The 72,089-nt window shown below is 42.9% G+C and overlaps 1 protein-coding gene across 1 annotated transcript; it reads right to left on the minus strand.

Moving 5' to 3' along the window:
- Window positions 1-22,051: 22,051 nt before the first annotated feature.
- Window positions 22,052-55,520, minus strand: INO80C (INO80 complex subunit C). The gene is made up of 4 exons (XM_089689073.1): window positions 55,366-55,520; window positions 43,375-43,486; window positions 38,407-38,474; window positions 22,052-22,312 (listed from the first exon to the last, which is right to left on the minus strand). Exons 1-4 carry the CDS (start codon window positions 55,456-55,458, stop codon window positions 22,181-22,183), a joined length of 405 nt encoding a protein of 134 aa, XP_089545199.1. The 5' UTR covers window positions 55,459-55,520; the 3' UTR covers window positions 22,052-22,180.
- Window positions 55,521-72,089: the final 16,569 nt, after the last annotated feature.

Here is a 72,089-nt window from a genome sequence, read left to right on the forward strand (position 1 = left end):
GGGTAGGCTTCCCTGAAGAGGTGGGTTTTCAGGGAGTGCCTGAAGGTGAGGAGGGAAGGTGACAGTCTGATGGATTGGGGTAGTGAGTTCCAGAGGATGGGGGAGGACCTGGAGAAGTCTTGCAGTCGTGCGTGGGAGGAGGAGACCAGGGAGCAAGATAGAAGGAGGTCCTGTGAAGAGCGAAGGGTACGGGTAGGGTGGTACCTGGGAATCAGGTCGGTGAGGTAGTTAGGGGCAGTGTTGTGAATGGCCTTATAGGTCAGGGTGAGCATTTTTGAATTTAATGCGTTGGGCAATGGGGAGCCAGTGGAGGGAGAGGCAGAGGGGGGTGGCAGAGGTGGAGCGGCTGGTGAGGTGGATGAGTCTGGCCGCTGAGTTTAGGATGGTCTGAAGCGGGGAGAGTTTGCACTGGGGTAGGCCGGTGAGGAGGGAGTTGCAGTAGTCAAGGCGTGAGATAATCAGGGAGTGTACGAGTAGTTTAGTGGTGTCTGGGGTAAGGAAGGAGCGTATCTTGGCGATGTTCCAGAGGTGGAGCCTGCATGTGTTTGTAAGTGATTTGATATGAGGTTGAAAGGAAAGGTTTGAGTCCAGAATGACGCCAAGGACCTTGGCTTGCTGGGCGGGATTGATGGTGGTGTTGTTGGTAGTGATGGAAAGGATGGGGGGGGGAGCGCGGGCTGGGGGGAAGACGAGAAGCTCGGTTTTGGAGAGGTTGAGCTTGAGGAAATGGAGCGACATCCAGTCAGAGGTGTCGTTTAGGAGGTGAGTGATGCGGGCGGAGAATGTGGGGGTGAGGTGAGGGGTGGATAGGTAGATTTGAGTATCATCAGCGTAGAGGTGGTAATTGAAGCCGTGGGAGTGTATGAGTTTGCCAAGGGAGGAGGTGTAGATGGAGAAGAGAAGGGGTCCAAGGACAGAGCCCTGGGGGACCCCAACAGAGAGGGGGAGGGAAGAGGAGGTGGCATCGTTGTAGGAAACGCTGAAGGAGCGTTGGGATAGATAGGACGAGAACTAAGAGAGCGGTGTCTCTGATGCCAAGGGAGAGTAGTTTATTAAGGAGGAGGGGGTGGTCGACTGTGTCAAAGGCCGCGGAGAGGTCTAGGAGGAGGAGGACAGAGTAGTCGCCTTTGGCTTTGGCGGTTAGTAGATCGTTGGTGATTTTGAGGAGGGCAGTTTCGGTGGAGTGTAGGGGACGGAAGCCGGACTGTAGTGGGTCAAGGAGGTTGCTGTCAGTTAGGTGGGCGCTTAGGCGATCGAAGACCAAGCACTCAAGGAGCTTGGAAGTGAGTGGCAGCAGGGAAATTGGTCTGAGGTTGTTGAGGTCAGTGGGGTCCAGGGAGGGCTTTTTGAGTATGGGGGTGATGTGCGCATGTTTTAGGGGGGAGGGGAAGACGCCAGTAGAGAGGGAGAGATTGAAGATGTGGGTAAGGGAGCGGATGAGGAAAGAGGGGGGTGACCGGAGGAGTTGAGAGGGGATAGGGTCCAGGGGGCAGGTAGTGAGGCGGGCTTCTGAGAAGACTCTGGTGACTTCCTCAGTGGTAGTAGGGCTGAAGGAGTGCAGTGATGGGGGGGTTATGGTAGGCAGGGCCTTGGGTGTGGTGGGGGGCAGTGCCGTTGCGAGGTCAGAGGAGGGGAGAGATGAGGGGGTGATGGAAGGCTAGATGGGGAGGTAGATTGCAAGTTGACTATGTCCTTGCGAATTGCGTCAGTCTTGTTGTGGAGATGAGTGGCAATCTCGTGGGCGGTAAGTGAGGTACTGAGTGGAGGAGGGGGGGGAGAGAGCAGGGAGTTGAAGGTGGAGAAGAGTCGGCGAGGGCAGGTGGAGAGGGTGTTGATCAGGTTAACGAAGTAGGCCTGCTTGGCGGCGTGGAGGGAGGAGGTGTAGGTGAGGAAGGCAGATTTGTAGAGGGAGAATGCATGAGGGGACCTGGTTTTGCGCCATAGTCTCTCCAGCGCACGACTGCGACATTTGAGGCATTTAGTATGGTCGTTCTGCCATGGTTGGAGCGGTCTGGGTTTGATGTTGCGTGTGGTTAGGGGTGCCAGAGAGTCTAGGGTAGCTGATAGTGAGTCGTTGTATGCGGTGGTGGCTAGGTCAGGACATGACAGTGGAAGGATGCTGTCGTGTAAACGGTCGGCAGCCGAGTGGAGGGGGGCCGGGTGCAGGTTGCGGAGGTTGCGGCTGGTGATGGTTTGGCGCACTGGGGGGGGGGGAGTTAGGGGAAGGGGAGATGGAGAACGTGAGGAGGTGGTGGTCGGAGAGAGGGAAGGGGGTGTTAGTGAAGTGGTTAAGGGTACAGAGGTGGGAGAAGACGAGGTCCAGGGTGTTCCCATTGATGTGGGTGGAGGATTGAGTGTATTGTGTGAGCGCGAACGAGGAGGTTAGGTGGAGGAGTTGGGAGGTAGCTGGGGTGTTGTCGTTGATGGGGATGTTGAAGTCCCCGAGGATGATGGTCGGTAGCTCAGAGGAGAGGAAGAAGGGAAGCCAGGCAGCGAAGTCATCCAGGAAGCGGGCTATGGATCCGGGGGGCCTGTAGATCACTGCGATCCTTAGGGGGGTGGGTGAGAAGAGCCGGATGCAGTGAGCCTCGAAGGAGGAGAAGGTTAGGGAGGGGGGGTTAGGGAGGACCTGGAAGGTGCTCAGCGGTGATAGGAGCAGGCCGACACCACCACCTTTGTGACCGCTCAGTCTTGGTGAATGGGACCAGACGAGACCTCCATGGGAGAGTGCCGCAGGGGAGGTAGTGTCAGTGGCCTGTACCCAGGTTTCGGTGATGGCTAGGAGGTTGAGGGAGCGGGAGATAAAGAGGTCATGGATGGCAGTTAGTTTGTTGCAAACCGAACGGGCGTTCAGAAGTGCAACCAAGAGAGGGGGAATGGATGCGGGGAGGAGGTGCACAGGTATGAGGTTGAGGGGGTTGCGGCGGCTGGCAGGGGCAGGGGGGTCCCTGGAGGGGGGGTTCCTGGAGGGGGGGAGAGGTGGTGAGGGGCCAGGGTTCGGGGAGATGTCCCCAGCGGATAGGAGAAGGGTGAGGAGGGTGGCATGGGAATGGGAGGTGTAGGAGCGTGTGGGTCTGGTAGTGGTGGCACGTGGGTCGACCGGGGAGTGTAGTAGCAGGAGGAGGTGGTGAGTGCCGTAGTGGGGAGAGGGCAGAAGTGAAGGGGCAATGTAGAGCTGTTTTGGGGGGGTGGGCGGGTAGAGGGAGGCGATTTTTGGGATGGAGGAGAGGAAAACGAGGAGGAGAAGTGCAGGTGGCATGCTGGGGTGAGTGCAGTGCTGTTCGGGTCAGGGGAGGTGAAGGGATACGGGTCAGGGATACGGGGCAACTCTTTGGTTGCTTTTGCAGTATGCTTTGGGTCATTGTCCATCTGCACTGTGAAGCGGCGTCCAATGAGTTCTGAAGCATTTGGCTGAATATGAGCAGATAATATTGCCCGAAACACTTCAGAATTCATCCTGCTGCTTTGTTAGCAGTCACATCATCAATAAATACAAGAGAACCAGTTCCATTGGCAGCCATACATGCCCACGCCTTGACACTACCACCACCATGCTTCACTGATGAGGTGGTATGCTTAGGATCATGAGCAGTTCCTTTCCTTCTCCATACTCTTCTCTTCCCATCACTCTGGTACAAGTTGATCTTGGTCTCATCTGTCCATAGGATGTTGTTCCAGAACTGTGAAGGCTTTTTTAGATGTCGTTTGGCAAACTCTAATCTGGCCTTCCTGTTTTTGAGGCTCACCAATGGTTTACATCTTGTGGTGAACCCTCTGTATTCACTCTGGTGAAGTCTTCTCTTGATTGTTGACTTTGACAAACATACACCTACCTCCTGGAGAGTGTTCTTCATCTGGCCAACTGTTGTGAAGGGTGTTTTCTTCACCAGGGAAAGAATTCTTCGGTCATCCACAGTTATTTTCCGTGGTCTTCCGGGTCTTTTGGTGTTGCTGAGCTCACCAGTGCGTTCCTTCTTTTTAAGAATGTTCCAAACAGTTGTTTTGACCACGCCTAATGTTTTTGCTATCTCTCTGATGGGTTTGTTTTGTTTTTTCAGCCTAATGATGGCTTGCTTCACTGATAGTGACAGATCTTTGGATCTCATCTTGAGAGTTGACAGCAACAGATTCCAAATGCAAATAGCACACTTGAAATGAACTCTGGACCTTTTATCTGCTAATTGGGATAATGAGGGAATAACACACACCTGGCCATGGAACAGCTGAGAAGCCAATTGTCCCATTACTTTTGGTCCCTTACCAAGTGGGAGGTACATATGCAAACTGTTGTAATTCCTACACCATTCACCTGATTTGGATGTAAATACCCTGTTTGTTGCCAGGATCGTCTCAACCAAATGGTTTGCTGTCTCCCTGGTGCCAGGGTTCGGCATGTGGTGGACCAGGTTGATAAATAACTGGGAGGGGCTGGGCATGACCCAGCTGTCTTGGTTCATGTTGGAACCAATGACTGAATACATGGAAGGTGGAGGCTCCTTAAGAATCAATTTAAAGAACTAGGCTGCAAGTTGAAGGGAAGGACCTCCAAGGTGATATTCCCTGAAATATTACCTGTGCCCCGTGCAACTCAGGAAAGACAGGGGGAGATTAGAGAACTCAATGCATGGCTGAAGACCTGGTGTAAGAGGGAAGGATTTGGGATTCTAGAGCACTGGGCTAACTTCTCATTGGGGTGCAACCTATATGCTAGAGATGTTCTGCACCTAAATGGAAAGGGGTCTGCTGTGCTGGGGGAGAGGTTTATGGGAAGGCTGGAGGAGTATTTAAACTAGGATCGAGGGGGGAGGGAGAATTAGATTATAACAGGGTAGAAAGATAAGACAGGGGTCAGTACTTATTGGTGCGTGGAATGGGGAAAGATGGGGGGAAGGCTATGGCAGATGATAAGAAGGTTCCCATGTTACAAACAACCAGTGGAATTGGTACCATTTGTATGAAAATAAAAAATATGAAAAATACGTGTGAACAAGGTATCAATCTATTAAAGTGTTTGTTCACCAAAGCCAGAAGTCTGCCCAGCAAAATAGGTGAGTTGGAAGCTTTGTTGCATGAAGAAAACTATGATTTAATTGGCATTGCTGAATATTGGCTTCATTCTTTGCATGTGCCTCTGGTGAGCCTGTCGGGAGACCTACTTTTGTATTATCCTGCTGATTTCTGTGTGAACCTTCACTGCCAAGGGTACTGGCCTCTGAGCCTGATCCCTGACCATGAGACTAAAAAGGAAGCTGGATAACCTCAGTCATGGAGAAGTAGCACTTAAAAAGGGAGATGATAGCAATATACAAATCTTTAAATGGGGACTTTAGCATTTGGAGGAAACTTTTTAATCTTAAGTCTTTAAAAAAGACACACAGTGAAGTTGGATGAGAAACAGTTCAATCTTAAATTGCTTAGGGGGTTCTTTAATATTAGAGCGGTAAGGATGTGGAACTCCCTTCCACAGTTGGTGTCAGCAGTAACATTAGGTAAGCTCAAAACACTTTTAGATGTCTCTTAGTCTCCCTCAATACCTGATCAATATAGCAAAGCAGTTCATCCAGGCAGCCAAGTACATTTGCAATGCCTCCATGGATAAAGTGTAGGTGTTTGCTGTTTTGCCACATTAGCTCTGTGGCTGTAGAATTTCAAAGTTCTCAGCTCGTGTTGCTCTGTGGACCAAACATTGGGGGCTACTTGGATGCAAATATCAATGATGCTAAATACGGCAGAAGCACATAACTTCCCCAAATGGAGGAACTGAGGCCTGAGGCCAACTTCCCCAAATAGAGGAACTGAGTGCCCCCTCTAAGTCCCTTTCACCAGTCCTCCTGTCATAGTTTAACATTTGCATATTCTTCCTTCAAGACAAGATCTGTACAGCTAAAGCCTCCGGGATTGTGTATAAAACAGACAGGCAGACAGACTCCTGCCTGTCAAGCAGAAGCAGTCAGGCTGCTGAGCTGCTGCCCAATTGATTCCACAGCCCCTGGTACCCCCCCCCCCCAAGTGTGCTCCATCGGCGGACCCAGGTGGAGCCATGGCAGGTACCAGCAGACATTGTCCACTCTCCTCTCCTTCTTTTTATGAGCCTGGGAGGCGATGTGTATGACATCACTTCCAGGTCTCCGTTGTCACTTTCTCAGCTAGCACAGTCCAGAAGCAATGTATTGTAATGTGGTCTGCATTGCAATACATTGAGTGCAGACCAGAGGAGAAATTCAGGGACTTTTAGACCCTGCATGCCTCAATAAAGAGAACTTGTCACCTAAAAATCATCAAATAGGGGACTTTGTGTCCCTATGTGAAGAAAAAAAAGTTAAGTAAAAAATAAAAAAAACATTTTATTGCAAAAAAATAAAGTTACACCCAAACACATAACATGCCCCCAAAAATTTTTTTGAGGCCCCCTCCCACATATATATATATGCACGCACGAACGTAAATGCACACATCAGGGCACGTACACATGAAACCGTCGATTGCGATACATGTTACATATTGCCACACACGCCGGAGTGAGAGTAATAATTCTAACACAAGATCTCCTCCATAACGCTAAACTGATGACCTATAGGGGGCTTTTGAACTGTCAGTTGAAGATAGTTATTTAGAGGTTGTAAAGTAAGTTACCATATCACCCAGTAGATGGCCTCCATTCAGTAGCCAAAAAAGACATGCAAAAAAGGGGGGGTTGTGAAAAGAAATTCACAGAGAAAGTGGCTACATTATGAACAGAATGTGATACTCAGAAAAATTTCCAAAAATTATGCTTTATTACATATACAAATTTGACATATGGGCAATCGCCCTGGTTTACCATCACCTCAGTATGAGACAATACACACAGACCTAAAACCATATAAAATGACACCAAGACCGGTCCAAATATATGTGCAACAAAGACAGTGACTACTTGAGTCTAAAGTCTTTGTGGCACTAGCGCACAAGTGAACACTTCCTACAGGAGGTGTATGCAAAAATTATACCATAGGTATACCATGTAGCATGTTGTAGATATGTAGACATGTGCTACTACCAAAATGGTTATATCCTAAGCAAGGAGTATCTAAACATATACTATAGATATAAAATATCACATGTATGCAATGCAGCAAGCACAGTATGCGTCAAAAAGAGAGGCATGCCTCTCGGCCTATATGAGACAAAAAATGAATGTCATATATAAAATGCAGTACACTCCTATGCCGGCACATGTGGTTGGGGCCCATTCATCTGTAGTATAAGCGACTGTTTCCTTAGGGCTCTTAAATGAGAATAAGCCCCATTTGTTACCAGGATGGAAGGATAGATGCAAATAGCAGAGCACTGCTTGAAATGGTTTCTTCACCACTATATGTGGACTACACACCACTTTCTGTAAGGAGAACAAGACGAATCCCAATAGATCTTCTGCCTGTTGAGATACATGTGATATATCCTGTTTCCTATAAAAAGCACCATGATGTCCCCATCCTGTAGTGAAACAGACAATATGTGGAAAGTCACTGGAAGAGCTTTACTCTATATAAGATGTGTAGGTCATATCGATCACATAAGACCATTTAACTAGTATCCTGTAACAGTCCACTCACCACCTGCGCAATGGATAATAGGAGAGGAAGAGATGTCCTTCATAGGTACTGCCTTACAAGGCCAAAGAGGCCAGGGAACCACCGCTGACATCAGCCGACATACCGCGGGTTCCGACCTCTTCTCGGCGCCTGTGCTGCTTAAGCTTGCCTCGTGGCATGTGAAGATGGCTTCCTCCTTGTAGGTCAGCGTGCGTTCCACCTAGTGCGCATGACCGGAAGTGACGTATCTGACGTATGACGTCAACGCGTTTCGCCGATGGGCGTATCTCACTCAGCTTCGTCAGGACCAATGGGATTCCTGCATTCCAGTTTTCTATTTATTTTCTATTTTCTTTGTTGCACATATATTTGGACCGGTCTTGGTGTCATTTTATATGGTTTTAGGTCTGTGTGTATTGTCTCATACTGAGGTGATGGTAAACCAGGGCGATTGCCCAAATGTCAAATTTGTATATGTAATAAAGCATAATTTTTGGAAATTTTTCTGAGTATCACATTCTGTTCATAATGTAGCCACTTTCTCTGTGAATTTCTTTTCACAACCCCCCCTTTTTTGCATGGCTTTTGAACTGTCACCTATAGAAAATATAGGGTACTGAAGTTTGTCGCCATTTCATAAGCACACACAAATTAAAGATTTGACATGTTGGGTATCTGTTTACTTGGCAGAACCTCGTCTTTTATATTCTACCAAAAATGTTGGTATTTATTGTATTTGTTTGCCGTAAAATTCACTGTGTTTTTTACAAAAATTTTGTGATAATATGGTGTTACATAAAAAATTGGAACTACCACTACTTTACTCTCTAGGGTGTCTGCTTTCAGAAAATATGTAATGTTTTTGGGGGGATTTGTGTTATCTTCAGGTCTAAAATTATTATTTAACCACTTGCCCTCCAGAGGATTTACCCCCCATCCTGACCAGGCCAGTTTTTGCGATACAGTGTTGCATTACTTTGACTGACTATTGCGCAGTCATAAAACACTGCACCCAAATGAGATGTACAGTTGCAAGAAAAAGTATGTGAACCCCTTGGGATTACGTGGAGTTTTGCATGAATTGGGCATAAAATGTGCTCTGAACGTCATCTAAGTCACAACAATAGAAGAACACAGTCTGCTGAACATAATACTACACAAACATTAGATGTTGCCATGGTTTAATTGCACATAACATGTAAACATTCACAGTGCAGGGAGGAAAAAGTATGTGAGGCCCTAGCTTAATGACTTCTCCCAGAGCTAATTGGAGCCAGGAGTGAGCCAACCTTGACTCCAATCAGTGTGATGATATTGGATGTGTTGCTGACAGCTGTCCTGCCCTTAAAAAACACACACCTGTTTTGGGTTTACTGGTTTCAAGAAGCACTGTCTGATGTGAACCATGCCTCGCAGAAAAGCGCTCTCAGAAGACCTACGATCAAGAATTGTTGACTTGCATGAAGCTGGAAAGGGTTACAAAAGTATCTCCTTGAGCCTTGATGTTCATGTGTCCACGGTAAGACAGACTGTCTACAAATGGAGAAAGTTTAGCACTGTTGCTACTCTCCCTAGGCGTGGTCCTCCTGTAAAAATGACTGCAAGAGCACAGCGCAGAATGCTGCATGAGGTAAAGAAGAATCCCAGAGTGTCAGCTAAAGACCTACAGAAATCTCTGGCACATGCTAACATTTTTGTTGACACATCTACAATAAGGAAAACATTAAACAAGAATGGAGTACATGGGAGGACACCACGGAGGAAGCCATTGCTGTCCAAAAAGAAGATTGCAGCACGTTTGAAGTTTGCAAAAGAGCACCTGGATGTTCCACAGCACTACTGGCAGAATATACTGTGGACAGATGAAACCAAGATTGAGTTGTTTGGGAAGAACACACAACACTATGTGTGGAGAAAAAAAGGCACAGCACACCAACATCAAAACCTCATCCCCACTGTGAAACATGGCGGAGGGAGCATCATGGTTTGGGGCTGCTTTGCTGCCTCAGGACCTGGACGGATTGTTGTCATTGATGGGAAAATGAATTCCAGAGTTTATCAAGACATTTTGCAGGAAAACGTACGACCATCTGTCCACCAACTGAAGCTCCGCAGAGGATGGGTGATGCAACAGGACAATGACCCAAAACATACAAGTAATTCAACAAAACAATGGCTGCAACAGCACAGAATACGCCTTCTGGAGTGGCCCAGTCAGAGTCCTGACCTCAACCCCATTGAAATGCTGTGGCATGACCTTAAGAAAGCGATTCACACCAGACATCCCAAGAATATTGCTACACTGAAACAGTTTTGTGAAGAGGAGTGGTCCAAAATGACTCCAGATCGTTGTGCAGGTCTGACCTGCAACTACAGGAAACGTTTGGTTGAGGTTATTGCTGCCAAAGGAGGGTCAACCAGTTATTAAGTCCAAAGGTTCACATACTTTTTCCTGCCTGCACTGTGAATGTTTACATGTTATGTGCAATTAAACCATGGCAACATCTAATGTTTGTGTAGTATTATGTTCAGCAGACTGTGTTCTTCTATTGTTGTGACTTAGATGACGTTCAGAGCACATTTTATGCCCAATTCATGCAAAACTCCACGTAATCCCAAGGGGTTCACATACTTTTTCTTGCAACTGTATGTACTTTTTTCCCCACAAATGGAGCTTTCTTTCAGTGGTATTTGATTGCCTGTGCGGTTTTTTTTTGTGCTATAAACAAAAAAAGACCAACAATTTTGAAAAAAAAACCAACCTATTTTTGACTTTTTGCCATTAAAAATATACAGTAAAAAAATTTAAAAATCAAATTGTCATAAATTTAGGTTACAATGTATTCTGCTACATGTCTTTGCTAAAAAAAACCCCAATATGTGTAAATTAATTGGTTTACGTGAAAGTTATAGCGTCTACAAATGGCGGTATATATACTGACTTTTTTGTTTTTACTAGTAATGGCGGCGATCAGCGACTTATAGCTGGACTGCGGTGGGCATTCTGACACTGGGGGGGAACTGACTGTCACTGACATCCCCAGTGACACTAATACAGTAATCAGTGCTAATTAAAAGCCCTGAAACTGTACTAATGGCACTGGGCAGGAAGGGGTTAACATCTGGGGCAAAGGGTTAACTGTGTGCTGTTTGTGTGCTGTATTGCCCCCCCCCCCCGGCAGTGATATTCAGCGATCACTGGGTGCCAGCGGGGAATCACCAGCTGGGACTCGTTGATCAACAGCTGGGGCAGCCAAATGGCGGCGTGGGTAGGGTGTGGGTGCCCCCTACCCGGAAATGCAAAATCACATATAGATACGTTATTTTGTGCAGCCCTGCAGCAATATTTCTGCTATAGGGCGGTGGGAAAGCGGTTAAATATGTGTGCTAAAGAATTTCAATACCTGCTCTGGCAACGAAAGGGTTAAACAATACAAAATGTGCCTGTTTTTATGGTGAAAATACTGTATATAGTGTAGAAACAATGTGTATATATTACATTTTATTTACAAAGCTTTTTTTTCCTCACACTACAAGAGGACAACAAATACATTGAAAGATCCCCAAAAATTCACTGATTAGAACAGAAAACAGTCTGAAGTGTGTTAGAATGTTTTAAACATTTGTAATGAATAGTTTTATATCAGGGTAACCTGAAATTAAAGTAATAAAATATGTTGTGTCTAGTCGTTTTTTTTTTCAGTTTGCTATGTGCAGTATAAAAGTATTTAATGCAGGTATAAAATAATGTATACTACTACTCCTACAGTATAAGTGAGAAAACCATATAAGAATGTCTAAATCACTTCGTGAGAACACGGCAGGGCCCAGAAACAAGAGAGCACATTCTGGCTATCAGTGGGAAAAAACTGGCATGTCTGTTTTTTGGCGACAAACTGCATTTACAGTGGCTCGGGAGTGGCAGGACCCCAGAAACTACCTCAAAATGTCTCTATTTAGAAAAATAAGCCCCATTCAAAGATTTTGACATGGGGTGTAATTTGGACCCCAATTTTTCAGGATGCACTTGGCAGTAAAAGTAGGGAAAAATACAAAATTTTCTACAAAAGTGTCATTTCAGTGATGGGTTTTGCAAACAGTGATAAAATGGTAAAAACCGCATTCACCAAAATGTTTAGCTACCTCTCCTATGGATACCATATAAGTATGACTCATAACTTGGTGAACACACAGCAGGGCCCAGAAGGGAGAGCATGCTGGCTGTCAAAGGCTGGAAACTGACCTGTTAGTTTTCTGGCAATGCATTGCATTTAGTGTGGCTCAGAACTGGCAGGGCCCCATTTTGGTGATGTTTCAGGACTATGCATTATATCTTTTAGGTTTTGTGGTCTATTAGTAGTATTAAGATTATTACAAGTATTTATTGGGAATAAATAGTAAAAAAAATAGGAATATATTCTGTAATTTTGACCAGCTCAATGTTTATTGTAATGTTTGTTGTAATTTGCACACCCTCATAAATTTGCACTAAAATAAAATCAACAAAGTCTAAAAAAAAGAAGATGGGACCTTACAACATGTAGTGGAGGTAATCAGGAAGTTGCATTAAGTCACAAATTATAGCCAGTATAAGTTGTCATACGGAAGGACTGGTCACAGCTGTTCCACAGACTGTTAACCACTTGTCATCAGCCCTATAGCAGAAGTACTGCTACAGGGGGGCAAATCTGCGCAAAATCACGTATATATAAATGATTTGCGTGCTGCTATTGGCGGCTGGGGATGTCAATCTCCGGGAGATCGTCGGCAAAGCTGACAGGGGAGAGACCTGTGTGTAAACACAGGTCTCTCTCCTGTCAGTATGGAAATGCTACTTTGTATCTCTCTTTTTTTTTGTAGCTTAGCAAAGACAAGTAGCAGAATACAGTTTGGCCTAAAATTATGAAGAAATTGCATTTTTTTATTGGAGTCAAAAATATTGTTTTTTTTTCAAAATTGTTGGTCTATGTTTACAGCGCAAAAAATAAAACTGCAGAGATGATCAAATACACTGAAAGAAAGCTCTATTTGTGGGGAGAAAATGACAAATTTCAGCATTGCATGACTGCGCAATTGTCAGTTAAACTAATGCAGCGCCGTATCGCAAAAAATGGCCTTGTCAGGAAGGGGGTAAATCCTCTGGAGGGCAAGTGGTTAAATTAGTTGAAGGTCATTTTCAGCAGCTCCGCCTTCTTACTTCCCTATATATACTGTAGGCCATTCATTTCACTTCACGGATTGCATTGGTTGTTACCGATATGTGGTGAAATTGCATGACCACCACTGCTAGACTCCATATGATTTCTTATCCTAATAATCTAATGATTGTCAGGTATGTGTTTTTGGAAACCCTCTATATACTCACCTTGCATAGGACTTTGATTCTTTATTTTACATTTTTGACTTTCACTATATTTCTATTTGAACTTTTTACTTTCATGCAGCTTGGGTTTACTGTATGTCATGGCCTTTTTGGACATCGTATACTGGCTATAAGTGGGTTACTGCAACTTCCCGATTACCTCCACTACATGTTGTATGGTCCTCTCTCCTTTGTTGACTGAGGTAGGAGTTTAATGGACTTTTCCATACTATTCACTGTACTCTAATCTACATATACTGTTTTTGACCCTATAATTTGTTGTGTAAAGTTTGGGCTACGTGATAAATGGGAATACGTAGACAAGCATCTTGGATGTCTACTGATGCCATGTAATCCCTTTGTCTCAGAGAGGCAATAACTGACCTTGCAGATTCCATGTGAAACTGGAATGTGAAGATACCAGTTTAGGATTTTAGGTCCAGGATAGAATGAATACACAGTGTGTTTTTTCACTGTGAACAGGTTTGCATAGAATACTTTGAACCTTTACTCAAGAGAAACCAGAACAGCCACGCTCTAGGACAAGACAAGAGAAGGTTCAGGGTGATCAGCAGATCTGGCTGTCCTTGAAGATTTCAGTTGGTTTGAAAGTAGAAAAATAATGATGGGTCGAGCTTTGAACTCTATTTTGTAGGTCTGAGATGTGTGTGACCCAGAGAAAAGTGCACTGTAACAGATGTCCCCCAACTCTTAGGAGTGAAGGCACTCTTCCACTGTGAAGAGGGTTTTGGGTTGGATCTAGAAGGTTTTGTGTTCAAAATCTTGCCTTTAAAAAGGAAGGACTGAATTTTGGCTTTAAAAGGGTAATTCTACTTCTGTGGGGGAAAAAATAAAAACAAGAGAAAAAAATGATATAGCTTACACTATTGGTACACAAGTCATATAACAATTGAATATTAAAAATTGCCTTTTGCAATTTGCAGTGCTGTAATTTCTGTAAAATGCAATGCAATATGGCAACCTGGATTTGTACAGAACGTCCCCCATAAATTTCATTTACTGATTTTCCCAGAAGTCTGCACTAAGACACGTCAGATTTTGAGAATCCAGTGCAACAAAGGTAATTTTTGCTGAGATACTCCCAAAAGAGAAATCATGTCTAAAGGGAGGCAAACCTTGCCGCTTTCCTTTTCAGAGCCTTGCAGGTGCAGCAGCTGACTGATAGTTCCAAAATCACTCCTATAGAGATTCTCTCTGCACATGGACACAGACATGAAAAGGATTGAGTGGTGGCCCTACAATCAATGAAAAAAACAGATGCTTGAAGATAATAGGCCCAACAACAGTCCAAGCATCTGGGACAGATAGTCAAAGGACTATTTTAATATCACTCCTAAGGTAAATCAGAATTGTATGATAGGCCTTTAAGGCTGGATGTGGAAAAAACATCCCTTTTCCCTAGAAAAGTGTCTAAAGTGAGCATCAGAGAGTAAATACAGCGGGTAAAATAAGTATTGAACCAGGTTGTCACTTTTCTTGGTAAATATAGTACTAAAGGTGCTATTGACATGATATTTTCACCACATATCAGTAACAACCAATGCAATCCATACAAAGAAACCAAAAACAAATAAGTTCAGAAATTAAGTTATATGTAATAAAATGGAATGACACAGGGAAAAAGCATTGAAAACATGAACAAAGGGAGGTACAAAAAGGCATGGAAATCCAAGACACCAGCTGAAATCTATCAGTAATTAGAAAGCAATCCTGCCCCTTGTCAGTGCAAATTAATATCAGCTGGTTCAGTCTCAACTGATAGCATATAAAAAGGTCTCATTACCAAGGTGTCTCACAAAAAGCAAAGAGCTCTCTCAAGACCTTTGCAACCTTATTGTTGCAAAACATAATGATGGCATTGGTTACAGAAGGATTTACAAACTTTTGAATGTTCCAGAGAGCACTGTTGGGGCCATAATCCGGAAGTGGAAAGAACATAATTTCACCATAAACTGGCCACGACAAGGTGCTCCTCACAAGATTTCTGACAGAGAAGTGAAAAGAATTATTAGAAGAGTTGTCCAGGAGCCAAGGACCACTTGTAGAGAGCTTCAGAAAGACCTAGAATTAGCAGGTAGACTTGTTTCAAAGAAAACAATAAGTAATCTATTCAACTGCCATGGCCTGTATGCACACTCACTATGCTAGACTCCATTGCTGAAGAAAAAGCATGTTGAAGCTCATTTAAAGTTTGCTTCACAACATTTAGACAAGCCTGTAAAACACTGGGAGAATATAACCTGGTCAGATGAAATCAAAATTTAACTCTTTGGATGCCATATTACACCATGTTTGGAGGTCAAATGACTCTGCACATTATCCCAAAACACCATACCAATAGTTTAGAGGTGGGAACATCATGGTGTGGAGCTGTTTTTCAGCAAATGGTACTGGCAAACTTAAATTCATTTAAGGAAGGATGACCGAAAAAAAAATACCAAGACATTCTTGATAAAAATCTATTGCTATCTACCAGGATGATGAAGATGGACATTTTAGCAAGACAATCTAAAACACAAAGCCAAGGAAACTTTGAAATTGGTTTTAATGAAAAAAAGGTGCTAGAATGGCCCAGCCAATCACCTGACTTAAATCCAATAGAAAATCTATGGAAAGAACTAAAGATTAACGTTCATAGAAGAGGCCCATGGAACCTTTAAGATTTGAAGAGTTTGTGTGGAAGAATGGACCAAAATCACACCTTAGCAATTTCTCCATACAGGTGGTGTCTTGATGCTGTCATTACCAACAAACTATTTTGGTATGAAGTATTAAATAAATTTCAGTTAGCATGTTCAATACTTTTTGCCTGTGTCCTTCCATTATTTTATACATAACCTCATTTCTGAACTTATTTGTGTTGGTTTCTTTGTATGTATGGATTGCATAGGTTGTTACCAACATATGGTGAAAATTTCATGTTGATAGCACCTTTAGAAATATATTTACTGAGAAAAATGGTGATGTATTCAATACTTATTTTACCCCCTGTATATGTCTGTAATAGATTCTTCTGGGCCAGTTTGGTGCAATGAGAATCACTGGTTTCTCTTCCAGTTTTATCTTGTGGAGCAAACAAGGTCAAATTCACACTGAGGAAGAAATGGGGGTGGGGGCATAGATTAGCTTGAACTGAGACCATAGAATTTAGAAAGAATCCAGTACCAGAGCTAAAGTTTGCTTGGTTCTGGCCACCAACAGAAGTAGTTGGAGTAGAATCTGGAAGCCAGGATGTCTACACTTGGAATCCCACATCTTACAAGCTGAAGATGTCTGAGTGAAGGGCCCATTCCCCTTAGACCAAGAGATGGCACCTGAGGTAATCAGTTTTCGACTTGCCCACCACGCCTGGGATATGGACTGCATAGATTGCTGGACAGTGAGTCTCCATCCATGAGATTATATGGCTTCAAGGCTGCATGACTCCTGGTGCCCTTTTGATGTTTAATATAGGCCCTGGCTGTGGCATTGTCTGACTGCACTCTGACTGGGTGCACTTGCAGAAGAGAGTCTAATGTTGGACAGCCATTTGTATATTATTGTGGGATGTCTATGACCTCAGTTCTCAAGTGTAAAGCTGGCCATAGATTGTGCAATTTTCTTTCCTGCTTGAATCCCTCCCATGGAACTATTGTGTTCTCCCAGCCGGAGGGGGGGGGGGGGGGGTTTCGCAGGGGGCAGCCATCACTGCCGGGAGAACAGTGATTATTGCTACTGGCTATAGCCACTGGCAATAATTACATGATAATACCAACAGGCTGGTTGTATCCAAGTTATACAATAATCAAATTGGGTACAATCAGCCTGCCCAGTCCCTGCTTAACCGACTGAGATTCGAACCTATGGCAGGCTTAAGCTGAGAGGGGGAGAGAGAGAGAAAGAATGAAAGAAAATATGAATCATCTTCTCCTGAAGAAAGACCTTTGATTTGATGTGTCCAGGACCAGACTCAAGTATCCAAACACAGCGAAAGCTGGCGAGCAGATTTTTGAAAACTGAACACCCAGCCAAAAGCCTGAAGCATCTAAATTGTCCTGTGGATTTTTGCAGATAACTAGAAAACGAGAGGAGCCTTTCAGGAGAAAGTCCTCTAGATAACCGAATGCCCTGAGTTCCGAAAAGGGCAAGAAGATACTGTAAGCTAGAACCATTGTGGATACTCTCAGAGCAGAGGATAGGCTGAAAGGCTGTGCAACAAACTGGAAATGACTGTCTGATACTGCAAAGTGCATATGGCATGGATAAATAGGAATATGCAGATAGGCAGGCACCTTAGATGTCTAAGGATGCCAAATATTACCTTGTCTCAAATGCAAAAACTGACCTTACAGATTCCATGCATAATTTTGGAATTGGAAGGTATTTGTTGGGGGATTTTAAGTTCAGAACAAGGTGACTATCCCTCTTGGGCTTTGGTACGATGAACAGGTTTGAACAGAAAACTTTGAACCTATCTTGTGGAGGCACTGGCACAACTAATACCGGTACAAGAGATGGTTCTGCAAATCTGACTCCTTGGGTAAGTTTTAGTTGATTTGAGAGAAGAATGTAGTGAAGAAGTAGAGTTTTGAACTCTATTTTGTGTCCTTTGAAACGAACAACCCAACTCACAGGTCTGGGATGCCACCCCCCCACACACACACACTCTTAGAAGTGAGGGTGCCCCTTCATTGGGAAAGGCTTTGGGGAAAACTTGGTGGGCTTTGTATCCCAGGTCTTTCACTGATAGGAAGGGCTGAGACAACCACATTGAACAATCGAACAAAAGTTAGTCGAGTAATCAATTTCATACGTAGTGTTAACATCTTCAGTATATGTGGAAGTGATGCAGTGTGTCTGTGACCTTGTAGCCACACCCTTCCGCCCAGAATGAGCGTTCAATGCCCTGCCGCCCAAAACGAGCATTATCCTTTGTTGCAGGGACCAGCATTAGAATGCATTATTAATAGATACTTTGCGGCCTCCAAAGTGGAAGCATCTTCGCACGCTCGTTGTTTCTTCACGAACGTATGGTTGATATTCAACATGGATGAGGCCCAGATTTAAAAAATTTGTATAATTCCACTTGGTGTTTTGGCAATCCAAAAATATAAACATAGGACAACATGCAAGAGAAGAATTTGGACCAAGCTGTGGTTGCAGAACTGAGACCAATATTCAAACTAATTTGAGAATTAAAGGAGAATAATCCAATGACTACAGGAACTGAGGATGTCTGATGCCGGTTTCCAATAACTACTGTATACATAAAAAAATAATATGCATAATTCTGTTTTCATTATCTCATTAGGCCAATCTACTTTTAACATTTGGATTTTTCATTTGTGTTTACGAAGATTCCTTGGACATAAACATCCGGGTCATTTTCTGTTTCCGCTTATGCATGATAGCACTTGATAATTGTTTTTTTTGGACAACTGTCATACCACCGCATAGAAAATTGGTCTTTCGCATGCGAAACTACATTTTTTCGTTCACAATATCGTTATCAGTTATAACATCCTGCTAATCAACGAAGAGAAAATCGGACGATCATTTGGTCAACAAAATTTTTTGTACAATTGTTTTGCCGCGTATTCCTACCATTAGGTTTTGAAGTTAAACCCTGGTTACAGTGGTTGGGTACTCTGTGCTTTGAGAAGGTAGATGCTCCTGAGAGGGATGTTTTAGAATCTTCCAATGTCAAATTAAAGCCATCTAACCTGTAACCTCTCTGAGGAAGTGCCTCCCCAAAAATACATCTGCCTTGAAAGAGCATACATGTGAGGTGCTTTTTGCAGGCAACTTCAGCTGTGAAGGTTTTGAGCCACAACATTCTACTCGTGAATGGAGATTAAACCCATTTTGGAAATTTGTACCATCAAATGTTCTAGAACATCCATACATAAGAGCAAAGCAGAAGAGAATTGCTGTAACTGCTCTGTTAAAGCACAGTCCTGAAATATAGGATCATGTTGGTTGCTTATTGTCCTAGTCTTAATTGCAGTACTGAGATTGCATTGAGAGCTGGTTGCAGTGCTGGGTAAAAAGTAAAGAGCTTTAAAGTAGACCTATAGGAAAACTTTTTTTTTCATTTTAGATTTTAGAGTATGGGAGGGTTATAACCCATCACTTTTTTTGCTATCTATGTTCCAATTTCGAGATTTAACTTTACTTCCTCTCCCATAGGAAAAACGGGAAGTGAGGGGAAATCCCTGCAAATTAAAAGAGAAGGATGGAAATTGAAAAAATGTCATACTCATTTAGGTGGATGCAGCATTGGTCCGATGCTTTATCTTTCCCACACAACTTTTAAGACTGAGATCTGAGCAATCAAAGACCGCTGGTTGCTTGGTTCTTCTATTTCAGTAAGCAGAGAGCCGGTGACTTATGTTACTGACTCTCTGTTCTGCCCCTCCAGTGCTCACTGGAGTGCTGGGCTTTGGAGAGGGTGATTTGTTAAGAGGCTGAGACAGCTGCCAGTCAGGAATTTGGGTTCAAGAGCCTGGACCAGCTCAGTGATGTCACCCGACATTGGACTTTAGCCCACTGTTGGCTGAATACAGGTCACTTTTGGCCCTACTTCTCCCTTAAGGGAATCCACTGGGGTTCACCTGATCACCAATCTCCCATTGGAAGATTTCCCCTCTATTACTTTTCCGGGCACAACCCATAATTTTTTTACTTTCACTTATTTAATGATAATGGTAAGCAGGACAAAATAGGCAAAATATCCCTAATGGCAGCACAGACAGCAAAACAAATCTAATTAGTGGTCTAATCCCTCACCACGTTGTCCAAAACTTAAAAAAAAAAAAAAAAAAAAAGAAAAAGTCTTGTATTTAGTTTAACTTTCATCTTTCTGGGTGGATCTCATATGACATTCTCCCGCGGAAAAGAGCCATGCTGTTGCACAATCTGTCATGGGCTGTGTCCACTGGACACAGCCGATGACAAATCACTGTATTGGGCTGCTGCGGGTACCATGAGATCATTGTGACCAGTCACAGCAGATCACATAATTGTAAAACAATCATGTAAATGATTCATGCCATTCATTGTGTACAATTGTTTCTAGCTGTGATTGGTCACAGCTAGCAACAAAATTCCATTTGTACCATGTGATTAGCTGTGGCCAATCACAGATCATCACAACAATACACACTGAATGAAACAATTTAATTTAATAAAAATGTTTGCTCATAGCAGTGAATTTCACTGACATAAGCAATCATAATGTGCAAAAAAAGAAAAAAAAATCCTGATCACTTCTAGTACAATGTTACTAGAATTTCTTCATTTTCCAAAAAATTAAATGGAAAAAAAAACCATGCATATTACTAAATACCTTGGACTGCCTACTTTCCAAAAAGGGGTCATTTGGGGAATATTTGTCCTGTCCTGGCATTTGTGTGCCTCAAGAAATTAGGCTGTCAGTACTTCAGGGTTGATCAATTTTCAGATACATACCATAGTTTGTGGACTCTATGGGCCAAATCACACTGACATACGCTAAAATGTATGGAAGATGGATGTACATTTCCATCCATTTTAGTTGCGTACTGACGTTCATGGACATGCATTTTAGCGTGTGTTAAAGCGTACTGTATTTTCACATTATATTCCATGAATTGCCATTGACATTCTCTTACATCTGTTTCGCTAAAATGCATACATCTTGCATTTCAGTGCAATGCAGGTCAACACAGCGTTATGGTGTGAATAAGACACATTGGAAATTGTTTTTCAGATGTCCTTCTATTGAACTGCCTTTTATAGCTGCGCTAAAACACAGATTAACGCACTGGTGTGAAATTGCCCTATAACTTACCTACAAACTAAATAATAAACATTGATTTGGGTGATTTTTACCAAAGAAAAGTAGCAGAATACATTTTGGCCTATATTTAGGATGAAAGATTGTTTAAATTTTATACCAGAAACAAAGAAACGTGTTTTTTTCAAAGTGCAACAGCTCTGTGAGCTGAAAATTGGCCTGGCCAGTAAGGGAGTGAAAGAGCCCGTTATTGAAGTGGTTAAAGTGTATCCCAAAGTTTCTATCAACAGAATAAAGGAACATCTGCAATTGGTACAGCGAGGCATTTGTTTAAGAATGAGATGACAGGATCAACTACTGGAAAAGGCCATATCTTAGTGAACACCTTATTCATTGCATAGTGTTCAGCTAAGAATTTTGGAGTAAAAAATCTTTTCTGGGGCAATTCATTCATCATAGATTCCACATTCTAATTGTTGATGAACAGGGAATGTCTGTAGGGAATTTACATGTCTCTATGTACCCAGAGATGGTGATAAACCAAGCTTTTGTGTACAGCGACCATGAGCATCCACATTCGCAAGCACGATTTTAAATAATTGTTTTGTGTACATCTCTTACTGTCAGGAATGGACTCGCCACTGGTGGTGGGACTCACCTGCCTTGTGGGCTGCAGTACCAGTGCTGGCCAGCGGGTGCTCTCAGCAGCCAGAATCTCACTCCTGCAGTCAAGCCATCACCTGAGGCTGATTGCAGGAGGTGTATTTAAGCAGGATCAGGCCTGCAATCAGTGCTTTGGTGTATTGTTCCCATGAGCCTGAACCTGATCCTGTCATCTGCCTGCCTTCCTGATCCCTCTGCCTGACTCCTGACATTGATAGAACTCTGCCTGCACCGACCTCGACTATTCCAGACCACTCTCCTGCCTGCTCCTCTGGTATCTTGTCTGCCTGATTGTTCCTGACCCAGCCCGTCTGACTACGCTCTGCCTGCTCCTTTTTACCTTGTCTGCCCGATGGTTCCTGACCCGGCCTGCCTGACCACTCCACCTTACCAGCCCTGACTACTCTTGTCTGTGTGCTTGTACTTTCCGTTATCAGTTGGAGGTTTGGTTTTGTTTATATTGTGCGTTTATATTTTTGTATAGCCTAATAAATTATATTGTTTACACCATACTTGAGCCTGCGTTTCCCTGCGTTAGCCCACACACCTCTGGTCATACCTGGAGCCCTGACACTTACAGTATATCCCTTCCTGAATCTTGCAGTTTCAGGTTAAATTTTGTTTTAGCATTAATCTAATGGCAGAAGTAACCATTTTAGAACACAGAGATAGTAATAAATTAAAAAAGGAAATCATTTTTATTTTATATATTGTATACATCTACAAATATATACATTTTACTTCATGAATTTTATAATACAGAATATTTTATAACAATCATAACAAATGTGCATTTCTAAATGGTCATGATACTATGCTGGTTGCTTTTCTTAGTGCCAAATATCCAGTGACAACATCAGTGGGAAGCATTCTGATGTAATTAAATTCTTCTATTGTGCTGAATCGAAGCTTACTTTGAGGGTCGGTATAATTGGCCTAGGAAGCAGACAAAGAAAAATAAATATAAAATTGTATCACTTATAGATCATATTAGCAATTTATAAGTATAATACTTTACAAACGTACTTAACCACTTGCTGTCCAGGTCAATTCTGGCACTTCTCATATACATGTAAAAATTTGCATTTTTTTGCTTGAAAATTACTTTGCTTTCAGAAAATACATAATATTTTGGAATTAAGTCCTTGGAGAATAAAAAATTGTGGGGTTTGCAATTTTTTTTGTGTCACACAATACTTACACAGCGGTTTGTCAAACACAAATTTTTGAGAAAAAATAAATACACTTTAATAAATTTTAGTGTATACAAACACAATAGAATACTGTGGTTTTTTGGGGTCTATTAGACCCCAGATCTTTCCTCTGCCCTCCAAAGCAGTCAAACAGAGCTTGCAAACAAGCTAACCAAAACTGGAAGTGACAAAATCTGCCGCTTCTTCCTAGTGCATCCAATGTGACTGGCTGCAGGCTCCCTTATAATGTAATATTGAAGGGTTTCGTTTTTTTTACATTGGCAATGCTGACTAAAAATGCTTTGATCCTGCCAATGTCCTCCACCCAGCCCAACTTACCCAACACTGCCCTAGTAGCGTTTTCATCTTGCATGCATTTATCTGAACATAGAACTGAAGTATACTATGATGATGCACAGTGTGCCTACAAACCCATTGTCAGTCTGTGACATCACATGTCAAAATATCACTGTACAACCCTGCGTAGAATAACTGACAACAGTTGATGTAACCAGCACTGGTTGGATGCTGCGGCCAGGATCAGGGCCCCAGCCCTTCTCATGAATTATAAGCCCTAACACTTAAAAAGGTGGGTATTTGAAGCACTTGTGTGTATTTAATAAAGGCAAATAGGTTGTTCATTGTGCAAAGGAAGTTTCCTTAGAGCTTAGTGAATATAGTGAAACTTAACTTTGCAAAGAATACCAGATCACGCGTCAGGAAACTATATAAAAAGAAAAAAGCATTTTTGCTTGAACATGATTTGTTGATAAAAGTCAGCAAAGCTTCACCTCATTCACTAAGCTATGGGGATATTTTCCCTTGCAAAATGAACATCCTATTTGTCTTTGGTAAATCAACCCCACTTTGCCTATCTGGCATTTTCTAGTTTATATATAACTACCTTGACATTTGGCTACTCCAGTAGTGTTTCTTAACAGGTACTATAAGAAACGCCAAATCATACTTTTTTTTTTTTTTTTTTTAAATACAGTTTTAGTTCAATTCTGATTTTATCATTTTTGTGGTTAAAAACAAAAACAAAAAAAAATCACGAAACCCAAAATGCTTTTGTATTATACTCGTCTAAATTCTTCTTTAAAAAAATCTGCTTTGAGTGGCAATAAATAATTAAGTTGCTTTGTTTATTATACACGAGTTTCTTCATTAAAGTAGATCTAAACCCTAACGGAATTTCATTTAGTTTCCTAATGTGTGTCATAAATAACTGCCATGTTTTTTTCTTCAAGAAAATAACAGGATTTTTTTTTTGAGTTCATGACGGGGACACAGGGTTAAATTCTAATACAATAAGGTTATACTGTTGGAGGAGATTGGAAACTAGCAACCAAAGCTGTTAATTAGTCAGATATAATCCATCTTACTGCCATCAAGCTCCAGTTTTGTAGAAAAGCAGTAGTAGCAGAAAGACAGAGGAGTGGGACCCCTAATCAAGTCCAAGAAAGGGGTTTTATGGTAATTACAGAAATCTATCCTTTTTTTCTCAACAGGGGACACAAGGTTAATTCTGATACAATATGGACCTCAAAAACAATTGTCTAACTGAGGAATGGGCAACACAGCAAACAATATGCCAACAATCTCACCAAAACATCAGTGTACAACTGGGGTAGCTGACAGCTCAAAGAGCTGTCTGAAGGACCCCACATCCAAAGGTGGCATCAGTAGAGGCCTGAAAATCCACCTGGTAGAATTTAGTGAACATGAGACAAGGTGGCAGCCTTGCAACTTTGAGAAACTCCTCCCTGATTCTGAAAGCTCCAAGAAGCACTCACTAATCTAGTGGAGTGCACCTTGATAGGAAAGGTGGAACCTTGTCAATAAGCCTATATGCTTGAATGATGAGCAGCCTAAGCCACCAAGCTAGAGTGAAGTGAGTGGATGTCCCTTCTAGGAACCCTTCGAATTGACAAAAAAAAACAAAAAAAAAAACAGTCGGACCATCAGGAGGAAGTAGAAAATAAAAAATAAACTTGAACAGCTAGCAGAATACTGGATAAGTGCTGGTGCAGGAAAGAGCAATAGAAGCATAATGTCCTGGTTAAGGTAAAAGGGAGAAATCCCCTGAGAGAGAAAGGAGGCCTTAGAACCCAAGACAATCATGTCCCTGTTTAGTACCAGAAGGTGCCTTACAAGACCAGGCTGTCAACTCAGGACCTCACCTTTATAGATTTACCGCTGCTCAAGGTAGAGAGACTCACAATCTCCAAGCACAACTACTCCTGTAGGTGCTAGCCCAGCTCATGTGCTGCATAAATGAGAACAAAGGACATCCGATTGCACTCCAAACAATCCACTTTATTGAACCAAGATAAAACCAATACAGACAGTGGAAATACAGTGGGGGACTGGCAGGTAAATACGTTTCACGCTAAAGACAGCGCTTATTCATAAGCCATAATCTTTTCATCCTTTTTTAGTACCAAGAGACTTCTGGTTCATCTTTTGATGGTTGACATGCCACCACTGTAGTGTTGTCCCACCGATTCTGGGTCTGGTGACCCCACAGTTTAGAGGTCCGGCAGTGAGGGGATAACGGAGCTTCCTTCTGCAACCAAATGTCCTATGCGGAAGGGGTATCCAGGACTCCTCCCCAGCAGACCAGATTGACACACGTGAGAATCTACCAGACCAACAAAAGGCTTTCTTCATCTTCAGGGCTAGATTCATGGTTCAACATCTGGTCCTGAGCATCAGGCGAATAAACTTGTTCAGTGACGGTCTTCTTGTCCCACATAGCCAGAATATCAAGTTTCAGTATATCAATGATCCAGAGTGAAATTTGTCATACAGAACTGCCTCAAAAGAGGCAATCTTCATGTCACAAACAGTCATGCAAAAACAAAGGATTAGCTGACTCTTGGACTGCCAAATAGGGTACTGCTGAGCAAAGCGCTTGGGAGGAGTTAATAACTTGCCCAGATTGTGCCAGTTACCTTACAAAACAGTAGTGCGTGCACTGGGAAGGTTTTGTCATGTTGGGGACTTTTAGGGAGCCCACTCTGGTGACCTTAACTGCAGGTGCAGGGGAGGATATTTGAATGTCTGTGTGACCTCTTCACTGTAAGGAAGCAGGGAGCCTTTGGATGATCGACTTGCAAAGATTACAGTGACAGTGAGGCTAAGAAGAGGGCAGGACAGTTGAGGGAGAGTGTACATGTAGAAATTGATGTGCACATATGAAGTAGCAACACACGGGAGACCTGTCCAAATTCAGCAGAGCGGGTGCGTAAAATATGTATTGAAAAAGATCTGGTATAACTAGACCAATTGAGCAGCCCGATAACGTAGAAGTTGGAGAACCCCCAGCCCCTCCCTCCACTTGGAGATGTATAAGGTGAAGCTTGCTAACCTGCAACCTCCAGTACTCCAGATTAATGTGTAGATTAACAATTGCAATTCCTGGAAGAATGTAGACTATACTGGAATCAGCAGGGACCTAAAGTAATATAAGATGTGAGGAAGAGTAGTCATTTTGACTGCTGCTATTCATCCCATCCAGGAAAGAGCATGAGCCTGCCAGCTTTTCATGTCTCATTCAATTGAAGTATAAAGGGGAGGTAATTAGCCCTATATAGCATAGAAATATCGGGGGCGAGTTTGACACCAAGATAAGGAAGTGCTTGTGTACACCATTTAAAAGGGAAGGACGTCTCTACCAAATGCGGTGTTGACTAAAAGATTTTTATATTTGCAAACACACTGGGAAACATCTACAAGTCTGAGTCCTACTCCACCTACCTTTTAATATGCCACCTTTACTCCTACTTTTCATATTACTATCCTTTGTTCCCAAAATCTCATTTCTTTACCCCTCTGCTCCACCCCAAAACTTATAAATCTCACCCTCACTTCTACCATCTCCCTACTACTGTTCTCATCACCTCCTGCTGATACTCTACTCTCCTGCTGACCCAAACACCAGGCCTGGAAGGCATGTGCACTCGTGTACATCCCACTCCCATGTTACTTTCCTCACCCTTCTTCTTCTCCTAACCTCTGGGGATATCTCCCCAAACCCTGGTCCTCCAGTATCTCACCCCCACACCAGGCATCCTCTTTCTTCCGGGAATAGCCGCAATCCTCTCAATTTAATATCAGTCCCCATGCTCCCAAAAACCACCCTCCCTTTTTCATGTGCACTCTGGAATGCCTGCTCTGTCTGTAATAAGCTCACCTCTGTCCATGACATTTTTGTCTCCAGCTCCCTTAACCTACTAGCAATTACAGAAACCTGGCTTCAAGCAGCAGATTCTTCTTCTCCCGCAGCACTTTCCTACGGAGGCTTCCTCTGGACCCACTCACCCAGACCCAGTGGTCGGAAAGGAGGAGGGGTTGGTTTGCTTCTATCCCCACTCAGCACCTTTCAAGTCCTCCCTAACCCTCCCTCTCTATCCTTCTCTTCTTTCGAGACTCACTACATTCGGCTGTTTTCTCCCATTTCTCTGAGTATTGCAGTGATCTCTCGGCCTCCTGGACCGGTGTCCCGCTTTCTTGATGATTTCTCTGCCTGGCTACCCTACTTTCTCTTCTCTGAACTACCCACTATCATTCTCGGAGATTTTAACATCCCTATTAATGTCAACAACCCGGCTACATCCCAACTCTTCAACCTAACCTCATCTTTTGCATTAGCACAGTGTATACAGTCCTCCGCTCACTCCCTTTCCTCTCACTGATCACAATCTCATCACCTTCACAGTCTCCTCATCTTCAAAACACCTATCCCTCCAAGCAGCAAACAATTACCCTCAGAAACCTTCACAACTTGAACCCTGCTCCTTTCCACTCTGCAACTGACCAACTCTATGACAGAATCTCTCCCCTGTCCTGCCCTGACCTAGCCACTACTGTCTACAACAGTTCGCTTTCATCCACATTAGACTCACTTGCTGCTCTAACACGAAGCATCAGGTCCTGACAATTAGAACCGTGGCAGACTGACGACACCAGAAATCTTAAACAACATAGTCGTGAGCTGGAGCGATTGTGGCATAAAACCAAATCTCAACAAGCATTCACCTTGTATAAATCTGCATTCTTAACATACAATTCCTCCCTCCATGCTGCCAAACAAGCCTACTTTGTCACTGTTATTAATACCTTGTCATCCAGTCGTCTCTTCCCTACTTTTAACTCTCTACTTTCTCCACCTCCACCCAGTACCTCACTCACTGCTCACGAGATTGCAAATCGTTTCAAAAACAAGATTGACGCAATTCGTAGGGGCATCGTCACTGCACACACATCCATCCCACTTAGCATACCTTACACTAAACCTCCCTCAACACTTTCCTCTTTTGACCTTGCTACTACCAAAGAGGTCACTAAGGTTTTTTTAGAAGCCCTTTTCACTATCTGCCTCCTGGATCCTGTTCCCCTCTCATCTACTACGGTCATCCTCTTCTTCCATCCTATGCTCCCTCACTCACATCTTCAATCTATCCCTCTCTAACGGTGCCTTCCCCTCCCCTCTAAAGCATGCACATATCACTCCCATACTTAAAAAGCCCTCCCTGGACCCCCACCAACCAGAACAACTTAAGACCCATCTCCCTGCTGCCATTTACCTCTAAACTCCTAGAACGCTTAGTCTACAATCACCTGAGCTCCCACCTCACTGACAACAACCTTCTTGACCCTTTACAGTCTGGCTTTCGCTCACTCCACTGAAACTGCCCTACTAAAACGCACGAATGATCTACTAACTGCTACAATTAATGGCCACTACTCCGTACTCTTACTACTTGACCTCTCTGAGGATTTTGATATGGTTGACAATCCCCTCCTCCTCAAAAAACTCCACTCTTGGTCTCCAAGACTCTGCTCTCTCCTGGTTCTCTTCCTGCCTATCGCAGCACTCTTTCACCGTTACTTATAACTCTGCCTCCTCCTCTTCACGCCCTCTTTCTGTAGGGGTCCCTCAAGGTTCTGTCCTTGGACCCCTACTCTTCTCCATCTACACCTCCTCCCTTGGTCACTTGATAAACTCCCATGGCTTTAAGTATCATCTCTATGCTGATGACACACAAATCTATCTTTCTACCCCTCACCTCACCTTTTCAGTCTCCTCTCGCATTACTAACCTACTAAGCGACATATCGGCATGGATGTCACTCCACTTTCTCAAACTAAATCTTTCCAAAACTGAGCTCATACTATTCCCTCCAGCCTGTGCCCCCACCCCTGACTTCTCCATCAAGATCAATAGCACAATTATCAGACCCTCCCCTCATGCCAGGGTACTAGGTGTAATCCTGGACTCCCATCTGTCCTTTCAGTCCCAAATCCAATCACTGTCCAAATCTTGTAGACTTCACCTCCACAACATCTCCAAGATACACTCGTTCTTAACCTCGGAAACCACTAAACAACTTATTCATTCCCTTGTTATATCTCGCCTTGACTATTGTAACTCCCTCCTCATTGGCCTACCTAATCGCAGGCTATCCCCTCTTCAGTCTAACATGAATGCTGCTGCCAAACTCATCCACCTTACTAACCGTTCTTTATCAGTCACCCCTCTCTGCCAATCCCTCCACTGGCTTCCCATCGCCCAACAGATAAAATTAAAAACATTTATAACATATAAAGCCATTTATAACTCTGCCCCAAATTATATCACCGATCTTGTCTCTAAATACCACCAAAACTGTACTCTCCACTCCTCGCACGACCTCCTGCTTTCTAGCTCCCTTGTCTCCTCCTCCCATGCTTGTCTCCAGGACTTCTCTAGAGCTACCCCATCCTCTGGAACTCTCTACCCCAATTTATCAGACTATCGCTTACTCTGCTCACTTTTAGGCGATTTCTAAAAACCTCTCTCTTCAGGGAAGCCTATCCTGCCCTCAGCTAATAATGGAATCTTCTACTCTTCCAACCAGTCCATCCCCCACAGTTACTACCTTTTGTACCACTAGCCCCTCCCTCCTAGATTGTAAGCTCCAAGGAGCAGGGCCCTCCTATCCCTCTTGTATTGAACTGTATTGTCTCCCATTATATTGTAAAGTGCTGAGCAAACTGTTGGCGCTTTATAAATCCTGTATAATAATATTTAACGCTTCCAATTTTGAATTGATTTACCTATAGTCCCAAAATTAGACAAGGTGGAAAATAAATTGGGAAGAGTTGTGATGGCATATGTGAGAACTAGCAATAGGTCATCGGAAAATAAACCACATTTATGGACTTCGCCTCCACTCGGAACACCATGGATATTGGAATTAGACCTTGGAATTAGACCTAATAGTGATCACCAGTGTCTCTGAAGGTAAGAGGCGCCTCTAAGTGCAATAAGCCTGCTTGAAAAAGGAGTGCACTTCCGCCTTCTACGGCTAGCGCATGCTCCGAAACGTGTCGCAGTGCACCTTGGGATCTGACGTCATCACGGCCACGCCGCCGCTGTGCTCCAGCGTGCGTTCCATCTGGCTCTGAGGGAGGACGTGCACGCCGGCCGGCCTCACCGCTGTTCCCTTCCAGCCACCACGCTGTTCCAGCCGAAAGCTGACCTCCCCACACCGCAGAGAGAGGACGGCTCTTCACCCTGGTTACCACCCCACTGTTAACTATTATTAACTACGGTTTTTATGCTTATCATTACTTTGCACATGTGAGTGTTTCTACAGATAGACTTTAATAAAGAGGCTTATTGCACTTAGAGGCGCTTCTCTCCTTCTCTTACCTACAGAGCCTGCTACAGCTTATTTGGAAGCTTTGCCCTCAGTGCCACACGGATTCCTACGCTCTTCATACAACAGCCACAACCACCACTATCACCCCATACTATTATTTCCATGGACTTCCTGCAGTGTTTGCGCTGTTACAACCCCTCCTCATTTTTTCTGATCACCAGTGTCTCGATTGCTATAACAAAAGGGAGGGGTGGAAGGGGGCACCCCTTCCTGGACCCTTTTTGTATATGCAAGAGGTCTGACTTATGGCCCTATGCAATGATGTTAACCAAGGGATTGGAGTATAATGCCCCCAGAAGAGTGAGAAATTTTGGTCTGCAGTTTCATTTCCTCAATATATGAGATAAGAAGAACCAGGGTAAAGAATCGAAGGCCTATTGTAGGTTCAATGACAATAACATTCCCTGCCTGGGGCCTACACCATCCCAATAAGGGTGCAATAAGGAAATCAAGTCTATGGCTCGCTAAATCTGATCTGTGGCCTGCCACCCTGAGAAAAATCCTACCTGGTCTATATGAATGTATTGCTCCAGAAAGCTATTAAGCCGTTTTTGTGTATATATATATTCGTTAAACATTTTAAGTCATTGTTGATCAAGAATATCGGGCGGTAATTAGCCACATCAGTGTGGTCCTTATCAGGCTTCGGTATCAAACATATATGCGCCCTATTGGAATCTGCATCTAGGGCAGTACCATCGTGGTAAAGCCATAAAGAATTTAAGGATGTGGGGTGCCAACAACTGGGCAAATTCTCAATTATAAGAGGCAGAATATCCATCCAGACCCGGGGTTTTGGAGGCATTGGCTTGCTTATTAACTGCCAATATCTCCTCCATAGTAATATCCTTCGCCAGTATTTCCCGGTGAGGGGCCACCAGAGAAGGAAGGGATAAATCCCTAAGGAAGCCGTCCAAAGCCTCGGGTGGTAGAGTGCCCTGTTTGGCATACGATGAGGAGTAGTAAGGAGTAGTAAGTAGTGGAAGAGATGCATGATAGTCTGTGGTTTTTGGGTTAGGGTCCCATTGGCTTGTCTAATCTTAGAAAGCACAGTCCGACAAAGTCTTTTTTTCTATAGTCACCTATTAGATGGGTACCATTGCCTTGATTTCTGGTTGCTGAATTGGTCAGAAACAGGATGTTAGCAACTATTAGAGTAGATTAATGTAGGGATATTTAGGGCCCCTTAATACAGTACAATGTAGTACGCTGCAGCAGAAGTACATTATTGAGATCTGTTGTGGTTATATTCAAATTGAATGGTGCTACAACGGACATATGGTGCATTTAGTGTGCTTTACCACAACATACATTTGTTAACAGCCATTATGAGTGGCGCGTACAATACCAGACCCATGCCTAGGAAGAAAATGTTCTAGTCATAGATGTTATTCCACTTTCTTAAAAATCTTCAGCTCAATTGTAAAAACTTATATGTATTTTTAGAATGTTTTGATTATAACAACCTGAGAATAAATCAAAGACACGACATATCTTTAGAAATTGTATCTCCCTATATGGAATCTAAAATACTTCTGGTCAGACGGTGCTGCCACTGGTCATAAAGAAGTTATAAATCCCTGAAAAGTAGTGATGCACCAAAATATCAGCCGAAAATAGGGTTACTGGCGTTTTGCCGACAGGAAAAAAAAAAAAAAAAAAAAAAAAAAAAAAAAAAAAAAGGTGCCGACAATGATAACTGACTTCAATGCACTCCCACTGGTATCAATGCAAAATCGCATCCCATTTACTTCAATGCAAAAGTGCCTCTAACTTTTTTTAATGTTATATAGATTTTATTTTCTGTCCAATTTTTGTGTGGTACTTTCAATAAAATTATTTTACATTACTGGATTATATTTTTTAAATTCATGATATTAAAGTCGAATACAATACAATGCATATATAAAAATATATTTTAAGAAAAATGTCCATTTCGATTTCCGTTTTTGGACAAGTGCATCCTGGATTTTTTATTTCGGTCCAGAATTTTTATTTTGGTGCACCACTACTGGAAAGCACTAAAACCTCTGAACTGTATGGGCTTGCAGCATTAGAAATATAAATAGTACATTAACAAATCTAAGCTAAAGACAAATGTGAGTTTTACAAGTGCCAAAACTCAATAGGGAATGCTACAAAGACACACTGGGTAAATTAACCTGTAATTTCTGGCACAGAGGTTGGAGTGTCCACATCTAGTCCAATAACACCTTTTGAATCTGCCCATGCCTGTGTGCCGTGTCAAGCAGTCAGTTCCAAAGACACAATTGGACTGAATAGCAGCTATGGAATCAGCCCACTGCCATCTGTTGTTAATCACAGTCACAGTGGACCCAATGAGAACTAGCCCCTCAGAGTTCTCCATCAGGCTTCACCAACTGTCAGTTCAGTGCTACCTGTCTTTGGTTGCTAGGATGTGGGCAGCCTTCATCCTAGCAACCAATGCAGTAAAAATAAAATACATTAAAAAAACAAAATAATCCAGGCATTGACATATTACACATAGTTATATTGGACCAGCTTGGACCAATATAGCTATGCATATACTAGAATTACCTCATGAACCAATGATGAATAAAGCAGCGCAAAAACATTTACACACATATACATACACACAAAATATAACACTGTGAATATACACAAATATTTAAATCATTTGACATAAATCCATCAACTGAAAAATGAAAATAGTGATTGAACTGCAAAATCCTTATTGATCCACCGAAATCACCACGTGAACAACATAACGATAATTATTCTTCCCATTGATACCAACAATGGGGCACTATTACTCCCCCTAATACCAAAAATGGGGCATTGTTTACGGACAAGATATTTTCTACTCCAATTGGCCTCAGTCCGGCCACCCCTAAAGTTTGGAGGATGGTAATCTGGCCCTTTGTTTAGAAAGTTTGGAGACACCTGCTCTAGAGAGCAGTGGCAGCGTGCTTTACACCACTGCATCCGACGCTTCAAACTGCACTCGGTGATGTAAGGCTTGGATGCAGTTGCTCAGCCATGGAAACCCATTCAATGAAGCCCTCTACGCACTGTTGTTGTGCTAATCTGAAGGCCACATGAAGTTTAGAGGTCTTCAGCTATGACTCTGCAGACAGTTGGCAACTTCAGAGCACTGTGAGCTTCAGCATGCGCTGACCCCGCTCTGTCATTTTAAGTGGCTTACCACTTCTTGACTGAGTTGCTGTTGTTCCCAGTTGCTTCCACTCTGTTATAACACCACTAACAGTTGACCATGGAATATTTAGTAGCAAGGAAATTTCACGGATGGGCTTATTGCACAGGTGGCAACCTATCACTGCTCCACGCTTGAATTCACTGAGCTCCTGAGAGTGACCCATTCATTCACAAATGTTTGCAGAAGCAATCTGTATGCTTAGGTGCTTGATTTTATACACCTGTGGCCATGGAGGTGATTGGAACACCTGAATCCAAACGATTTGGAAGGGCGTCTCAAAACTTTTGGCAATATAGTGTGTGTGTGCACATGCATGTATGTACACACACACACACACACACACACACACACACACGGGTTGATTTACTAAAGGCAATTATACTGTGCACTGCAAGAGCACTTGCTCCAGAGCTCAGTAAATGAGGTAAAGTTTCACTTTGCAAAGGGTACCCAATCACATGCAAGGGAAATAAAATAAAAAAAACAAAACAAAACAAAAAAAACAGCATTTTTGCTTGCACATGACTGGATGACGGGAATCAGCAGAGCTTCTACTCTAGAGCAAATGAACCTGAAGTGCAGTGCGCGTGCGTGTCTCTCTTACAAATTCTTAGCTCAATATAGTTTAGCATTATAAATAGTTGAATACCTTCAGTGAATAAATGTGGAAGCATATACACAATCTTACAGTATAGACAGACTGGTTCTTAACATGACTAATTTCAAATCATTTGTAGGATGAAGTTACAAACAACATTTAGCAGATAAATATGATGTGTATATAAACTAAAACTTAAAATACTACCTACATTTTGATGTAATTACGGAACAGGCAACCTAGGTGATAAAATACTCTGTGCCATAAACAGGCAGGTTCATTCCCAAAGGATATGACTTGCAAATATATGGCTCCAGCTAAATTATATTTACATCTCATTAAAATGTCTGAACAGTACAAGCAGGATACATGGCCTTCAAATAAATTTATGCCACATAACTAAACTATGTTTTGATTGCCATCTCGGCTTGCAGATCAGCAAAATCAAAAGCTTTTCAAAGCCACCTTGCGATGTTAACATAAATAATGTTTTACTTAGTCTGAGAAAAAAAAAAAAAAAAAAAGTAGAAAGCCTTCTTTCATTTGAGTGCTCAATAAATCTTATACAAGGCCCAAAAAGCAGTGGCCACGGTTTGCTTTAGAATCTCATATCCCTACAAATCTGCAGCCTTAGAAGAATTTCCTATACTCACTAGAATGACATGGGCAAAAACCAAACAATACCGCACACCCAGCCAGAATAGGACCTATGTTGACCCTAAACATATCAGGGGGAGCTAATAGTAAGCTCTGAAGCAGATGGAACACCTTTCTTCAAAGTCAAACAGAAGCTTTACATTATCACAAAATCTAGTTTGCCAATTCCTTGATTTAAAGGCTATTAAAGAATTTCGAGCCAACAAACATTGCCAAAGGGGAACCCGGAACAACTTTTGTCTCATTAAAAAGGACAAAACCTGTTACCAAGGTTTTGTTCCCTAGTGGCAGTACTTAAGTTAAAGGAGTTTATAAAATGTAATTATATATATATATATATATATATATATATATATACACATACACACACACACACACACACACACACACACACACACACATATCTATCTATCTATATACACACACAATATACAGTGGGGATCGAAAGTTTGGGCACCCCAGCTAAAAAATTTGTATTAATGTGCATACAGAAGCCAAGGAAAGATGGAAAAATCTACAAAAGGCATCAAATTACAGATTAGACATTCTTATGTCAACAAAAGTTAGATTTTATTTCCATCATTTACGCTTTCAAAATAACAGAAAACAAAAAAATGGCGTCTGCAAAAGTTTGGGCACCCTGCAGAATTTATAGCATGCACTGCCCCCTTTGCCAAGCTGAGACCTGCCAGTGTCATGGATTGTTCTCAATCATCGTCTGGGAAGACCAGGTGATGTCAATCTCAAAGGTTTTAAATGCCCAGACTCATCTGACCTTGCCCCAACAATCAGCACCATGGGTTCTTCTAAGCAGTTGTCTAGAAAACTGAAAATAGTTGACGCTCACAAAGCTGGAGAAGGCTATAAGAAGATAGCAAAGCGTTTTCAGATGTCAATATCCTCTGTTGGGAATGTAATTAAGAAATGGCAGTCATCAGGAACAGTGGAAGTTAAAGCAAGATCTGGAAGACCAAGAAAAATATCAGACAGAACAGCTCGCAGGATTGTGAGAAAAACAATTCAAAACCCACGAAAGATCTGGCAGACACTGGAGTTGTGGTACACTATTCCACTATAAAAGATACTTGTACAAATATGGTCTTCATGGAAGAGTCATCAGAAGAAAACCTCTTCTACGTCCTCACCACAAAAATCATCGTTTGAACTTTGCAAATGAACATATAGACAAGCCTGATGTATTTTGGAAACAAGTTCTGTGGACCGATGAGGTTAAAATTGAACTTTCTGGCTGGAATGAGCAAAGGAACGTTTGGAGAAGAAGGGGCACAGAATTTAATGAAAAGAACCTCTGTCCAACTGTTAAGCATGGGGTTGGATCAATCATGCTTTGGGGTTGTGTTGCAGCCAGTGGCACAGGGAACATCTCACGAGTAGAAGGAAAAATGGATTCAATAAAATTTCAGCAAATTTTGGATGTTAACTTGATGCCATCTGTGAAAAAGCTGAAGTTAAAGAGAGGATGGCTTCTACAAATGGATAATGATCCTAAACACACCTCGAAATCCACGGGGGATTACATCAAGAGGCGTAAACTGAAGGTTTTGCCATGGCCTTCACAATCTCCTGACCTCAACATAATTGAAAATCTATGGATAGACCTTAAAAGAGCAGTGCGTGACAGACAGCCCAGAAATCTCAAAGAACTGGAAGACTTTTGTAAGGAAGAATGGGCAAAGATACCTCAAACAAGAATTGAAAGACTCTTGGCTGGCTACAAAAAGCGTTTACAAGCTGTGATACTTGCCAAAGGAGGCAGTACAAGATATTAACTCTGCAGGGTGCCCAAACTTTTGCAGACGCCATTTTTTTGTTTTCTGTTATTTTGAAAGTGTAAATGATGAAAATAAAATCTAACTTTTGTTGACATATTATAAGAATGTCTAATCTGTAATTTGATGCCTTTTGTAGATTTTTACATCTTTTTTCAAAGCTTAACTGAACAAACTGAAGTTAGGCTGGCCATACAATTATCTGGAGATTTTTGGTTTAGATTTACCAAAAACCATATAATAGGAGGACAAACCTAAACAGCACTTTCAGTTGTATCCAATTAGGCAGGCCCTTGCACTACACAGTTGAAGGTAAATCTAAAGGAAATTGGGCAGAAAATTGGAAGATAATTGTATAATGTATAGCCAGCCTAAGTGTGAGAACTCAGTGATCACATGACTGCTGATTGCTGAGTTCTCACAGCTGCTCTGAGCAGAGAGCGGGCCTGTCAGTCACCGCTGTCTGCTCTGCCACCCTTCCCGGGTCACAGGAGTGCAAAATGAACTGCACTCCTATGATCCACAGAAATACAGCCAAAATAGCTTTCCTCTACTTCTCTTTTAAATCGCTTCCTTGCCGCCCTAAAGCAGAAATACTGCTACAGGGTGGCAGGGGTGTGCAAAATAACTAATTATATATATATATATATATATATATATATATATATATATATACACACACACACACACACACACACACACACACACATATACACATACATATACATACACACACATACATATATATATATATATATATACACACACACACACACACACACACACACACACACACACGTGTGATTTTGCATTTCCAGGTACGGGGTACGCACCCTACATTCACAGCCGCCAATCACCGGGTCCCGTCTGATGACTGCCCGCCGGAACCCGATGATTACCAAAGATCTCCAGAGGGGAGGAGGGCTGCTTTGTTTACTAACAGTGCTCTTCCCCATCGGCTCGGGCACACTGCTCTGGATGGCTGTGCACAGCACAGCCATCCAGAGCAATGTGTAACAGTGAAGCACCAACACACTGCCGCCCCCCGTAAAACATTCCCAGCACAGAGTTAACCCTTTGATTGCCCCTCATGTTAACCCCTTCCTGCCCTAGTAGTACAGTGTAAGTGCTTTTTTTTGTAGCACTGATCACTGTATTGGTGTCACTGGGGATGTCAGTGACACCAAGTCAGTTCCCCCCCAGTGTCAGAATGCCCGCCATAGTCACACTATAAGTCACTGATCGTCACCATTACTAGTAAAAAAAAATTATAATTTCAGTATCTATACCGCCATTTGTAAACACTATAACTTTCACGTAAATCAATTAATTTACACGTATTGGGATTTTTTTTTAGAAAAGACATGCAGCAGAATACATTTTGGCCTAAATTAATGACGAAATTAGATTTTTTTTATTTTTTACTGGACATTTTTAATAGCAAATCAAATATATAATTTTTTTCCTCAAAATTGCCGTTTTTTTTAATTACAAAAATGCACAGGCGATCGAATACCACCAAAAGAAAACTCAATTTGTGGGGAAAAAAAGGATGTAAATTTAATTTGGGTGCAGCGCTGCATGACCGCGCAACTGTCAGTTAACGTAAGGCAGCGCCATAACATAAATATTGCCTGGTCAAGAAGGGGGTTAAATCCTCAGGAGGGCAAGTGGTTAAAGCAAATAGTTATTTAAAAAAAAAAAAAACAAAAACCAAAAAAAAATTCAGTCAACCGGGATTTCCAAGTCAAAATAAAATAGTCACTGATTACATCAAAGTGCCTTTTTAACAGATTTTGTCTCTGTTTTCAATACTTAGTCTAATACAATTTCTAATAGACAAGCTAAGACAATATTTGTTCACTAGAAATTTATACTCACAGGAAGTCCTGAAATATCGGAATACTTTTTTGCAGGTTTGCATGAAGGTGGTGCATCAATACTGAAGTCTGATTTAAAAGAAAAAATGGAAACATACATTAACATGACCATACAACATACAATTATTAAGCACCTCAATCTAAAAGCATTTGTGTGGATTACTATAATATTACGCTGTATAATAGGACCACACACAAACAAGTGCTATAATATGTGTCCTCCACAATCCTGGATTCCCTCCATCCTCAGAAGCACCTTCACTCAGATAACCTCATACCTGTTAGGGATAGAAAAACTGGATTTATGATGTGCCAATAGAATGAGTTTCTTGGCGCACCATACAGGACACAGGATATTTGGTCTTTACTATGGGTCATATTCAGTGACTGGACACTGGCAAAAAAAGAAAGTTGCTGGAGACATCCTCTATTTAACCACTCCCAGTTAGCCTCAGTTTTGTAGCAAGCAATCTGGAGATAATGAACAGAGAGAAAAGACCTGTTGCTTGTACTGTACTTCAGAAAATGAATTTTGCTTGTAAGTCAAAAATTCTATTTTATTAGTCATATATCACACAACACAGGATCTTTAGTGTTTATCCATGCGACATCCAAAAGCAGTCTGTGCGGTGGGCAACACAGCAAACGCCAACAGGCCTATGTAACAAGTCAAAACGGGCTTGTCAGACTCAAACAGCAGCTTATAGCACCTTAAGCCTCAAATAGGCATCAAAAGAGGCCTGAACATCCACATGGTAAAACTTAAATGTGTGAAAAGAAAAGCAGGTGGCAGCCATGCAAATCGGAGAACAGAGATGCCCAATACTGAAAAGCCAATGACACACTGCCCAATCTTGTAGAGTACACCTTAACAAAGAAGGTAGGAACCCTATCTTTTAAATTCTCTTCTCAAATGAGGACTTGTCTAATCCATCTTGCAAATGTAGAGGAAGACAGGGAGCACCCTGTGGGAATTCCAAGGATTATAAAGAGGGAATCTGATTGCCTAAACGAGGCTGTGGTCAAGAAGGTGATTCCCATGGCATATATCCTGTTAAGACAGTGTTGAAAATTTTTCTTGGGATGTTTTGAAGCAGGATATTACGACGAAAGGCTAATCTCCTCATTGGAGTGGAAAGAAGAAACCACCTTAGGGAGAAAAGATTCTTTAGGCCTCAGGATAATCTGGTCTAGGAATGACTCTTTACAGGATAAGGCTACTAACCCTCCACACAGAGGTGACAGCATTGAGAAAGCCCACAATGCATGTAAGGTCAGATAAGGGAACAATCCTAACAGGTTTGATGGACAGAAAGAACTAGGTTATGGTCCCAAAGAGTCACTGGGAAACAAACAGGGAGACATGTGTGACACGCTACACAAATGCCTAAACCAAGGAATGAGAGGACAAAGGTTCTCTGAAACAGAATGGCCAAGACCAAAATTTGCCATTTGATGGTACTCAATGATATTGATCTGGACCACACTGAAAGGACGACATAACTGTCCCAGGGAATATTTCCTAGGATGAAATCTCCTGGTCTTGCACAATGCAACAGAGTTACTAGATGCAATGGCAGACCTTGAGAGAAGTCAACTTCCTAGCCTTCATTCATTGACTCTAATAGGCTCCTGTCCCTTGGGTTCTGAGCTTCAACAGTTATGCAATCAAAGCCAGTGACCCAGATACAAAATTATGGACAAGTCCTTGAGACAGAGGGTCCACCAGTGCCCATGGAGAGTCTGTCAGGAGTCATGGAGTATGCCCAAGTACCAAGTCTGGAGAGGTTGAAAGGCACAGATCAAACAGAACTGATCCCATGGAGTCAACAGAATATTCACTGCTAAAGCCTGAAGGTCCCTGGCCCTGGTGTCAAACCTGTCCAGTCTGTTTGATCTGGACACCAGAAGATCCTCATCTGATGTCCCCTACCTGCAGCAAAGGGCTTGGTACACCTCTGGATAGGTCATCATGCTGATGAGAGGAGCTTCTGAACAGTAGAAATATTATCCATTTGTCCTTGTGGGGAGAGTGGAAAAAGTGAGAGCATGAAACAGGGAGGAGGCAGTCAAAAACTCTAGGCTGGATACGACGCTATGGGCCCAAACATTGCAGTTTTTCTGGGATCAGAAGGCCGACAAGGGTCTGACAAGTGAAGGCAGCCCCATCACTTAGAAGAGGGATAGAAGCCCCACTTGGCTTGTCTGAAGCTTTCAATAAAGTGTGTTCCAGACCTAGGTTTGGAACTGGAGGCCTGTTTTTTAAGAGATACCATTATATTTATTGCATGGATTTTGTACAATAAAATACGGTCAAAGAAATGGGAGATGGCCTGGAGTAGTTTTTTTTAAGAAGAAGATGTATAGGATTGGTTTATAGAATTTATAAAAGACAGGTGTTGGGATTTTAATTGAAAGATTTTGTGTGGTACTGGAAATGATAAAACATCTTTCATTAAAGAATAGAACTGATTTAAAATATTCTTGAATCTAAGGTCACAAAGTTTAGGCCTCATGCATGCTGGGTTAGAAAAAAAGACATCACTTTCACAGGCATTTGATTTTGTTTTTTTTTTAGACTGTAAAAGTATCTGTATGTTAGTCCATTCGCACACAGGTGTTTACATGTTAAAAATAAAAACAAAAAACACATTAACAAAAAGTAACAGTGAAGTGGCAAGTGGGCAACCAGATAGGATTATTGCACAACATTCATTAAAATTGCAAAAATAACATTAAAAAAGCCACTGAAATCAGATATTGTGGTAGAGAACTCCTCCCTAGGTTTGTAGGAATAAGAATATACAGCTGACAGACCAGCAGAGTGCCCAGAGAGAGGCAACGTGCCAGACTGAAGGCAACTGCAAGTACTAGGACCCAGTGATCTCCAGTGTTCCCACCCTGGAAAAAAAGTGAATAAAAAATGATGGCATGATCCATCTTCAGCCTATGCATACACAAAGCCATTGTTTCCTATAGCATTCTAAGTGCATTTCTTGATATCAAAACACACAATAGTGCCTGATAAGAAACCCAATAGTCATAGACAAGACCACACAGTGTAATCTACCATTTCCATCACAGGTATGTATTTATATTGAAAATGTTTCTGCAAAGTGGAATGGGAGAGAGATTAGTTAAGTGTGCATCCCTAATTTTTTAAAGTTTTGCGAGGCAGTCTAACTAGCTTTCTTGCAGCATAAATAAATTTAATTTACACACTACTCCTCCTTATTTCAATCATTGCTTTCATAGCAGTAAAACCTGACAGGAGTTCTAACCTGTCCCCATTCTATTCAAAACTAAAAAAAAATAAAAATGCAATTAAAAAAACACAATCTTTTTTTTTTCCTCAATTGTTCTTCTAGCCAAGCATATTTATCCTCCTACTCATTTGTCCTCATTCATCAGACTACATCATCTTTTTCACTCAGAAGACTTGTTCTAAAAACTACTGTGTAAATAGTGTAGGATGCCCTTGCAAGTATCACAAAGGCTTTGCAGTATTGATGTTCTGATGTTGTTCCTGTTAGGCCTAAGGAAACACAAACAACGGAGGCAGCTAGTCTGAGCTATTTCATTTATTGTGTGTGAGCCTGGTGTTTCTTGATTTAGGTGGTCGAAGCCACACTAATGTGTCTGGAAGATGACTGAGGAAAAATATGCAGTACATCTCTACAATGCATGCACACTTCAATATGGTTTGTGACTGAAAATCCTGCAAGTACAAAAAAAAAAAAAAAACAAATCTGTTGCTCTATCAGAAAGCCAGTGTACTAACTTCCTGTAGTGAGCTGACAACATGCTGCCTCAGCTGCACTGAAATCCTAAGTAGTGGTGTTATCCATGCGCCATTCTCTTCTGCTAGTCTATAGCACAGCTCCCACTCTCCTCATCTCCATAACACAATGGAGAGGTATTTGGTAATGAAGAGGATAACTGGGCAGGGCTAACACTGCCTGAGATTTTAGGGCAGCAGAGATAGTGAGACTGATTTAGTAAAGGCAAATAGATTGTGTACTTTTACAGTGCAGTTGTACTCCGCAAGTGCAGTTGCGCCAGAGCTTAGTAAATGAGGGAAAGCTCTGATGACTTCCAACATCCAATCACATGCAAACAAAAACGGTTTTTCAGTTTTTAATGTTGCTTGCATGCAATAGGGTATCCTTTGTAAAGTGAAGCTTTACCTCATTTACTAAGCTCTGGGGCAACTTGTAAAGTGTACAGTCTTTTTGCTTTTAGTAAATCAACCCAGGTTAGGCACTTAGGTAGGTTAGGAACTTGGGCACACAATAGATTTCTGGCAGGAGTAAACGGATATGGTTTGTACTGGCAGTGCTTTTTAAAAGGGATAAACTTGACATAATGTAAAGAAGAGATGTGCTGAATATGTTCTTTGCACAGACATACACAAAATAAAAGCAAGAGAAATGTTAGATGTTGGCAGTGTTTCAGAAAGGGTTGTAGACAACAAACACAACACTGATTTTGTATTTATTATTTATACTAAATGATTAATTATACTGAATAATTTACATTTTGATGCAGCTAATAATCACCTAAATAGCATGACTTGTGCTTTCCTACAAAGTCAATATAGCTACATCACTAAGTAATGAGGCAGCTCGGTCATACATTCCCTCCCTTGTGGCCAAATTGTGTGGAAAAACTGCAGAGTAGCAACACGAGACCACAATTTCTGCGTACATTTTAAAAATTATTTTAATCTTTCAAAATATTAGTCAGTTACACCATGGCTTATTTTAGGTGTGTCTGGGGTCTCAGTGAATCAATGCATGAAATAAATAAATACAAGATAGCCATTTCTGCTCTATATTAAGCTGATCTAGCTTATACACTAAAGACAATCAAATGCCTAACACAGAGGAAAGTGATGTAAGTCGGCATGGCATCAGTGAAAGTTATTTGTTGGATTTTATTATTTATAAATACACGCTAAGCAGCTTACAGCTCGGATCATTTAGTTGCCATGGCAATGCCCTTTCTAAAGCAAGAATCTGTTTCAGGTTCTTCCAGGTCCTGTTCTTCTTGCCAGCTGCCGCTCCTCCAATTCCTGAATGCTGCCGAAAAAAAACGTGAAAAAAAAAAATCAATTGGGCTTAATGTTATGGGCCATAAAGGGTTGATTGTTATTACAGATCAGATTGCAGGTCGTACAAAGAATGGAAGAACAAACCAGAAACAATCAGGTAAAAAAACAACATTTATATTGTTCACGGCATAGGTAAACACAAATGCATTCCACCTGATACCAGATATGCTCCTGTAACCAATTCAATACCGGGCAATTTTACCCCCTTCCTGCCCAGTTTTCAGGTTTCAGCGCTCTCACACTTTGAATGACAATTGCGCAGTCATACAACATTGTACCCAAACTAAAATGTTATAATTTTCTTCACACAACTGGAGCTTTCTTTTGGTGGTATTTAATCACCGCTGGGGTTTTTATTTTTTGCTAAATTAACAAAAAAAGACCAAAAATTTGGAAAAAAAAAAAACGTTTGTTTCGGTTATAAAAGTTTACAAATAAATAATTGTTCTTCATAAATTTAGGCCGAGATGTATTCTGCTACATGTCTTTGGTGAAAATAACCCAAATTAGGATGTATTTTTTAGTCTGTAGGAAAGTTATAGAGTTCACAAACTATGGTATAGATCAGAATATTGATCAATCCTGAAGTACTGACAGCCAATCTAATTTCTTGAGGTCCAAGAATGTCAGAATAGTACAGATATCCCCCAAATGACCCCTTTTTGCAAAGTAGACAGTCCGACGTACTTCACAAGAGGCATGGCGAGTTTTTTGAAGTTGTATTTTTTTTGTCATAATTTTTCGGAAAATTAAAAAATATTTTCACTATTTTTTTTTTACATACTGTCACCAGTGCAGTACAGCATCATCATATAACTGGCATGGCGGTGATCAGGGACACTGACTGGTGATGGTATAAAAAAAAAAAATATACAATTTTTTTTTACATTTTTTTTCAAGTTTTTTTTTCATATTTCACTATGACCAAAGTAGTACAATGTTACCATAGTAACATTGTACTACTTTAAGGAAGTGATCAGTATTTTTTTTTTTTTATATACACAATTTGCTTATAGCAAAGAATTACTTTGCTATAAGCAAGCATTTACCTGAATGACATCAATTCATTCAGGGTTTTTTTGTTTGTGCTTAGCTGTGATTTGGCCACAGCTAATCACATGACATGTGCATGTGATTAGCTGTGACCATTCACAGCTAGACACTAGTATACAATGGATGGCATGAATGAAGCCATCCATTGTATACAACTGTCACGTGACCTGCTGTGATTGGTCACAGCAGGTCACATGGTACCGGCAACTGGGCCGATACCGATCGCAGTGCAGGAGCGCAATCTGCGCATGTGCGGGAGGACGCCATATGGCGTCCACCCGGAACGCTGATGACATTCGCCGCCCGCCATTCGGCCATAGGGCGGGCGGCAAATGGCTAAAGAAAAAAAAAATGTTTTCTGACAAACATGACATGAAAAAAAAAAAAAAAAAAAAAAAAAAAAAAAAGTATACTGGTCTGCATAACACTTTAAAAGAAATATATAAAACCTTTTCTGCCAACGAAGGAATCCAAGAAGAAAAATAAAAAGGCTCTTCCTGCTGGACCTCAAGAAAACGTAATCCAACTCCAGACTTGCCTCTTAGCTGTACGCACATTTGAGCCAGTTTAAAAGAACGCGGCTGAGTGAAGGTTTCCCCCTTCCCCCACTGGTTTGTGCTCACACTACTTTGTAAAGAAGTGTGCCCAGGAACACTTCCCTGCCAACCCGACCAGGGATCCCCGTTTTATTGCACAGTTGCTCTCAGCAAAGCCTATGAGAGCAGGAGAAGAGAGAGCGGTTACAGACAGGTTCAGGTAAGCATGGGGGGGGGGGGGGGGGAATACTTTAACCTAAACATTTTGTTATCTTGACGCAATTAATGCATTAAAGTCAAATGTTTTGGCTTTAGAATATCTTTAAAATTGAGAGGCTGATCAAGGGAAAAAAAGGTGAAAGAAGTACCCCACATCAAAATAAAAGTGGAAAGACAACCACACCATACAGGTGCTGCAACACCAGAAAATAGGATGAGTAGACCAGTCAACAAGCAAACCTGGCAGTACCACTAGAACATGACAGGGTAAATCCGATATACTTTACCCAGTACATGGGAAGACAGTTCCTATGACCCCCCCCAAACAAACAAACAAAGCATCCACAGCCGCACTAAGAAAAAGGGGTGGATATAAGAAAAGAGGGGAGTCAATTTGAATAAAAATGATTAAATCTCAATGTAACAAAGGATAAATCAAATGCCTTTACCCCAAAAAAAGATCCCAGATCCACCATCAGCAAACAGGCTTTGGTTCTATAAAATTGAAACAAATGACACCACATACAGTGGGGCAAAAAAGTATTTAGTCAGCCACCAATTGTGCAAGTTCTCCCACTTAAAAGGATGAGAGAGGCCTGTAATTGGCATCATAGGTAGACCTCAACTATGAGAGACAAAATGAGAAAAAAATCCAGACAATCACATTGGCTGATTTGGAAAGAATTTATTTGCAAATTATGGTGGAAAATAAGTATTTGGTCAATATCAAAAGTTCATCTCAATACTTTGTTATATATCCTTTGTTGGCAATGACAGAGGTCAAACGTTTCCTGTAAGTCTTCACAAGGTTGGCAGACACTGTCGCTGGTATGTTGGCCCATTCCTCCATGCAGATCTCCTCTAGAGCAGTGATGTTTTGGGGCTGTCGCTGGGCAACACAGACTTTCAACTCCCTCCAAAGGTTTTCTATGGGGTTGAGATCTGGAGACTGGCTAGGCCACTCCAGGACCTTGAAATGCTTCTTACGAAGCCACTCCTTCATTGCCCGGGCGGTATGTTTGGGATCATTGTCATGTTGGAAGACCCAGCCACGTTTCATCTTCAATGCCCTTGCTGATGGAAGGAGGTTTGCACTCAAAATCTCACGATACATGGCCCCATTCATTCTGTCCTGTACATGGATCAGTCGTCCTGGTCCCTTTGCGGAGAACCAGCCCCAAAGCATGATGTTGCCACCCCCATGCTTCACAGTAGGTATGGTGTTCTTTGGATGCAACTCAGCATTCTCTCTCCTCCAAACACGACGAGTTGTGTTTCTACCAAACAGTGCTATTTTGGTTTCATCTGACCATATGACATTCTCCCAATCCTCTTCTGGATCATCCAAATGCTCTCAAGCAAACTTCAGATGGGCCCGGACATGTACTGGCTTCAGTAGGGGGACACGTCTAGCACTACAGAATCTGAGTCCCTGGCGGCGTAGTGCGTTACTGATGGTAGCCTTTGTTACATTGGTCCCAGCTCTCTGCAGGTCATTCACTAGGTCCCCCCGTGTGGTCCTGGGATTTGTTGCTAATCGTTCTTGTGATCATTTTGACCCCACGGGGTGAGATCTTGCGTGGAGCCCCAGATCGAGGGAGATTATCAGTGGTCTTGTATGTCTTCCATTTTCTAATTATTGCTCCCACAGTTGATTTGTTCACACCAAGCTGCTTGCCTATTGCAGATTCAGTCTTCCCAGCCTGGTGCAGGTCTACAATTTTGTTTCTGGTGTCCTTCGACAGCTCTTTGGTCTTCACCATAGTGGAGTTTGGAATGTGACTGTTTGAGGTTGTGGACAGGTGTCTTTTATACTGATAACAAGTTCAAACAGGTGCCACTGATACAGGTAATGAGTGCAGGACAGAGGAGCCTCTTAAAGAAGAAGGTACAGGACTGTGAGAGCCAGAAATCTTTCTTGTTTGTAGGTGACCAAATACTTATTTTCCACCATAATTTGCAAATAAATTCTTTCCAAATCAGCCAATGTGATTGTGTGGATCTTTTTTCTCATTTTGTCTCTCATAGTTGAGGTCTACCTATGATGCCAATTACAGGCCTCTCTCATCTTTTTAATTGGGAGAACTTGCACAATTGGTGGCTGACTAAATACTTTTTTGCCCCACTGTATGTAAACACTAAGCCCCCCGAGTGAATATAGGAAAACATTTACAAGTTGGCTTGCACATAGCCAAGCAATTACTGATGGGAAAAGTCCCGTATGTATGTATGGCTACTCCAGGACTATGGCAAAATGGCCACCAATCGCTCGACTCTTATAGCCTCCCCACCCAGCCGATGTCTGACATCATGTCTGGGCGCTAACATGTTATTGGAGCCCACGCATCAATTCACCGGCCAACCACAGAGAGAATACAGTCAGGCAGACTTCCAAATGGGAGGCACAAAGCATACCCAATATGCATGGAAAGTAATACAGGGCTTGACAAATTTGCTTTGAATCTAGGAGCCAGATTTATTTATTTTTTTTCTTTAACTAACAAAGCTTTATTTTCCACGATAAAAATAACAGATTTTAGATCTGTTCAGAGTATAAATGGCAGAATAAAATACAGTTGCAAGAAAAAGTATGTGAACCCCTTGGGATTATGTGGAGGTTTGCATGAATTGGGCATAAAATGTGCTCTGAACGTCATCTAAGTCACAAGGAATAACCTCAAGCAAACGTTTCCTGTAGTTGCAGATCAGACCTGCACAACGATCTGGAGTAATTTTGGACCACTCCTCTTCACAAAACTGTTTCAGTGTAGCAATATTCTTGGGATGTCTGGTGTGAATTGCTCTCTTAAGGTCATGCCACAGCATTTCAATCGGGTTGAGGTCAGGACTCTGACTGGGCCACTCCAGAAGGCGTATTCTGTGCTGTTGCAGCCATTGTTTTGTTGAATTACTTGTATGCTTTGGGTCATTGTCCTGTTGCATCACCCGTCCTCTGCGGAGCTTCAGTTGGCGGACAGATGGTCGTACGTTTTCCTGCAAAATGTCTTGATAAACTCTGGAATTCATTTTCCCATCAATGACAACAATCCGTCCAGGCCCTGAGGCAGCAATGCAGCCCCAAACCATGATGCTCCCTCCGCCATGTTTTACAGTGGGGATGAGGTTTTGATGTTGGTGTGCTGTGCCTTTTTTTCTCCACACATAGTGTTGTGTGTTCTTCCCAAACAACTCAATCTTGGTTTCATCTGTCCACAGTATATTTTGCCAGTAGTGCTGTGGAACATCCAGGTGCTCTTTTGCAAACTTCAAACGTGCTGCAATATTCTTTTTGGACAGCAATGGCTTCCTCCGTGGTGTCCTCCCATGTACTCCATTCTTGTTTAATGTTTTCCTTATTGTAGATGTGTCAACAAAAATGTTAGCATGTGCCAGAGATTTCTGTAGGTCTTTAGCTGACACTCTGGGATTCTTCTTTACCTCATGCAGCATTCTGCGCTGTGCTCTTGCAGTCATTTTTACAGGACGACCACGCCTAGGGAGAGTAGCAACAGTGCTAAACTTTCTCCATTTGTAGACAGTCTGTCTTACCATGGACACATGAACATCAAGGCTTTTGGAGATACTTTTGTAACCCTTTCCAGCTTCATGAAAGTCAACAATTCTTGATCGTAGGTCTTCTGAGAGTTCTTTTCTGCGAGGCATGGTTCACATCAGACAGTGCTTCTTGAAACCAGTAAACCCAAAACAGGTGTCTGTTTTTTTAAGGACAGGACAGCTGTCAGCAACACATCCAATATCATCACACTGATTGGAGTCAAGGTTGGCTCACTCCTGGCTCCAATTAGCTCTGGGAGAAGTCATTAAGCTAGGGCCTCACATACTTTTTCCTCCCTGCACTGTGAATGTTTACATGTTATGTGCAATTAAACCATGGCAACATCTAATGTTACTCCAGATCGTTGAACAGGGGTGAATATATAGGGAACGTGAGTCTAATTGATCAATTAACCAATCACTGGTTAATTGGTTAATTGATCAATTAGACTCAGGTTCCCTATATATTCACCCCTGTTCAGCCACCTCCCCCTGCTTGAAAAAGGAGTGCACTTTCGCCTTCCACGGCCAGTGCATGCTCCGAAACGCGTCGCAGTGCACCCTGGGATCTGACGTCATCACGGCCACGCCGCCGCTACGTTCCAGCGTGCGTTCCATCCGGCTCTGAGGGAGGACGTGCATGAAGGCTGGCCTTACCGCTGTTCCCCCTCCAGCCACCACGCTGTTCCAGCCGAGAGCTGACCTCCCCACATCGCAGAGAGATGACGGCTCTTCACCCGGGTTACCACCCCACCGTTAACGATTGGTAACCACGGTTTTTATGCTTATGATTACTTCACACATGTGAGTGTTTCTACATTTAGACTTGAATTAAAAGACTTATTGCACTTAGAGGCGCTTCTCTCCTTTTTCTCTTGTAGTAGCTTTACACCCGGGTACCCCTGATCTGTCACATTCAGGTATGGAAAGATAAAAAAAAGGACGCACTCCTTTTCACATTTTTTTCCCAGAATGCAAAAGGTTGTAGGCGGATGTAAACATCTGGACTTCCGAGACCTACGTGGAGCTTTCAATCAGGCCCACATGAAAAACTAATAGGCGGACCCAATTGGAAAGCTTGGGTGAAAGGTTCCTAAAGGGAAGCAGTTTGGAGGTGGTATAAATGCAGCTCAGCTGCGTGTTTTACTGCAGCCCCAAACACAAATGTAAAGTAGCATCTCCCTGTGTGCTTATGGTTATCATAATTATGATGATCAGAGCACAGCAGGTGCTGTATGGCTCATATGGCTGTTGGGTGCTGACTTTTGTACCGTATGTTACAGACTTGAAGCACAGCACAGCCATGTGACACATTTACAGAGCCATACAGCACTTACTGTGCTCTGATCATAATGATGATGACCATAAGCACACAGCAGGGAGTCTGGTGACTGTATCTTCCAGAGAAGCCTGTGTGATGTGTCAGTGTGCCAATGGCTGTGCAATGGGCTGCTTGCCTGTGTACCACCACCAGGAGTACTCCTGCTGTGCTCTCAGCCACCTCATCGATCGGTCTCTCCCTCAGGCTGCGGCATCGCACTTAGTGAGGGAGGAGAATGGCTCCATAATAGAATCCATCTTCCAGGGAATGCATACAGTGGGCAGCTGGAACTATAACTGTGCAGATGCACTGGATCCTGCGCCCAAAAATGGAGAACAATCCCTCCTCTGCTCTCCCCTCGTGGGCCACACCTCCTGTTCACCCCACCACCACTGCTGCCTGTGTCACCAGCAAGAGCCGCTCGGAATAGTAAGAGAGGTGTCGTGCCCCTGTGTCTCTGCACCCCATGCAATATCACCCGGGTGGGGACCATATCGCAAGTGTGAGCCCTGGCTGAATGGGCTGACAAAAGCCCAGGCACCAAAATGCAATTTCTAGTCACCAAGGCGCCTGAGATTTGTCGAGCCCTGAGGCAACATACCTGATTACCTAACCCATGAACAGCACCACCTAGCGGTTGGGAAGGAGATGGCTATGAGGAGGCTACTGGATGGTAAAAACGGCTTAAATCCATATTCAGGGTAAACACCCACTAAGATGTCGAGAGATCTGCCCCCACCCTATATTTTGGAGTGAATAGGGTGGTAAGGATATACCGTGCCCTAACAAGGTCTCCAAAATCAGTCGCTGTGTAAAACTGAGGGGCACAGTGTCACCCAGAAAAAACACAACGCCCTACATGTCCGTACGGTTGCCTCTAAAGTGCCACCAAACAGAAGCATCCCCAAAGGGGACCCTAGAGGATAAAGAAAAAACTCCCTAGATGATATATCAGAATTCCAGGCAGATTACAGTCCAAAAGGTGCGCGAACAAAGCAAAATGAGCACAATTGAAAGATCTGCATGCATATATACATATAATCCAGTCCTTATCGGGGTACATAAATGTCAAATCAAATAATACAATTGCCACACAAAATTCAAAACAAAGGAAAAAAGAAAAACATATCTACAAAAGGTTTTATATATGATTTTAACCATGAATGGCTGAAATTGTGTTATAATATACCTTGGATATGAACCCTGCCTATCATGACTAGCCAAAGCAGTTCTATCCAGAGCAAAATTTAAAGTAAAGGTTTTTAGCAAATAAAATTGTTAAGTCCTGGGTACTGTAGGACACATAACAAATAAATCCATTTTGTTTCAATGTGTAGTAATGTCCTATCAATGTACCCCCGACGTTCATGGGAGGGGACATGTTCCAATGCAAAAAAAAACAAACAATGACATTTAAGGAGGGGGGGGGGTAAATGATTTCTCAGCAAAATAAAGCACAGAGACATGGATGGATGAGTTTTTGGCTTGTGGTGCTCAGATGCAGTGTTAATTCCACTTTAATACAGAATGCCCAGCAAGCACACGTTAGTGCAGTAAATATTTAATTTTGGCCAATTTATAATGCAAATAAATGTGAGCGCACAAAGAGGGTGAAAGCAGCTGTGCACAAGGTAACCAAAAAAACCCTTATAGACTGTATAAAATAAATGTGCAGCGCTAAAATGAAAATAGTAAAAAAATACAATAAATACGAACGCTACTAATTAGGAAAATATATGCCACAAATATAATATCAAACTGACATAAAAACAGTTCATAAAGTGACTTGAAGTGCTCAGATATTCCTATGGCTTCCTGAAGATGAATGATGTGCATATAGATGCATAAGGAATGCGCACTCACCAGAACACGCAAGTTAATGAGCGTTTGTATGTTATATCCTGATGTCATCAGATGGTCATCACAGGGTAAGGTAGGAATCCAGCAGACTCCCTCTTGTGGTCCTGGGACTCATTAGTGGGACATCAGGGTTATCCAGAATTCCCCTTAAGGGATAGGTGGTTGCAGCTCTCTGTGTAATGGAGGCTCCCTCTCTGGTGGTCAGGTGGCAGGTAGTTGTAAGTTGATACTCCACAGGGCAGACAAGGTAAAAGCATACCCATAGTGTAGTATTTCAAGGATTTTATTGAAAAAGTAAATAAAATAAAATCCTTGAAATACTACACTATGGGTATGCTTTTACCTGGACTCCCCTGTGGAGTATCAACTTACAGCTACCTGCCACCTGACCACCAGAGAGGGAGCCTCCATTACACAGAGAGCTGCAACTTCTGGTGAGTGTGCATTCCTTATGCACCTATATGCACATCATTCATCTTCAGGAAGCCATAGGAATATCTGAGCACTTCAAGTCACTTTATGAACTGTTTTTATGTCAGTTTGATATCATATTTGTGGCATATATTTTCTTAATTACTTAGTAATGTTCACATTTAATTTGGGCCAGCTTGGCTCAAACAAACTATTTAACCATTTCCAGTCTGGACACTTTTACCCCCTTCCTGACCAGGGCAATTTTCAGCTTTCAGCGCCATCACACTTTGAATGACAATTGCGCGGTCATGCAACACTGTACCCATATGAATTTTTTTTACCATTTTTGAGACATATAAAACTTTATTTTGGTGGTATTTATTCACCTCTGGGATTTTTATTTTTTTTGCTATGTAAATGAAAATGTCCAAAAATTTTGAAAAAAGTGTTCTTATAAAATTTTGCAAATAAATAATATTTCATCATAAATCTTGGCCAAAATTTATTCCGTTATCTTTTTAGTAAAAAAAAAAAAAATAACCCAAATTAGTTTATAACCAAAAATTATAATTTTTAAACATTTTTTTTTTACATTATTATTTTTTTTTTTTTTACATACTGTCACCCTAGCAGTACAGTGTCACCATGGTGACACTGTACTAATTTTGGGGGGTGATGAAGATTTTTTTTTTTTTTTACACTGATTGCTTTTAGACCCATATAGGATGTAAAAGCAATCATTTCTCTTTCTCTCTGTCTGCATTCTTGCAGCCATTGAGAAATACTGTGCGAGCTGTGATTGGTCACAGCTTGTCACATGGTACAAGGCTGTTGTGAATAGCCTTGTACCATGTGACCTCTGTGATCATTCACAGATTTCACACGTAGTAAGCAATGATGTCACAAGTGACATCTTGCTTACTACTTTGCATGTGATCACTGATTGCCCAATCAGTGATCACATGATTGGGACCTCGTACAGAGGTCTCGTCCGACGATCGGTGTTTCACTGTGTCCGGAGGACACAGCGGGCACCGGATCGGGGAGTGCGCACAAGCAGGGTGCGGGAAGCCGTTTATAAACGGCTACCTGACCCTGCAGTAACACCTTCCGGCCGTTTATATACAACGGCTGGTTGGGAAGTGGTTAAAGGAATAACAAAGAGAAGCTCCAATAAAAAGAGAAAGCTCCGCTTGTTTGCACCCTCCCCCTCTCCACTGCCACATTGGTCAGTGGGTACCTGGTGTTTACAGATACCTGCTCTCACTTTCAGCACACTTCACAGGTCCCAGAAGACTACGGGTCCAATCACAAGGTGCAGCATGGCTCGCACAGGCACAGTAGGAAACCCGGCTATAAAGTCGCAAGGCTTCACTTCTGGTTTCCCTTACTTGTAATGCTGGCACTGGGGACCCAGAGGCTAGTAAAGAACTAGCCTGGGTGACGATGGTGCTGGACCCCTGGACTGATACTTTTTTTTGGGGAGCCTGGCACACCTCTTGAAAGGTGAAGACCAGCTTTGAGCACCTCCCACCTGGCCTACTGCAATAAAACGGCCAGGCGGGGGCACTGTTAACCAGGCAAGGCATAGGACATCCTCCTGCTCATGTGCCTCATGCATGCCCTTAGGGTGCGCAGCAGTGCAATCTAGGAACTCCTGTGTCCACAGATTTTCCTGTGTATTCATGGAACACTCAGAAAAAATGCTTGTCACATTTGCGCAGCCAATATTTGCTAATGGTGCACAAAGACGCACAACCTGGAATTCGGCAAAAAGTTCCATAAGTTACTTTGCCATTTGTCAGGCGTAGGGCACAAATTAATGGGCTGCCCTATGCGTGTTCCACAAAAAAAATGTGCTTCAAATCACTTGGCGAAAATGCAAACCAACGTTTAGGGGGTTGATAGGGGTGGTAAAGTCATGGCTAAACCACCTATTAATATCACCACCTGTGTAAGGTACGTTTACACTAGTTTTCTTAGCAGGCGTTTGGGAAGCCGTTTTAACTCTTCTCAAACGTTAGCATTCCGTCACGGCAAAACTGACGCCTTGTGTCGAGTCAGGAGGAGTTCAAGCCTCCCATTCAAGTCTATAGTGCTGCTCCTCAAATGCCTGGCAGGTGGCTGCGGAGTGTTAATACCATTTAACTTCATTACAGGCGTTTGTGGTGCAGTTTTAATGCTTGGCAAACACCTATCAACCGCCTCAAAACCGCACATAGGGCGTTAGAGTGTTAAAAAACGCTTCCCAAACGCCTAACGCCTGTCAAATGCTATAGGGGCGTTTGACAAGCGTTGGTCCGGCATTTGCGGAGCGTTTTTTAACGCTCCTCAGGTGCCACATGTGCGGTTTAGCGGCAGTTGCTAGGCGTTTGCAAAGCATTAAAAACGCCCCACAAACGCCTGTAGTGAAGTTTGAATGGTGTTAACGCTCCACAAACGCCCTGCAACCGCACCATAGCGGCACCACAGACTTGAATAGGAGGTTTCAACTCCTCCTGACTGGGCCAGAGGTGTCCGTTTTGCCGCAACGCTAACACTCCCGTGTGAACAGCACCATGTGCTGCAATGTGCAGAATTTTCACAGCCGTTTAGGAAACTGTAAAAACGCTTCCCAAATGCCTGTCTGCCGCTTGCAAACAAGGCTAGTGTGAACGTGTCCTTAGAAAGACAAGTGTGAACGCGCCCCAAGTCTACTTCTCCTGCCGTACACCTGACAAAGGTCTGCCATGTCTACACTCAACCATTTCTTATAAACTGGAGTGTCCTCATAAGATCCCCTCCCCCAATAACAATTGCCTCCCACACAATACACTCCAATAACAAGAAGTACACAGAACCCCAATACTGACGTCCACAAACCATCCTACTCCGCACACTGACACTTACAAGGAAATGCGCTTGTTTAAACGGCAAAGGTTTGCTAGCCGTCTCCGTGAGGGGGGCCATTCCTTCTCCGGTTGGAGCTTTACTGTCCCCCATCCTGGAACAGCAACATCCACCGGCCACAACACACAGGCAATGGACTTCCTGTTCGCCAATGACCCCGCCTCTCCACAGGCGCCAATCACAGCTCACTTCTCAGCGCAGCTCCCAGCCTGGTACAGAGGCCATCGGTGATTGGCTTATTGCTGATGTGTGCCGTCTGCATGGTTAGGGATAGGCAGACGTTTCCTCACAGAAAATCGTGTATTGCTGGACGGAGCGTGCCTGGAAGGGCAAGGCAGCACGTATTAGGCAGCAGGCTGGGAGCACAAGGCACGGCTTCTTCAACTCACTCTCGTTCTTCGAAACATTTTACTTCTGATCAAACTTTCACCCATTTGTAAAACTGACCAAACAATTTGTTGTTCCAATATACTAAAATTGCCATAATTTAGCCGCTTGTCTTCTGGGACGTTTTTATTTTTCATACATTTTACATTTAACCACTTCCAGTCCGGACGCTTTCACCCCCTCGCAGTCCGGACGCTTTCACCCCCTCGCAGTCCGGACGCTTTCACCCCCCTTCCAGTCCGGACGCTTTCACCCCCCTTCCAGTCCGGACGCTTTCACCCCCCTTCCAGTCCGGACGCTTTCACCCCCTTCCAGTCCGGACGCTTTCACCCCCCTTCCAGTCCGGACGCTTTCACCCCCCTTCCAGTCCGGACGCTTTCACCCCCCTCCAGTCCGGACGCTTTCACCCCCTCGCAGTCCGGACGCTTTCACCCCCCTTCCAGTCCGGACGCTTTCACCCCCTCGCAGTCCGGACGCTTTCACCCCCCCGCAGTCCGGACGCTTTCACCCCCCCGCAGTCCGGACGCTTTCACCCCCCTCCAGTCCGGACGCTTTCACCCCCCTCCAGTCCGGACGCTTTCACCCCCCTTCCAGTCCGGACGCTTTCACCCCCTTCCAGTCCGGACGCTTTCACCCCCCTTCCAGTCCGGACGCTTTCACCCCCTCGCAGTCCGGACGCTTTCACCCCCCTTCCAGTCCGGACGCTTTCACCCCCTCGCAGTCCGGACGCTTTCACCCCCTCGCAGTCCGGACGCTTTCACCCCCCCGCAGTCCGGACGCTTTCACCCCCCCCGCAGTCCGGACGCTTTCACCCCCCTTCCAGTCCGGACGCTTTCACCCCCCTTCCAGTCCGGACGCTTTCACCCCCTCGCTGTCCGGACGCTTTCACCCCCTCGCAGTCCGGACGCTTTCACCCCCCCGCAGTCCGGACGCTTTCACCCCCCCCCAGTCCGGACGCTTTCACCCCCCTCCAGTCCGGACGCTTTCACCCCCCCGCAGTCCGGACGCTTTCACCCCCCCGCAGTCCGGACGCTTTCACCCCCCCGCAGTCCGGACGCTTTCACCCCCCTCCAGTCCGGACGCTTTCACCCCCCCGCAGTCCGGACGCTTTCACCCCCCCGCAGTCCGGACGCTTTCACCCCCCCGCAGTCCGGACGCTTTCACCCCCCCGCAATCCGGACGCTTTCATCCCCCTCCAGTCCGGACGCTTTCACCCCCCCGCAGTCCGGACGCTTTCACCCCCCCGCAGTCCGTACGCTTTCACCCCCCCGCAGTCCGGACGCTTTCACCCCCCGCAGTCCGGACGCTTTCACCCCCCCCGCAGTCCGGACGCTTTCACCCCCTCGCAGTCCGGACGCTTTCACCCCCCTCCAGTCCGGACGCTTTCACCCCCCTCCAGTCCGGACGCTTTCACCCCCCCGCAGTCCGGACCCTTTCACCCCCCTCCAGTCCGGACGCTTTCACCCCCCCGCAGTCCGGACGCTTTCACCCCCTCGCAGTCCGGACGCTTTCACCCCCCTCCAGTCCGGACGCTTTCACCCCCCCGCAGTCCGGACGCTTTCACCCCCTCGCAGTCCGGACGCTTTCACCCCCTCGCAGTCCGGACGCTTTCACCCCCTCGCAGTCCGGACGCTTTCACCCCCCTTCCAGTCCGGACGCTTTCACCCCCCTCCGGTCCGGACGCTTTCACCCCCCTCTGGTCTGGATGCTTTCACCCCCTTCCAGTCCGGACACTTTCCCCCCCTTCCAGTCCAGAGCAGGGGCGGATTGACAACTCATGGGGCCCCGGGGCAATAGGGAATCATGGGGCCCCTGTGTCCTTGTCCAAATTCAAAAAAGCCTATGAAAAAGGTACCAGGGGCATCTCATGGGGCCAATATACTAAGATAGTTATTAAAGAGGTTATTAAATACATTAATGTGTCACCCAATGTATGGTCTCCATTCAGTAGCCAAAAGAGGCATACAAAAAAGGGGGGTTGTGAAAAGAGATTCACAGAAAAGCGGCTACATAGTGAACAGAACGTGACACTAAGGGAATAATTTCCAAAAATTATGCTTTATTACACACAAATGAATATGACATATGGGCGTTCGCCCTGGTTTACCATCACCTCAGTATGAGACAATACACACAGACCTAAAACCATTTAAAATGACACAAAAACCGGTCTAAATGTATGTGTAGCAGGGAAAATGGCTACATGAGTCTAGTGTCCCTGCAACACAAACACACAGGTGAACACTTCCCTAGGGAGGTGTATCCAAAAATTATGCCATGGGCATACCATAATAGAGGATATAAGGGATTAAACAGTAACCATAATGGCAAATCCCTATCAAGAAATCCAAAAAATTATGCTGTAGATATATATATCACATGTATGCAATGGAGCAAGCACAATATGCGTCAAAAAGGAGAGTAGCAAGCCTCAGGCCTGTATGAAGGAAGACATAAATGTCAAATATATTGTACAATACATTCCTGTGCCGGCACAAGTGGTTGGGGCCCATTCATCTGTAATATAGATAGCTGTTTCCTAGAGCTCTTGGATGGGAATATGCCCCATTTATTTCCAGGATGGAAGAAAAGATGCACACAGCAGCACTCTGCTTGAAATGGTTTCTTCACCACTACATGTGGACTATACACCACTTTTTGTAGGAAAAAACAAGACACATCCCAAAGACTCTTCTGCCTGTTGAAATATATATGGTATATCTTGTTTCCTATACAAAGCACCATGATGTCCCCATCCTGTAGTGAAACAAACAATATGTGGGAAGTCACTGACAGAGCTCACACTCTATAGAAGATATATAGGTCATATAGATCACAGAGGACCATATATCTAATGTCCTGCAACAATCCACTCACCACCTGTGCTATGGATAATGGGAATGAAAGAGAAATCCTTCATAGGTACTGCCATACAGGGCCAAGGCGGCCAAGGAACCACCGCTGACATCCGCCGATATACCGCGGGTTCCAGCCCCTTCTCGGCGCTTGTGCTGCTTAGGCTTGCCTCATGGCTTGTGAAGATGGCTTCCTCCTTATGGGTCAGCGTGCGTTCCACCTAGTGCGCATGACCGGAAGTGACGTATCTGACGTATGACGTCAACGCGTTTCGCCGATGGGCGTATCTCACTCAGCTTCGTCAGGACCAACGAAGCTGAGTGAGATATTTCCATATAACATTCCCGTTATCCATAGCACAGGTGGTGAGTGGATTGTTGCAGGACATTAGATATATGGTCCTCTGTGATCTATATGACCTATATATCTTCTATAGAGTGTGAGCTCTGTCAGTGACTTCCCACATATTGTTTGTTTCACTACAGGATGGGGACATCATGGTGCTTTGTATAGGAAACAAGATATACCATATATATTTCAACAGGCAGAAGAGTCTTTGGGATGTGTCTTGTTTTTTCCTACAAAAAGTGGTGTATAGTCCACATGTAGTGGTGAAGAAACCATTTCAAGCAGAGTGCTGCTGTGTGCATCTTTTCTTCCATCCTGGAAATAAATGGGGCATATTTCCATCCAAGAGCTCTAGGAAACAGCTATCTATATTACAGATGAATGGGCCCCAACCACTTGTGCCGGCACAGGAATGTATTGTACAATATATTTGACATTTATGTCTTCCTTCATACAGGCCTGAGGCTTGCTACTCTCCTTTTTGACGCATATTGTGCTTGCTCCATTGCATACATGTGATATATATATCTACAGCATAATTTTTTGGATTTCTTGATAGGGATTTGCCATTATGGTTACTGTTTAATCCCTTATATCCTCTATTATGGTATGCCCATGGCATAATTTTTGGATACACCTCCCTAGGGAAGTGTTCACCTGTGTGTTTGTGTTGCAGGGACACTAGACTCATGTAGCCATTTTCCCTGCTACACATACATTTAGACCGGTTTTTGTGTCATTTTAAATGGTTTTAGGTCTGTGTGTATTGTCTCATACTGAGGTGATGGTAAACCAGGGCAAATGCCCATATGTCATATTCATTTGTGTGTAATAAAGCATAATTTTTGGAAATTATTCCCTTAGTGTCACGTTCTGTTCATTATGTAGCCGCTTTTCTGTGAATCTCTTTTCACAACCCTCCTTTTTTGTATGCATCTCATGGGGCCCCCTACAGTCCCCGGGCCCTTGGGCAGTGCCCGAGTTTCCAAATGGTCAGTCCGCCCCTGGTCCGGACACTTTCCCCCCTTCCAGTCCGGACGCTTCCCCCCCCCCTTCCAGTCCAGACGCTTTCACCCCCTTCCAGTCCGGACGCTTTCACCCCCTTCCAGTCCAGGGCAGCTTTCAGCGCTATCACACTTTGAATGTCAATTTTTTACCATTTTTTTGAGACAGATAAAACTTTATTTTGGTGGTATTTATTCACCACTGGGATGTTTATTTTTTTGCTATGTAAATGAAAAAGTCCAAAAATTTTGAAAAAAAGTGTTTTTCTTATAAAATTTTGCAAATAAATAATCTTTCATCATAAATCTTGGCCAAAATTTTTTCCGTTATCTTTTTAGTAAAAAAAATAAATAAGCCAAATTAGTTTATAACCAAAAATTATAATTTTTAAAAAAATATTTACATTTTTTTTTTTTTTTATATTATTATTTGTTTTTTGTTTTTTTTACATACTGTCACCCTAGCAGTACAGTGTCACCATGGTGACACTACTACTTGTGGGGGGTGATGAAGATTGTTTTTTTTTTTACAGTGATTGCATTTACACCCACATAGGATGTAAAAGCAATCATTTCTCTTTCTCTCTGTCTGCATTCTTGCAGCCATTGAGAACTACTGAGTGAGCTGTGATTGGTCACAGCTTGTCACATGGTACAAGGCTGTTGTGAATAGCCTTGTACCATGTGACCTCTGTGGCCATTCACAGATTTCACACGTAGTAAGCAATGATGTCACAAGTGACATCTTGCTTACTACTTTGCATGTGATCACAGATTGGCCAATCAGTGATCACATGACCAGGACCTCCTACAGAGGTCCTGTCCAACGATTGGTGTTTCACTGTGTCCAGAGGACACAGCGGGCACCGGATCGCGGTGCTGCGCTCTTCCAGGGAGTGCGCACAGCTAGAAATGGCGGGTGCCGTTTATGAACGGCAGCCAGCCCCTGGAGTGCCACCGCCCTGCCGTTTATAAACAGCCTACTGGGCACTTTCACCCCTTCCTGCCCAGGCCAATTTTCAGCTTTCAGTGCTGTCGCACTTTGAATGACAATTACATGGTCATGCAACACTGTACCCACATGAAATATTTATCATTTTTTTCCACACAAATAGAGCTTTCTTTTGGTGGTATTTAATCGCCGCTGGGTGTTTTATTTTTTGCGCGATAAACAAAAATAGAGCAAATAATTGGAAAAAAAAAAGTGTTTCTATTATAACATTTTGCAAACAGGTAATTTTTCTCCTTCATTGATGTGCAGTGATGAGGCTGCACTGATAGGCAGCACTGATGGGCACGGATAGGCAGCACTGACGGGCACTGATGAGGTGGCACGGATAGGCAGCATTGATGGGCATTGATAGGAGGCACTGATAGGCGGCATTGATGGGCTGCACTGGTGGGCGTGTGACGATTGTGCGCCCTGGAAACATGGACGCTGTACATGACAGCCATCTTGTTAGGTCTCAGCCATGTTTTCTCCTGTCCTCCCTCCTCCTTTATCAATGGAATGCATAGCTATAAGTTGAGCGGAGGTCAAGAGGATCTCTTATCCTAAATAAAACACAGATAAGCTTCAGGGTTGTAAACCGCTAATTAGTCTGGTTCCAGGGGGTCTGCTTGAAAACCACTTTTCTCTGCCCGATCGTAAAACAATAACTCAGTCAGTCATGACCTGTTAGGCCATTAGGGCTAGAGCGTACCATAAAATGTACATTCTACATAAGTCATTTTTCATACAATTCATAAACTTCAGCAGGAACTGGGCACATTAATATGAAGTATATATTCAGATAGATCATTTTAATATGAGTCACACAAGACTTACATCACTATACTAGTACCTACAAGAGAGAAGAAGCAGTCTCTTTTATCCTTGGTGACAAGGGTTTGCTATGTTTGGTATCTTTGCGTTTGGAATATAATTCTAAATATTAATCTGCCAATTGCTAGGATGCTACCTGTACCTATTGAAGACTATTGACCTCAGTATGAAATTGTAAGGAATTTGGTCATAACCTTGGTTACCGCCTAACACCCATCCCCAAACTGGATGATTGGTCATTTGTTCTCAGGAGACACCCCTTTGATATGATAGAAAAAGACTGACAGGCTGGAGAAAGACAGCTCTCTTTTAACATCAGTCAGGAACCATCTAAGAGACTTGAGAGCCGAGGCAATCTTCTTGTTCGGACAATTGGACTCTGCTCAAACCAAGGACTTTTGCAAGTATTCTGCCTTCTAAACTCCTTTCTTTTATTTCTCTGTTGTTTTATTCTGTTTTTGTGTAAATATTTTTAATAGCACCATTTTGACCTTTTTAGTAATAAATCCTATTTTGAAAAGTGTTGAAACTGTCTCTAAACCTTTTAATGCAAACTAAAGAATCCCTGTCTCTTGAAGAATGCTACTGTATGCGAGCGAGCCTGAATGAGTGTGCAAGCTGCTTGGTGGGCACTTGGCAGGGGGGATGGAGCAAGGAGTACTGGTGGGGGACCCAAGAAGAGTCTGCTCTGTACAAAACCTTTGCACAGAGCAGGTAAGTAGTCTATGTTTTTTTTTTTTTAAATAAAGCATGAGCGTATGATCTGCCAAAATGCAATCAACTCTTTAGGTAGTTGTAAAAGCTGAAGGTTTTATACCTTCATGAATTCTATGCATGGAGGTAAAAAGACCTTCTGCATGCAGTTATCCCCAAGCCCCCTTATACTTACCTGAGCCTGATCTCAATCCAGCAATGTGCGCAAGAGCAATGGCTCTCTCCTTCCACATTGGCTCAGACACAGCAGCGAAGTCATTGGCTCACACTGCTGTCAATCACAGACATTGAGGAGAGAGAGCGGGGGGCAGGGCAGAGACACACTCTGTGTGTCTTTTAGACACAGAGCCAGCTCAGGAGTGAGGATGTGGGTGTGCCATGATAGGAAGCTGTGATGCACCGCCTGTCTCCCAGATTGGGTGATTCCATCAGAGAACTGCTTCCTCGCTGCTGGGACACAGAACTAAAGTATAATAGCCGGGCATTGCACCCAAGACTAAGCAACACTAGCTTAGGTGCAAAAACTGGAAAACTTTATTTGAACAGAAATACAGGGGGCAGTCCCCACATGAACAATAAAAACACCTATTACACATTGGTATAAACATCCCACACTGATTAGATAATGAGGTAAATCTGCCACCAGACTAATCCCATCATGTAGGAACCTCCAGGAGAACTTGCCAACAGACAGAAACAATAGGTAACTCAACAACAGGACAAATATACAATTGTAAACACATAACACCTTAACAAACAGATTACAGCAAGAGTCCTCAGCATCAGGTTATTTTGAGCTGATTAACATCTGCTTAGGGTCCCTAAGTTTAGGAGGGGGGTGGTTTGAAGCAGTCAATGTTGGTTTGGGCACAGAGACCCCAAATTTGTATCCTGGTCCTCCAGTTCTCAGAGTCTGTGTGTTTCTGGGAGACATGGACTTGAAATCAAAGTAAAACTACTCCAAAAAGGTTCCCAAGGCACACAACTCCCAAAAATTAGAGCCCACTCAGATGCTAGGGCCCATAGTCAGCAGGCAAGAGGTGAGCCTGCAGTCTCCTCCAAAAGCCCCTGGCCTGGTTGGGTCTGCCACAGAAGTATACTAAAGAGTGGAGGAGCCAAGAGAGGGGAACCAGGGAGGAGGAGGATCGGGGCTGCTCTGAAGGTAAGTATAACATGTTTGTTACAACAAAGTTTGCAATCGCTTTAACTGTCTATTGTGGTCTGATAACATATGGACTGAATATTGTCAGCCCTACCCAATGTAGTTTGCTAAACTACTCAATCCCTGTCTCCGTATCCACAGCATACAGACTAATTGACTTGTGGTCCAAGATTAAAGAGGGAGGACCAATTAGACTCTTTTAGATAACACAGATGGAGAGCACAGAGCACAGGAGAGCTATGAATTTCTGCCTAGATCAACTGTTATTATTTTTTAATTAAAATTTTTTTTTTTCATTTTAAAAAATATATAAGAAAATGCTTTCAATGGTAAATTTAAAAAAGGAGCTAATACAGAAGGTCATTGTTAGGGTTTACATACCTTTTAATTGTGGGGCCCTGTGACAAACTTCCTCTTTGGGTCCAGGGTAGAGTTGTGGATGGGGTTTTCACCTAGACTGTGCCATTTTATAAGATACGCTTGGGGTATTGGTAGGTCTGTGTAGCAGTGGGCAAGGGGTTAACCATTTTCTTCACCGGGGCATAATTTCAGTTTTCTCTAGGATGAGCATTTGGACGTGATGTGTAATGCTGGTCATACATTAAACAATCTGATTGTACACCCTCCTTTAGGTTTACCATGTAATATGAGGACACACCTACTAATTTATGGTAGGAGATTGTACAATCAGATTGCATAGTTTATGGTTAGAGAAAGAGTGTATGCTGGTACAGCCTGCATGTCTAAGCAGACCCAATCTTTCTCAAGCCATTGTACTGACACAGACCCCTGCGGATGAAATTATTTTGTTTGATGTAGCCGATATCTACAGAAAACAACTCCACTAATTGTGGATCATCTAAATGTTTTATTTCATATTTGAACAAATAAATTAGCTTTGCAAATATAAAATCCAGGTATATCCAGGTATGTACAATGAAAAACTGGATATTGCAACCTCAATGGATTTACATTCCACACAGTGTCCACAAAGAAAATGACCAACTGGCCTTATTCCACTAAGTCAGGTATTAAAGAATGCAATGAAATGTAACGATATTTGAGGAGCTGAAACAGCATTCATTTTGATATGAAAAGAGTGACCTTGACAAAAAATGACCTTGACATTGATGCTTCCCGACACTAACATTGACGTTATCTGCCTGTATAATACTGTATATGTCAATGGGAGCAATGAGCTCAGAATGGCAAGATGTAAGGCAAAGCAAATTAAAGTATGCTGGCAAAAAGTGAATGACTTGAACATATCCTGATATTCACCAGGAACACTCTTCATATTTTACCAGAATTTATTTGTGTTGTTTTATTTTTAATTAAAATTACTGTGTAAATTTTGCTATATCTGTGTTTAAGTTCAGAAGAGGAAACATCAAGTCGGTGGGTGAGAAAGTCACATGAAACATATTCACAAAGTATAGGCAACATTTCAAGTGGAACTCTAGGAAAGATCTTTTTTTGCAAACGTACATTGGTTTAGCTTGGCTTGATGTATATCTGTATTAAATAGTTTTACAAGGTATACTATGATTGGATGAGGTAGAGATTATGATGTCCTCTCCTCCAATCATAGAATGCATTTTATTAATTGATCGAAAATAAAAGCTGTTCTCTGAATGCCGGCTTCATCAAGTGAGCAAATCCCTGTTTAGTGTATTTGGTTAAAAGAAGTCCCATATTTTTGGGTTTTAGGGGCATTATGGAAAAAAGCATCCTCATCCCCAGACCATTTATTTCAACAAAAATATTTCCATAAGGCTATATGTGCATTTAAAGCCTATGTTTATCTAAAATCAAACACATACAAATTAGCACAAGGGAGATAACTTACAGTTAGTATAATCTTTTCCCATATGATCATTCTTATTTTGCTGGGAGAAACCTCCTTTTGTCCTACCCCCTCCCTCCCCACCCCACCACTGTTATCCTCAGGTAAGGTGCAAGTTAATATAACTAAATTGCTATTTAGGGTAAACCGGATTCTCAGACTTAGAAAACCAGTGTGGACTTATGCTCATATGTGTGCACATTGCACTGCTGCTCATGCTTAAGGGCAATAACAGGTGTTGCTGTGTCGGTCCAGCATGCTTGTGCGCATATGCATCCAGCAATTGGTGCATGTAGCACTATGTAAATGGATGTGTCATTGGGAGAAGTTGGTGAATGGTCTTCAGCTTATTCCATATGTCCTGAGACCTGATCGGTCACAATTGCCTACCTGTGTACCTACCTGGACTCTGCTTCAACCTTGCTCACCTGACCCCAGCCTGTTTACTGGACTTGTCTCTGCCTCGTTATTCTATACTGCCTCTGCCCAGCTGTTTCCACCAATGGCCTGCTTACTGAACTTGCCCTGTCTACCGATTCAGTCCCATTCTGCCCTGCTGTTACTGACCTTGGCCTGCTCACCAGTTTCCGGTTCCATCCACCTGCAGCACAGATCACATCAGCTGGCTACCACAGCACTCATGCCACTCCATGCCTTCACACTCTTTGTCTCCACCTTCAGGAATGTTGGGCGGGAGGTGCAAGAAAACACCTTACAACATTCCAGTCTCCACCAGGTATATGATAGGCTGTCAGGAACTTTCATAAAGGGAGCTTGACTATGCTTGCCCTTTACCACCAGATCTGCCATTTATAAAAGCTGTACTACAGCTTCAATGAATAACACAGGATCTATGAATGAGAGATGGGCAGATGATCCATAGCTCTGCCCCCTCCATTCATAGTTCCTGTTTCATTGGTACAGCTTCTATGAATGGCATATCTGGCAGGAAAGGCAGGCATAACCAAGTTCTCTTGATGAGAGCTACTAACAGCCCTTTAGTTGTATTAACTCTTGCTGCACTAGAAGATTATGGTGGTGGGGGTATGGGAGTGGGGTAGAATGGAGGAGGATTTCTACTAAAAGAAGAAGAATTAGGGACTCATCATACTATATGTACACTATATTGCCAAAAGTATTTGGACTCCGCACTTGAACTTTAATGTCATCCCAGTCTTAGTCCATAGGGTTCAATATTGAGTTGGCCCCGCCCTTTGCAGCTATAACAGCTTTAACTCTTCTGGGAAGGCCGTCCACAAGGTTGTGTGTCTAAAGAGTGTGTCTACGGGAATGTTTGACCATTCTTCCAGAAGCGCATTTGTGAGGTCAGGCACTGATGTGGGACGAGAAGGCTTGGCTCGCAGTCTCCACTCTGATTCATCTCAAAGGTGTTCTGTCGGGTTGAGGTCAGGACTTTGTGTAGGCCAGTCAAGTTCCTCCACCCCAAACTCATTCATCCATGTCTTTATGGACCTTGCTTTGTCCACTGGTGCACAGTCATGTTGGAAAAGCAAGGGGCCATCCCCAAACTGTTCCCACAAAGTTGGGAACATGAAATTGTCCAAAATGTCTTGGTATGCCGACACCTTAAGAATTCCCTTCACTGTAACTAAGGGGCCAAGCCCAATCCCTGAAAAACAACCCCACATCATAATCCCCCCTCCACCAAACTTTACACTTGGCACAAGGCAGTCAGGAAAGTACCGTTCTCCTGTCAAACACCAAACCCAAACACGTCCATTGGACTACCAGACAGAGAAGCGTGATTTGTCACTCCAGAAGCGCATTTGTGAGGTCAGGCACTGATGTGGGACGAGAAGGCTTGGCTCGCAGTCTCCACTCTGATTCATCTCAAAGGTGTTCTGTCGGGTTGAGGTCAGGACTTTGTGTAGGCCAGTCAAGTTCCTCCACCCCAAACTCATTCATCCATGTCTTTATGGACCTTGCTTTGTCCACTGGTGCACAGTCATGTTGGAAAAGCAAGGGGCCATCCCCAAACTGTTCCCACAAAGTTGGGAACATGAAATTGTCCAAAATGTCTTGGTATGCCGACACCTTAAGAATTCCCTTCACTGTAACTAAGGGGCCAAGCCCAATCCCTGAAAAACAACCCCACATCATAATCCCCCCTCCACCAAACTTTACACTTGGCACAAGGCAGTCAGGAAAGTACCGTTCTCCTGTCAAACACCAAACCCAGACACGTCCATTGGACTACCAGACAGAGAAGCGTGATTTGTCACTCCAAAGAACACATCTCCACTGCTTTAGAGTCCAGTGGCAGCATGTTTTACATCACTGCACTTGACGCTTTGCATTACACTTGATGACGTAAGGCTTGGATGCAGCTGCTTGGCTATGGAAACCCATTCCATGAAGCTTCCTATGCACTGTTGTTGTGCTAATCTGAAGGCCACCCAAAGTTTGGAGGTCTTTAGCTATTGACTCTGCAGACAGCTGGTGACTTCTGCACACTGTGTACTTCAGCATGAACTGACCCCGCTCTGTCATTTTACGTGGCCTACCACTTCGTGGCTGTTGTTTGCAGTTGCTTGCACTTTGTTATATTACAACTGGCAGTTGACCGTGGAATATTTAGTAGCAAGTAAATTTCACAAATGGACTTATTGCACAGGTGGCAACTTATCACAGTACCACGCTTGAATTCACTGAACTCCTGAGAGCAACCCATTCTTTCACAAATGTTTGTAGAAGCAGTCTGCATGCCTAGGTGCTTGATTTTATAGACTTGTGGCCATGGAGATGATTGGAACACCTGAATCCAAGGATTTGGAGGGGTCTCCCAATACTTTTGGCAATATAGTGTAATAATGCTGATTTTTATGTTTTTTATTTTAGGTAAACTTAGGCTTTAATGTATTTTATGCATGTTAACTACCTGCAAAAGCCCCAAGACTGCTGCCCCAGCAGACTCTTAGCTGTCACTTAAAGTGGTTGTAAATCCTTACATGTACTCAGTAAAGTGACTGGTCTTAGGTGATACACTGAGATGAAAGAAATTCTCCTACGTAATCTGTACTTGTTTATCTGCATCCAACTGTTCTCTACAGTCTTCCAAAACACACATTTTACACAGCATCTCTCAGCAGCAGAAAGCAAGGGAAAGGAATCTGATGTCACACACACTGCAGAGCTAGAGCACAAAGCTCTGTAAAATCTGATAGCTGATTGGAGTGAAGGGACACACACCCCTTTAATGCAAAGCTGAGCCTATGAGTCACCTGATGTGTGATGGAGGTGGGCAGCCATTTCCAGGGAGGCTGAGGTGTTGACTTACAGTTCTGTCAGTGAATCATGCAGACAGCACAGGAAAGAGAGATCAGAGAGAAACTGGACTTTTTGGATTCAGGTTTGAATACAATATAGTAGGATGTGCTTTGTTCACTTTTTCTGTCTAAGGCTTACAACCACTTTACAGGGTAACTCCCCTTAAGTGGAAAAAATATCAAATAAAATAAAACATACAATTGTTACACAAATCATATTGTAATTAAATGTTATTAAAAGTTACCTTTCTTTTTCAATCTGCAGAGTTGTAAAGATTCTGTAAAATGCAATGCAATATGTCTATCTAGAGGCTGTACATGAATGGTGTACAGAACACCCCCAGAAATGTAATTTTTTGCTTATGTGACTGCCTTTCTGATTTTCCCAGAAGTCTACACTAAGATACAAGCAGGGGCGGACTGACCATTTGGAAACTCGGTCACTGCCCAAGGGCCCGGGGTCAGTAGGGGGCCCCATGAGATGCCCCTGGTACCTTTTTCATAGGCTTTTTTGAGTTTGGGCAAGGACACAGGGGCCCCATGATCCCCTATTGCCCGGGGGCCCCATGCATTGTCAGTCCGCCCCTGGATACAAGTCAGATTTTGGGCATCTCTTGCAACAAAATGACATTTCCAAAGGGAAATTACATCTAAAGGGATTCAAACCCTGCCACTTTCCTTATTAGAACCTTGCAAGTGCAACACTTGATTGATAATTATAAGGTCTCTCCCATTCAATGTGGATTCACACACGTGAGATGTGAATTGTAGCTCCGTTTTCACAGCTAATTGACACAATAGTTGTTCAGCGGTTCAGTCAGGTTTACATCAGGATCAGGAGAGAAAACCAGCCTGAAATTGTGTTCATAAACTCATGACATGTATGATTCAGAAGCGGTTCCCATAGAAGTCAATGAGCCTTTTATCCCCACATGAACCGGACTGCACTGCTCAGATATCGGACAGGACTCTTTTTCAATCTGCACTGGCAGTGCACCTGACATATGTGAACAGGCATCATAGGAAGCAATGTTATTTCACATGTCATGTAAATTGGATGCGGTTTAAACCGCATCCAATCTGCATATATGTGAACCACTATCACATTCCATTACACATGGACACAAACAGCTGTTTCTTCAGGAAAACAAAAAATAGGAATCTGCAACAAAGTTTGCAATGTACATTGATGACCCAGAGGGAAATGTTTTTTTTACTCAATAAAAGTAGAATTATTCCCCTGAAGTATTCCCCTTCACTACTTCCGCAGCAGATACATAAAATGTTATACAGGGAAGTAAAGGGAGGGGCCAAAGAGCTGGGCTAGCACAGAGACTAATTAGACACTCTCAGAGGAGGAGAGGATTATGATCAGCAAGAAGGGATGCTTAGGAAATTACTTTTCCTGGAGTAAACACATTATCTATCAAATTCAAGAGTACATTCAAGAGTGAATAAAAGATAATTTATGGAAAAGAAAAACTGGAAATAAGCATTTAAAAAACATGATTTTTCTGTGCTTTTACCTGCAACTTTTTAAGTTTACAAGAGGGTCTCTTCAACCATAGTGGAAAAGTCCAGACACACTAAGCTGAATACACAGTTTAAATACATGCTGTAATTGAATATTGCTTAATCTACCAAATTATTTGCAATTCTGTACAGTAAATAGTATGAGATATACTCATCTGCATAGGCAGGCAGGTTTCATACTTGCTGGTTCAGAGATGCAGTGCACTGGGAAATATATCAGCATCACTGTGACGATCCCAGCGTCAGACCCCTGCCCTTCTCACCAAACTCGTGACCGAAGGACTAGCCAATCTAAAACCGCAATGTCACGTGCATAACAATGCCACACCCAGCTGCGCCCTACACACAGATTTTCCAGCTAATGGACCACAGTCTGTATACCGGCAGCCTGGAAGCGATTGTTACTGGGTCAGGTTAATTACGCAATTAACCCTTCACACTGCCACCACCTCCTTTTTGTACAGAGAAAGAGGAAACTCAGTAATATCAGCAATAGCACTATGATGGTTGAAATAATCATCTGCACACCACTGTCACCGCAGACAGGTTATAAAGAGGGTTAAACACACACAGTAGCGCTCTTTAAAGGCAGGAATTCATAGTTTGCATTAAAGGCGTTAGAAACAGTTCAACACTTTCAGAAAGTAAGATTTATTACTAAAAGGTCAAAAGGGTGTAATAAAAATTTTTACAAAAAAGAGATGTAACCAATATAAATATACAGAGAACAATAGCACAGCAAAGAGAAAACAGAAAGGAGTTTAAAGGGTTAAAGTACTTGCCAATCATCCTTGGTTTAAGCAGTTTCAAGTCTTATGAGCTCAAAAAGGATTTCTTGTCTTGCACTGTCAGTTTCGATGTTAAACGGGAGACTCTTCTTTTTCTCACACCCACTCTAAGCATAACAGCCTTTTTATAGGATCTCAGCAGGGTGTCTCCTTACAACAGAGAACCAATTGCCTTATTTGGGGAGGGGTGTTGGGTGGAGACCTAAGTTATAACCAGAAACTCTCCTAGCTTATATTTTGGCCCATATCTTTTCCTAGGTACATGTAACATTCCACCCATGGGTAGATTAATATGCAGAATAGTCTGCTGAAGCCTATATGTGATATGAAATATAACATACCTGCTGGGATGATTAAGGAGATTTTATTTTCTGCTCTCCTGTTGATCTCAGCTAGGGAAGGTAATATACCAAACGTTTTGTCTCAACGTGACCAATCTGAAGATATGCCTATTTTTTGTGTAAGTCCCTCATATTCCAAGATATGAAATCATAGGGGAAAAATGGATTTTGAATGTGGTATCTAGTTTATTACTTCTCTGGAATGTCTTTGAACTCGGCTTGGTTTACGCTTTTACGATATCCCAGACTGCACATCTAGCAGACAGCTAGACCCCAGCTCCATTGGGGGTTTTATAGCTCGGAGCTCCCTGCTGTTCTTTGGCTGCCTGTGACCTCTGCCATCACTCAGGCCACATGTCACCCCATGTGACATATATTTGAATTGAATAGGATAGATTAGAATAAAATAGAAATAATTTAGCTGTCTTCTGAAATTTGTATTTTGAATAGCATCAGCTATTCTTCAAAATTAATTCAGATCGATTCGCTATTTTCGGTTCAAATTTGATTTGAATATTTCAAATCCATTGAAAAGATTTGAATCCGGTCAAAAACAAATAAACAAACGAAACAAAACAATTTTTTTTTTTCTGCACGTGTAATGAAAGTCAGAAAAATTAGATTTTTGAGAAA

This window comes from Staurois parvus, unplaced genomic scaffold, assembly GCF_062004578.1.
Source record: "Staurois parvus isolate SC_StPar_1 unplaced genomic scaffold, SC_StPar_1.0 ptg000468l, whole genome shotgun sequence".
Taxonomy (NCBI): domain Eukaryota; kingdom Metazoa; phylum Chordata; class Amphibia; order Anura; family Ranidae; genus Staurois; species Staurois parvus.

Excerpts from the sequence above, each read along its gene's own strand:
- INO80C (XM_089689073.1), bottom strand. The coding sequence starts at position 55,458 with ATGGGGGACAGTAAAGCTCCAACCGGAGAAGGAATGGCCCCCCTCACG. Across the intron at positions 43,487-55,365 it reads TTAAACAAGCGCATTTCCTT|CATTCAGGAATTGGAGGAGC; the intron begins GTAAGTGTCAGT and ends TTTTTTCGGCAG. Across the intron at positions 38,475-43,374 it reads GCAACTAAATGATCCGAGCT|ACTTCAGTATTGATGCACCA; the intron begins GTAAGCTGCTTA and ends CTTTTAAATCAG.